General features: G+C 39.0%; 4 protein-coding genes and 1 pseudogene across 6 annotated transcripts in view; 3 read left to right on the forward strand and 2 right to left on the reverse strand.

Moving 5' to 3' along the window:
* LOC114475754 (microtubule-associated protein futsch-like) overlaps nt 1–1,239 on the forward strand; it is a 6,310-nt gene extending 5,071 nt beyond the window's left edge. Inside the window, exons 5-6 of one of the 2 annotated variants that reach the window (XM_028466835.1) lie at nt 1–78; nt 301–1,239. The exon at nt 1–78 is cut by the window's left edge and continues 1,525 nt beyond it. In XM_028466835.1, coding sequence (XP_028322636.1) covers nt 1–78; nt 301–317 — 95 coding nt within the window. In that variant the 3' untranslated portion in view covers nt 318–1,239. The remainder of the gene's footprint in view (nt 79–300) is intronic. The other variant, XM_028466836.1, reaches the window with a different exon arrangement.
* A 7,461-nt stretch (nt 1,240–8,700) lies between these two features.
* Nucleotides 8,701–17,891, reverse strand: LOC114476070 (matrix metalloproteinase-21-like; annotated as a pseudogene).
* A 10,137-nt stretch (nt 17,892–28,028) lies between these two features.
* Nucleotides 28,029–39,663, reverse strand: LOC114475756 (A disintegrin and metalloproteinase with thrombospondin motifs 15-like). The gene is made up of 5 exons (XM_028466838.1): nt 39,487–39,663; nt 39,300–39,398; nt 39,135–39,208; nt 36,588–36,689; nt 28,029–30,659 (listed from the first exon to the last, which is right to left on the reverse strand). Exon 5 carries the CDS (start codon nt 30,581–30,583, stop codon nt 29,897–29,899), a length of 687 nt encoding a protein of 228 aa, XP_028322639.1. The 5' UTR covers nt 30,584–30,659; nt 36,588–36,689; nt 39,135–39,208; nt 39,300–39,398; nt 39,487–39,663; the 3' UTR covers nt 28,029–29,896.
* A 758-nt stretch (nt 39,664–40,421) lies between these two features.
* LOC114475753 (TRAF3-interacting protein 1-like) lies at nt 40,422–46,193 on the forward strand. 2 transcript variants are annotated; one of them, XM_028466832.1, is made up of 5 exons: nt 40,422–40,651; nt 40,788–41,055; nt 41,131–41,258; nt 43,729–43,771; nt 43,953–46,193. In XM_028466832.1, the coding sequence occupies exons 1-5, from the start codon at nt 40,572–40,574 to the stop codon at nt 45,570–45,572; spliced, it is 2,139 nt and encodes a 712-aa protein (XP_028322633.1). In that variant the 5' UTR covers nt 40,422–40,571; the 3' UTR covers nt 45,573–46,193. The 2 variants fall into 2 exon arrangements, with proteins under 2 accessions (XP_028322633.1, XP_028322634.1); XM_028466833.1 differs by having other exon boundaries at nt 43,956–46,193.
* Nucleotides 46,194–47,087: 894 nt separating this feature from the next.
* Nucleotides 47,088–60,734, forward strand: aspa (aspartoacylase). Its single transcript, XM_028466837.1, has 6 exons — nt 47,088–47,673; nt 53,402–53,597; nt 54,246–54,339; nt 55,436–55,543; nt 59,444–59,553; nt 59,647–60,734. The coding sequence occupies exons 1-6, from the start codon at nt 47,432–47,434 to the stop codon at nt 59,836–59,838; spliced, it is 942 nt and encodes a 313-aa protein (XP_028322638.1). The 5' UTR covers nt 47,088–47,431; the 3' UTR covers nt 59,839–60,734.
* The last annotated feature ends 7,184 nt before the right edge of the window (nt 60,735–67,918 follow it).

Consider the following 67,918-nt stretch of genomic DNA (forward strand, 5'->3'; position numbering starts at 1 on the left):
AACTGACTGTCACACACAGGAAGAACAAACAAGGCAAACGAAGACTTCATAACCCGTGTGAAGACTTTCTATCAGAGGGTTAGTTTAAACCTGCTGACATGAGTAGTTTTACTACTAATGTACTGCATTACCTTCTAGTTATTTTCACGTATGAATATTTATTTTCTTTTTTTAATTGTTAAGGCATTAGATTTTGGCGTGAGCTTAGTATTATAAAAAACATTAAAACTAATGCACAATTTTCATCATTATAGATGCAAGAAAACAATGATACTGACTCTGTTACTGTTACTTTTTCAGGGCCTGCCTTTCTGTAGCTGCCATCAGGTGCTGGCGGGTGTTCACCATGGACAGGGCTCCAGTCCATCACAGGGTCATTGATACAAAAATGTAACAGGCTGACAACAGCAGCTCAAATGAATAATGCTGTGTGATGTTTTATTAGCTACTATAGCATAAGGGTTTATGTGAAGAAATTACCTTCATTAACAGAATGAATAAATAGTCTTAATATCTAACTAAAAAGCAAGGAGCGTGTGCGTGTGGGCGTGTGTGTGTGTGTGTGAAAGAAATATCTCCCAGACGCGGTGCGAGTTCGACCTGAAACTCGGTCAACGGGTTCCAAATACCCCGAGTGTGTGTATCTGTTATTTTAGAGTGTGAGGGGGCACTAGCACACCATATGTTGAGAGACGACTTCCGGCATCCATTTTGAAGGCAAAACAGATGAACGGTGATCAACTGCAACACACCTAAAAAAAAGAAAAAATCGGCATCCACGTTAATCAATCTTATTTTAGAGTAATTTGGTGTAGCAAAACGGTCAAATTAACGTTTATTTTATAATTACAGCTCCACTATGATTATTGTTTGTAGACGTACTAGTAGTTCTGGTAAGTAAACATGCATGTTTATCCGTGAACACAGCATTATAAACGCTCATATTTTCACCACATGAGCAAAACAAAAGCACGTGACGCTTTTACTCCGGAGCAGAGCATCACACGCTGGAGAAGTCAAGTCATTTATAGCAGAAAAACTCGCAAAGTCCATGTTAACATGCACATAGTTCTAATGTCGGCAGTTAAGAAAGCTAAGCTAAGCTAATGCTTATCACATGGTGCTCGAGGTAATACACCTCGACGCTGCATCCAAAGAAGGAGAGATGAATGATGTGACTACATATTAGTGTTTCTTATTATTGTTTTATCTTATAGTTACGGGTATTCTCACTGTATTATTGCTATTACCTCATTATTTTATATTGGTTTTTATTATTGTAGTATTATTTGTATGTATTATAGTTAATGGATTCTCATTATAGTATTTTGTTATTGCTATAATTATTTCATAATTGTACTACTACTGTATTATTGTTATTGCTATTTTTATATTCTTAATTAATATTTTATCTTATAGTTACTGGTATTATCATCAAAGATTATCATTCCTATTACCTTATTTAATATTTATTATTGTATTATAGTTACTGGATTCTCATTATATTTTATTGCCATTATTATTATAACTATTACTTCTACTATTAATATTATATCCCTATCTAATTGTACTACTACTGTATTGTTGTTATTGCTATTTTTATATTATTGTTTTTTTTTTTTATTATTCTTTTATCTTATAGTTACTGGTATTCTCATTGTATTATTATTATTATTATTACCTTATTATTTTACGTTTATTATTGTTTTTATTATTGTATTACAGTTACTGGATTCTCTTTGTTATTTTGTTATTGCTATTAATATTATTATTAATATAATATAATTGTACTATTACTGTATTAATGTTATTGCTTTATTATAATGACCATTATATTTCTAAACTCCTTTTTAATTATTAGAGTTAGGGTTAGTCTTTCTTATATTATTCTATGTGCTAAGAAAGATGCTAGCAGCTACAATGTAAACACACACACACGGCTGATGCACGTTTGTGCACGACACGTGAAAATACTGAACTCACACAGAGCCGTTTAGAGAGTTGCGACTTTGGTGTTGCAAAACGTTTATTTTTCGTGGTACTTCTGTGTCTCTCTTAACAACCTGCAACGGATTATGTGCAAGACGCGCGCGAGAGACAACGCACGGAGGAGATGGATGGAGAGATACACACACACACACACACACACACACACACAGTATTTATAATAAAAAATATACTAAATGAGTAAAATAAAACAAAAAATAAACAATATTTATCCAAAAAATACACCAAACGACTCCAGAATCACACTACTATGGCAACAAATAACAATAATTATACAAAAAATGCAAAAAAGACAACTGAAAGATTAAAAAAAAAAACACAATGATGACATTAAACCAGGAAATCTGCACCCACATTTTGCACCCGCAAATATACCCCTTATGCTCTCACATGAATGCATACTTCCGACGGGCACTGTACAAGTCTAACTAAAAAGCAAGGGACGTCTGTGTGGATGTGTGTGTGTGTGTGGAGCAAATATCTTCCGGACGCGGTGCGAGTTCGACCTGAAACCCCGAGTGTGTGTATCTGTTATTTTGGCGTAATTTGGTCATTTCAAAATGTTCATTTTAATTTTATTTCACTTCTGGATGGCACCGAAATGAAACCTATTCAACTTTTGAATGCAGCTCTGAGAACATTTCCTACATCAACCATCACTGAAACCAATGAGCTGATATACTCCACAGCAGCAGTGATCCTAGAGACGCTTGGCTGTCGTAAGAGCAACCATGAGATAAAATACCCACCATGGAAAAGAAGGCTGGAGGCTAGCATCAAGGCAGCACAGAGAGAAGTGAGTCAATTGACAGAGTCCTTGAAAGGTGCAATGAAAAAGCAAGTACCCAAAAGGTACAGCCAGATGCCCATACCTGAAGCATTGGAAACTGCCAAACAAAGGCTCCAAGCCTTGGCCAGCCGCCTAAAGAGATACACGAGAGACAACGAAGCCAGACGAGTAAATCGTCTGTTCGCAACTCAACCAGCGAAAGTGTATGCTCAGTGGCAGGGTAACAATAACAGAGCAGACCCACCAAGGCTGGAAACTGAACAGTACTGGAAAGGCATATGGGAGAAGGAGGCAGCACACGACAGTGATGCACAGTGGCTGGTGGCTCTGAGAGAGGACCACAGCAACCTCTGCAATTTAATTAAAAATAAATCTTGAATGAAATAACTAAAGGAATAATACAAATGAAGAAGAAGCCTATTTATTTAAATTCTGGTTCTATAGTAAACAATGCAAAACTAAATAATAGTTCCTTTTCTTTTTAAAAGTGCAACTGAAAACGTATTTTGTGCCTTAACAATTGGACTTAAAAAAAAAAAGAAAACAGTCTGCACTGCATTTACGTCAGATATTTGTTTGGGCCAGCAGAGGGCGCTGGTAACCCAGTGGTCGGTTGGCATGCAGATATCCTTGCAGTGAAGAAGAGAAGCTATGCTAGCAGACAGAGCTAATAGAAAAACGTGACTTTTACAGATAGTCACGTAATATTACAGATATTCTTTCGGTGCTAAAGGGGTAAAGAATCATTTATGAACATGTTTAAGAGTAGGTGGCGGCCAGAAAGATAGTAGTAGCAGATTCCGCCCGCCGCCTACACTTTTAGATGGGAAGGATATATAGCGCCCTCTGCTGTTTAAAAACGTACTGCGATTGAATTCTCAGAGCATCGATGTGAATCGTGATACCTATGAATCGATTTTTAACTGCCTTACGATTAATAGTTACATCCCTAATAGATAGACTACAAAAATATAAAATGGCTATACATTAAAAGCAGTCCAGAATAAGTGGGTTTTGAAGTGTTTTCGGAAGGTGAGAAGTACAAGTAAAAAGTATCTCAGTTAAATAGTACTCAAAGTAAAAGTCTTATTTTTGGTAATAAATCTTTCCATGGATCCCTTGCATACAGTAAACATCATAACAACATGTATAAACTTAAAAAAGAAGAAACCAAATCTTGCACAATTGGAACTTAATTAATTTTCCCACAAAGACTTATGTATAAACTTAAAGGTTTGTCAAAATGTACAATTCATTTTTAAATACAATTTTTGTTTTTCAGTTTAAAAATTTTATTTTTTTTTTAAATTTTTATTTATTTAAATAACACCAATAAATTCAATTCAAGATAAATAAAAATGAGCAGGCCCTCAGTATAGCTACATATACAGTATATTATATACTGTATATGTAGCTTCACAACTGCTTAAAACGAGCCTCTAATCTTTAAGTAAATGAAATTCTAAGCAGTGTGGGTGATTAGAGTTCATTACTGTATTTCATTCAGAAATGATCTTGCTTTTGGTTGGTTTTAAAAGTTGTGTTTTAGTATCTCCTTTTTAATTAGCAGCATCATTTTTAGGAAATCATACAATCATACTTTCCATGCACAAACACTGACCAAGTTTTGCACTAAGATCCAGGACCACTGAGCTGTAAAAACAGACCAATCGTCCTAAAGATGGCGCTACAGCAAACCTCTAAATTTAGCCGCAACACAGAAAAGGTTTGTATACTTAAACCTACTGCAAACTGTGAAGTAAATTACTCACTTTTTTTTAATTTTCATTTCTCAAGAACTATAAAAATTATAAAAACTCCATTTTGGCTCATATGACACCAAATTTGTTAAAGCGCATCTTCAGACTCTCCTACACAAACGATCCATGACTGTAAACAATGATGTAAACAAATACCTGCAAATTCTCACTAAGTACAGTTTCAATGTTCCTCAAAAAATCATTGTCATTGTACATGATGTTTGGAAAATATCACAATTTTCTCTCAAAAACATTTTTTTATTTTTTTACTGCATTTTGAATTTCACTCTCATGTGAACAATTGAGTCAATACAAAAACAGCATTTTTAAACATCTTTTCACTCATGGAGCCAATAAAACATTGTTAAATACCAAATGATCAACATCTCCATGCTGTCTGGATACAATATGTGGGTATTCGTTTTTTGATTTTCGTCTGAATGATCTAATTTTGGACAGCAGTTTGAAACCTGCCATTAAACGCTAACAGCTGCTGTCTTGCAAACAGACGATTGGTTTAGTTAATTAGTGATTTTCTTTCTGCTAATTTGCTCAGTTCCATCATGAAATATAATATATTGTAATGATGTGTTTGACTAATTAACTCAGCAACTTAGAGCATTGTTTCCTGTGATATTGTGGGTTTGATTACAAGGTTCTACCTGTCAGTGTTCTTTAAGTTACTCCAAATGATTGATTAGTGCATTACATGATAGCTTTGTCCCATTCATGTGTGATTGAGCTGAAAACACAGATAGCAAGCATACAGTACGTCTCGCTGATGTCGGTCTCAGATCGTTCGTCGGCATTCTACTCCTAATGCATCATTTTGTGTGTTTTTCCCCCCCAAATCAGTGCTACCACTTATAAAATATAAAATGTCACTTTCATGATGATGTTTTCTCGGGCGGGGGGCTCTCTGGGCCCTTCCCTCGGGGGGTTGGGTGCTTGGGTGTGGGTGGGTGGGGGGGGGGTGGACGCTAGCGGGGGTCCTTGGGGTTGGGGGTTGGGGTCGGTGGGGGGATGCGCTGGGTGCTCGGCTGCTTGGGGCTTCCTCGGATGTGTGTGTGGGGGGCGGTGGCTGCCTTTCGGCCTGGGATCTTGGGGGCATCTGGGGGGTTGCTCGGCCGCGGGGGGGTTGCCTGGGGCTCCCTGGCCTCCGCTCTTTCTGCTGGCCTGGCTGCATCTGCGGGCCCAGGGCAGTTTTTTTTTTTTTTTTTGCACACATGCTGATATATGAAGAACAGTCTATTCTTCCCCACCTTTTCTATTTCCTGCCTTAAGTCTCTCCTCCCTGCTCCCTTTCCCCACCTCCACTTAGGTGTAACACTGCTCTCCCTTTTTATATCCTCCCTATAATAAAAGATTTCTTCCTCTTCCTTAGGGAGGGCTGGTGATGGTCACAATTAAGCAATAAAATAAATCAATGTATTTTATTGCAATAACAAAATATGCATTGCTGTCTCATAATGATTGCACTTCCTGTGGTGTTGACCTTTGACAGCATGTGCAGACAAGAAAAAAAAAAAAAAAAATGATGATGTTTTAGTGCTGGGGCTCTTTTGGCTATACTGCTGAATATACATTAATGATCATGAACTGTGTTTCTCTTTATTTTGTCCACACATAAGCTATTTGTTGGTAGTATTGTGACATGCAGGTGTAGGTAGAGACCAAAATGCAGAAACGGAGGCGGAGCTCAGGTGCAAAAAAACAATCTTTATTGTCTTTTGAGGTGTGGTCAGACAAGCAGGTATTCAGCACACAGGTGGTCAGTCCAAGGAGGCAGAGGCAATCCAAAAAACACAAACCAAAGAAGAAAGTCCAAATGCAGGGAAACAAACACTCATTGTCAATCCAGGAATTACTGGCATGAACCCAAGCCCAGATTACAAGTGAAACACGTAGAAAAACCATAGTAAATGTCCCAGCACTGAACTGAAGCAAAGCCTCCCCATTTATACACTGCAGTTAATCAATTACAGGAGAAAGCTGCTGGGAGGCAGGCCAAGAGTGCCCTCCAAAGTAAAAAGTATAAAAAGTATATTGTTTTTTTTTTTTCTTGTGATATTGCCATATTCCTATCATATTTAAGTAAATACTCGACTATGGATATGGAGATATTTATACTAATTGAATGATCTGAGCTAAATAAAGGTTATTATAAGCTGTATAGAGGCCAAGCTGAGCATCTTTAATCCATCATCCAAACGCCGATGTCTCCGCTACGTCTGCCCAATGAGCAAACGCTCTCCATAATACGTCTCGCCGATGCAACTTCATTCATTGTGCCGACGTCGGCGAGATGTATGTGTGCTATCTGGGAATGTAAAGGCACTTACTACTTTGTCTTAGAAGCACTATTCAAACCAATTCCTTTTTTTCATTTACTCCATTTACATCATTTACATATCAAGTATGTTGAACAATAAAAAATTACCTTCAGCTTTGACAGCTTTAACATCTTAGACAGTCAAAACACTTGTATTGGTATTAATTGAGTAAGTATATTAAAATACATAATAAAAGCACCCAGCCCAGCTCATTGTAGTTTTTACCGATAGTTAATAAGCACTGGTTGAAACTGAAGTCACATGTTCAAAACTCTTAACACAGTCTGCATACTGTTCATGTGGACAAAACTGTGACTCACTTTTCAAATTTCATGAGCTCTTTTCTCAGTCACGAATTCACCAACTGCAAAACACTAAATTTTTAACACACACATTTTTCAAATGCTAACACACTTTGTTCAAAAACACAATCAAAACAGAATAATGGTGGGAAAAAATGTCTGCTGCAGCCACATTGAAATTTATTGAAAATTATGTTAAAAAAATATTGACAATAAAGATAAATAAGACAATGATGAAATTACAAACACAGCTTAGAGTAGTTGTCAACTAAAAACCGATTCAGGTGATCTGTGTTTGGCCTCATTAGAAACAAAGGAGTGGCTCTGATTCTTTCTCCTTGGACTGTATAAGGATCAAAGAGTTATAAGAAGGAAAGAGAGGAAGACCAAGAGCTGTGCTCTGATGAAATCAGGGCCACAATGATTCACCATGTGCTAAATCATAGACTCTCTCTTACAGAGGCTGCTTTAAAGCTGCAGCCAAACTTGCAGCGTTCAACAGTTGCATCAATTATGAGAATTTTCCAGCAAAACAATGGGCAAGACATGCATCCCACAATTACTGTATTGAGCCAGATTTTACAAAATAAAGTAATCTATGGCTTTACATCAGCTGGAAGTTTGGAAAATACATTGATTGTGGTTACATAAATGCATCGCCAGAGAAGACATAAGGTGTGACATGGAATGAAATTGTATTCTGCCCCTGGAATTCTGAGATTCAGCATTTTCCTGTTTAGAGTAATGTTTATATTTTTGTAAGGTCCCAAAGTACTAGTAATGTCCTTGCTGTAAATTGTTTTGATCGTCTTGTTGCAATATATCACGGCATATACGTACAATCATTTAAAACCATCGAAGTGCAAAAATCTTGTTTTATAATGAAATACTAATTTGCTTGACAAGAAATATTCACGATTGAAAGATAAGTTGTAAGATAAGTATTTTATGTAATGCTAGTAATACTAGTTAGTATTTTGTAGATCAGTTTGCTCAGATTGACACTGTGTGTTTCTAAAGTGAGTATATTTGCGAGTGTTGTGGTTGATTGAGCTGCTTTTGAGACATGTATGAAGTATTTTAAGTAAGTAAGTGATGTTTATTTTTATAGCACCTTTCACAGACAGAGATCACAAAGTGCTTTACATATTTGCTCATTCAAACTCACATTCACACACCACTGGGACAGAGCTGCCATGCAAGGCGCTAGTCAACCACTGGGAGCAACTTGGGGTTCAGCATCTTGCCCAAGGACACTTCGACACACAGACCGGTATAGACCGGGATCGAAAACCCAGAGGATGACCACTCTACCACCTAAGCCATCCTGTGATGCTTCAAAAGATCTGCCTGCTTTGAGTGCATTATTCCTACATATATTTATCATTCTGATTCTAAAAATGTCAATGCCTCATAAGCCACAAACAATTAATTTTTCTGAAATAATTGCTATTTTTTTTTTTTTTAATTGGTGAATTTACTGAAAAAGACTCGCCATTTTGTAACTGTAAGGTTATAACATTTTATTTCAATTTTTTATCCTTAATCCAGTACAAAATAAAGTTTGCATACAAATATTCACATGCATAGTTCTGTGTGCAACTTCATCAATGGTAAAATATTTCACTATTAAACTTCAATACAGTGTGAAAACATTTTTCAAAAACAGCAACAGAAAAAAAAAATAAAACACATAATGGAGACATAATAATTTAAGTAAACATGAGTTTAAATAACTTAGTTATCTTAACACCTGATTTGTTTTTCAAAGAGTTCACAATCAATAGCTGCTTTAAAGGAGACTTTTAAAACCTCTCTGTAACATTCAAAACGACTCCAATCAAATAATTTAGTGCACATTCGCTGTGGTTTGTGGAGCCTCTGTGTATTAGTCAGCCGGTCTGCTGCTCTAGTAGTTGGTGCAGCGCAAAAAGTAGCTGTTTCTCAGCAACACTCCTCATGCTGTACTCATACATGTAGGGTCCACTGTAGAGGTACGTAAAACCTGCAGGGCAAAGATATAGCATGTTAGCATGTCAACATCTCTATAACAACCATTTAGCCCATTCAGCTGCTTTCAAAAGTTCTCTGGAATTTTACCTCTGTACTGGAAAGCTGCTGTCACTGTGCTGGTCATAGAAGAGAAGGTCTCATCCACATTTTTGGGAAATCCACGGTCCATTGTCTTCTTTGTCTCGTCATAACTGAAAACGGAGATAGAAGTTACCTCCATGAAGGTAAAGCAAAAGGGATTGCAAATCCAGTTCTTCTTTACACAAACCTGTAATATTGGTCGCCTACAAAGAACAGAGTCTTTCTTGAGTGAACATCATAGAGGGCTGCATTCACTTTGGAAACAGTTTTGGGCAGACCGAGGCTAGAAATGGGTTTAGGGTAGCCTCGCACAAGATCGTACCCTCTGAAGGCCCACACTTTGCGACCTGATGGGATTAAAACAAAGACTTTATGTCACGGTCACGTAAAAGCAAATTAACAGGATGTAAACATGAAAAAATCACAGGGAATTTGTACCTTTAAAAAGTAAGACAGTGTCCGATATTTGGCTTTCATACGCAGCATCAATTTTGACAGGAGCTTGGGGCCAGAAGTTGGTGATGAGAGTCTGCTGGGGGGTAACGCTCTGAGGATAGCTTCGCCAGAAGAACCTGAAAGCACAAACACAAATGAAGTCATTTAAATAACAAATAATTTATATATTTTTTAAATAGTCATCTTTAATACCTGTCCTTGAAGAATAGCATCTCTCCACGCAGAGTAGCAACAGCATCCAGGGTCATGGTTGAATCACAGGCATCGGGGGTTGGAGGAGCAGTAGGGCCAGGCTCAACAGTGTCTGGGTTTGGACCTGGAGAACAAAGAGTGTTTTGTAGTGTTTAGTTGTTGTTCTTTAGTCGTGTTAGAAGAAGTGTGGGGTGAGGTTTTCTCTAAATATTGAGCACTTGTGCACTCACCGTAAAGGTGCTGGATGCCGTTCACATCATCTCGGGGCAGAACAAAGGTGTCGGGGTTGCTGTATGAGTACACAGGGTACATGAGAGCACCAGGATCATCAGAGTGAGATAAACCCAGAGAGTGACCAAACTCATGAGCCGCGACCAGAAAGAGAACGTATCCTGAAGTAGGAAACACAGAACGATGAATGAATAATGAATAATGTCAACACTCAAAGACAAAGTAGCGGCAAAGAAAATACCAAGCTCTACACTTTGGAGAAATCTACCTCTGTCTGCGTGGAAGGTGAAAGTCTCATCTTCGTCAAAATGAGCATCGCCTCCGATGCCGGGGGATGGTGGGAAGGCGTGGGCGAGGATGCCATCAGGGCCATCAAATGGGTAGAAATCACCATGTTCTACAATACAAACATATACAGTATGTGGTGACTTTGGTATTAAAAACAACTACTTAATTTTTTAACTGAAAAATATGATTTCATCCGAAGTATAGTATATACACATTGTTGTCAATTGGAAAGCACCTCTTTGAGGTTGTGGTTTAACAAGAGCCTGAACAGGTGTGGTAATTTGCTGCTATCACCATTTAATGATATAGTTGGATACTGTGTGATTATTGTGATGTAAATATGGTGACGGTGTAATTGAAGGTGTTGAACATCCTGTACACACTGACAGTGTTTACCCCACACTTTGTTTGTCCCACACACTAGAAACAAGAACATCCACACAGCTGCTCTCAGCTAATCTATGAAAAAAAACTCTAAAAAATGGCACCAAACTCCATGTTTGACAATGTCTGGCTGTGAACTGTAGAACATCTGATTAGAGCAGATGTTTACTGCTGATGCTCATTTTTTATTTCTACGATAGATTATATTAACCTCATTTACTGCAGGTGTGTTTAGTCTGCAAATAAACTCCTATGAAGCAGTTTAAAGAGTCACTGCATGTGTATAATAAACATCGATGGACGCTCAGAGCAGCTGTGTGAAGATGAAGCAAAACAACCGATTTTATGTGATTGCAGAAAATGGATGGAAAAAAACTGAATTTACATTAGGAAACGTGCTGTTTTGTGTCAATATCACATTTCCACACTATTTTTCACCTGAAAACGGGTGATTGAATTTCTGTGAAATGTCACAAACGGACATAATATGTCACAATCCGCACATAATCCAGTTCCAAATCTATTGCTAGGTGTTACGGTTCGACTAGTGATCATGTTATCCTGTGATCACAGAGCTTCATCTGAAGTGTGCGTTAATGTGTTGGTTCAGATTATTATGACTGCATTGAAATGTAAAAACAAGGCACCGGTACAAATACAGGTTTAACTGATGGTGTTTTAGCTGAACTCGTGATCAGTTTACCTGGTGACAAGTCACAGAAGAAGCATCCACGCTCTACACAACTTCTTCTCGATATTTCGACTTTAATCCCAACATCATATTTCAACTTATTCACATAGACATTTCAACTTCAATCTCAACATTTTAGAGTTTATTCTCGACATTTTCAACTTTATTCTCGACTTTTTGGCTTTATTCCCAACATTATATTTCAACTTTATTCTTGAAATTTCAACATTATTCCAGATAGCGCTGCAACTAACAATTATTTTCATAATTGATTAATCGGTCAATAAATAAATAGATTAATTGATTATCCAGATTTTCATTTAAAAACTGTTTAAGATGATTAAACTGAAATAAAAGTGTCTCTTACGCTCAAACAAACGCACGCGCACTCAAGTCACACACAAACATTCGTGGTGTGTGTATACACAAACAGCGCACACGCGCAAACACTCGTCATGCACACACACACAAACACTCGTGGTGCGCACAAACACTCGTGATGCGCGCAACACAAATATTCTACATACACAAACAAACGCGCGCAAGTCACACAAACCTTTCAACTTTAATTTCGACGTTTTCGATTTTATTCTCAACATTATATTTTATTATTTATTCTCAAAATGTCATCTTGACTTTTCGACTTTTTTTCTCTTTATTTCTCTATCAAAATTGGCCCTAATCCTCTTCTGTAGAAGTATAGCCTATATTATTATGATTATTATTGGTGGTGGTCCAGGTGGTCTCACCTGTCTGGTAAACAGGATGGCCGTGTCCCAGTACTCCGGGTGCTTGTCGCTGTTCTTGTTCATCTTCTTCTGCCAGCTGCAGAAGTTGCGCAGCGTCATCGCCGCGTTTCCGGACACTTTGGGTCCGTTGTCGTCCTCGGTGAGGACCAGGATCTTCACCACGGTGATGCTGATGGAGTTGAGGATGCTGGGGTGCCTGTATAGCCGCGCTGCCACCGCCATCAGGGTCAGCAGGTAGTGCGTCAGTTCGTCTCCGTGGAACTCCATCATGGACGCGTCCGCCACCAGGAGCGTCTCCACGTGCCGGGGCACAAACGCGAACCGCTTGACGCGGCCCCCGAGCCGCTGGTACTTCTCCAGGGACGGTGGGGGCCGGAAGCCGGCATCGCGGCCTCGAGCCGAGGTCCACGCCGGTTCTGCGCCTCAGGACATGCGCGCGCTCCGAGCTGTCGTTCCCGGCCGGGCTGAGGAAGTATTCCCAACCTCGGTACCCAAAGGCTCCCCGTGCGCCCCCTCCTCCACAGAGGCTCAGAGCTGCGTACGACAGACGGTCACCATTCACATAACCGGAGTAGAAACAGTGGCTCAGTGCGCGTGCGTCTGCGTCTCCGTGCGCGTGGTACAGTTTGAGAGGGAGGAGCTCACATTCTTATATAGGGTAGGAGGAGCCAGGATTGTCAGGAGGAGGAGTTTCCCCATTATGACATCATAAGGGCGTTAAAATCCAACTGAACAGAACTTTTTCACATTTGTTCCTCTGAATAAGGCTAAATGAATGTATATCACTGTAGCAAAACCATTAGAAAGGGATTTTTCATAATACTGGACCTTTAAGGAAAAGTGGATAGGAAAGGAGATAGGAGGGAACATTTTTTTTTTTTTTTTTTTTTTTTTCCTTGTCTGCACGTTCTGTTGAAGCTTAACACTACAAGAAGTGCAATCTTTTAACAGCAATGCACATTTTGTTATTGCAATTAAATAAATTTATTTATTTCATTGCATAATTGTGACCATCACCAGCTCTCCCTAGGGAAGGGTAAGAAATACTTTATTGAAGGGAGGATGTAAAAAAAGAGAGGGCAGTGTTACACCAAGGTGAGGGGTTGGAAAGTTAACAGGGAAGAGGGATACAAGATAGGAAATGGAATGGGTGGGGAGTAGTCGATAGGTTTCAAGTGATGCGATGTGAAGTTGTGGTTGTGTATATTGTGCTTATTGTTGAGTTATCAAGCCAGTTTGGTGACCAGTGTGCGGTTTAGGAATAATGGTGGTGGCTGTGAACAGAGGAAGAAGTGAGTGGAAATTCCATAAAACCGGTATTTGGGAACAACGTGTCTATGGTTGAGCCCAGTATGAGTGTTATCCCACAGCCCAAGGCCAGTGCATCCATGACAAATGTTTTTCCAAGAACCGCCACTGCAAAACCCACGAGCCGCCCCCGGGCCCGAAGAAGCAGCCAGGCCAGCAGCAAGAGCGGACAATCTAATCAGAAAGTATCCTCTCTATGGCGCTTTAACACCTCATTACTTAATGACAGTAAATTTGAAAAAATGATAAGAAAAGAATGGGAGGACTTTCTATTGACAAACGACTCCCTGGAAGTATCACCGTCCTTACTCTGGGAAACTGGCAAGGCTGTCATTAGAGGGAAGATTATATCATACTCTTCTTTTAAGAAAAAACAGGAACAGATAGCAGAAAAAACAACTGAAGAAAAGATCAAAAAACTTACGGAAGAATACGCAGCTAACCCATCTGAACTTCTATGGGAAAAACTCCAAAATACAAAACTTAATCTGGATATCATCTTATCTAAAAAAACCGACTTCATTTTGCAACAATTAAGATACAAAAACTTTGACTACAATAATAAATCAGGCAAATATTTAGCAAATCAGCTCAAATACAATAAAGAAAATTCCTTTATAGCAGCAATTTCTGATAATGCAGGTCAAACTTTAACCTTACCTCAGGACATTAATAACATTTTTCATGATTATTATCAAAACTTATACTCATCAAATTTAAACCCTGAAGATATTAAAACCTTTCTCAATAAACTAAACCTACCACAGCTCACCATAGAGCAGAAAACCACCTTAGACTCACCATTAACCTTACAAGAATTACAAAATGCTTTAGACAGCATGTCAACAGGCAAAGCACCAGGTCCAGATGGGTTCCCTGCTGAATTCCTAAAACATTTCTGGTAAATGCTGGCTCCACTATTTTTCAGAGTAGTAACAGAGATCAAAAATAAAGGTCATGTAGGAGGTCACATGAATACAGCGAACATTAAATTGTTACTTAAACCAGACAAAAACCCCATATTACCCTCAAGCTATCGTCCCATCTCACTTATTAACACAGACTTAAAAATTATTTCCAAAGCACTCACATCCAGGTTAGAGAACGTAGTACAGTCAATTATACACCAAGACCAGACAGGATTTATTAAAAATAGACACTCCACAGACAATGTGAGAAGACTGTTTAATGTGATCAACATGGCACAGAACTCTAAAAAGAAAAAAATAATCTTGTCACTCGATGCAGAAAAAGCATTTGATAGAGTAAACTGGTCGTTCCTCCTAGCTGTCCTTGGCAAATTTGGCTTCGGAGAATCATTCATACAATGGATCTCCACCCTGTACAATAAACCTAAGGCCTCAGTAACCACAAACAAAATAACATCCCAAAGCTTCATACTGCAGAGGGGAACCAGACAAGGTTGCCCACTCTCACCTTTGCTTTTTGCAATATTCGTTGAACCTCTCGCAGCAGCTGTACGTCAGAACTCTGTTATTAAAGGAATCCACTCATCCATCTCAGAACACAAAATTAATCTTTACGCGGATGACATCTTACTCTATTTGGAAGAACCACAATCCTCTTTAGAGGAAGTATTTAATCTAATAAACAGCTTCTCTAAATTATCAGACTATTCCATTAACTGGACAAAATCATCAATCCTCCCTTTGACAAAAAATTCATGGAATCCTGCAAACCAAAATCCACAACACCCCTCCACCACAAATACAATTAGATATCTAGGCTTAAATATATCACCAAACTTAAATGAATTAATTAAACTAAATCATGATCCGATGTTGGACAAAGTCACAGAAGATCTGCGAAGATGGAACAATCTCCCCATCTCACTACTTGGCAGGATAGCCTCAGTTAAAATGAAAATCTTACCTAAAATAAACTACCTGTTCTCAATGATACCACTAAAACCACCAAAACAATGGTTTCAAAGATTAGATTCTGCAACTACAAAATTCTATGCTAGAAATAAAAAACCTAAAATAAGCCTTTCAACCCTTCAAAAAAACAAAGACGAGGGTGGTTTAGAAGCCCCTAATTTCATGCATTATTACTTAGCAAACCAAATATTATATTTAACAGAATGGCTAAAACCAAAAGAATACTACAACACCTGGCTAGAAATAGAACAGTTAGACTGCAAACACATTAAACTCTCTGATCTCCCTTTTATCACTGCGACCCTCAAACATCACAACTGCTTTAAAAACCCACTAATTGCCTCCACACTGACTGCATGGTGGAAAGACCTGGACATCACAAATGTTCAATTAAAAACTAGTATACTGTCTCCAATCTGGCACAACCCCGACTTTAAAAATAAAAAAACACCCCTTTATCTGAAGACATGGGAAGAGAGTGGAATCACTCATCTCCAAGACCTCTTTGAAAATGACAAGCTTAGGACATATAATAATCTAACCCAAGCATTCGGTATAAATAAATGTAACTTTCTACAGTACTTACAAGTAACAGAGACAATAAAGAAAACTACTCCACTAGACTTAACTACTTTACAACCTCCAGAACTGGCTATATATATGAAAAAATCTCAACAAAATCAAAAAAACTCTCAAAAATATACAGAGCTCTCTCGATCACCAACTGTAATTACTTACCAATCGCTAAGTGGGAGGCCGAACTCTCAATCACCCCGAGCATTGATTTCTGGACAGAAATTTGTCGTAATACTTTTAAGATGACGAAAAACACAAACCTTCAGCTCATTCAATACAAGGTCCTCCACAGATCCCACATTACCCAACAGAAAATGCATAAAATGGGCTTCTCCTCAACAGACATCTGCTCTCAGTGCACCCAGAATACAGCGGATTCCTATTTACATGCCTTATGGCTTTGCTCCCCAGTGCAACACTTTTGGATTCTAATTACTGAAAAACTGTCCTCCATTTTGGACTGCAGAATTCCTTTATCTCCAAATCTTTGTCTGATAGGAGACCTGACAATGCTTCAACTTCCAGCAAACCGATCACAATCAATCCTTGCGGCACTAGCTATAGCAAAAAAAAACAATATTACTAAATTGGAAAGACAAAAAATCCTTAAACATAAACCAATGGCAAAATCTCCTCACAGAATTTATCTCCATGGAAAAGATGTCTGCTCTCAGAAAACAAAAAAAAAATAATGTGCTTTGAGGAGCGTTGGACTCCTTTTTTAATTGCATTAAATCTAAATTTTTAAAGCCTGATGATCTAGCCTGCAAGCGACTGCCAGCACCACTTTTTACTAACGCACTAGTCCAACTGTAGGCCTGGGCCGCCTTGGGCCTCTGGGGTAGTCTTGGCCAGGTTGGCTGGGGAGGGTTGCCGGGGTGCCTGGCTGCCTCGGCGCGGGTGTGCATTCCTTCTGGGTGTTCACAGGGTCCCAGGGCTGTTCGATTTGGCGCTGTTGCCCCTTGCATGTGCATCTGGTTGGCCTCTGGGGCTGGGGCCCTGTGTGCTCCTCTGCTGCTCCTTCCCCTTGTGTCCTGTCCCCCTGTCTCATCCTCCCCCCCCTCCTCCTTTGCTCTTGCGCCCGCCATCCTGTTGGGTTGGGTTTGGGGGGCTCCCATTTGCCTGGGGGCTGGTGGGGGGGCTGTTGCTCCCGCCTGGGGGGCGGGTGGTGCCGTGCCGGATGGGTTGGCTGGGGGGTGGTCTCGTTGGGGGGCCTGGGGTGGTGGGGTCCGTGGCTCCGGTACGGGGGGATCCGGGGTGGGGGTGGCTGCTGCCCGGGGTCGGCGATTGCCTCCTGGGTCGCTGGGTGGCGGGGTGTGGCTGTGGGTTGCTCCGTCGGCCCTTGCGGGTCCTCGGCTTGGCTCCCTGGGGCGCACCTTCGCCAGGGATGTCGCTTGCGTGACGGGCCGGGCGGGGCCCCCCTCCGGTGTGACCAGTACGGCTAGGGGTGTGGGGTGGGGGGCGCTATTGGGCCTCCCCGGGGGTCGTGCTGGGTGGGTGTGCGGGGGCGCGGCGCGTGGCTCTTGGCCTGGTGGATCCGCGTCGGGATTGGCTGGTCTGCTGGCTGGGCGCACCGGGCGCCATTCCGGCAACGCGTGCTGTAAGGGACGGCCGCCGTGCTTCTGAACGTCTTGTTCCATGTGGCTTGCACTTCCCTTTTCTCCACTGGCTGCCGTCTCCACGTAAACGCGTCGGTGCTGCGGCATGCGCTGACTCACCACAGGGTGGCCACGTGCCGGCTGTTGGCTTACGTGAACCCACTGACCTCCCTCCCATCCCACCTGCCCCTCAACGACGTTTTCAATGACTTGATCAACTGCCTGCAACATTCCAACATGTCTTTGCGGCAGAACGCGTGCTACGCGGTGGGAAACTGGTTGACACACGTAACGGAAAGACAAATATTGAAGAAGAAGAAACGCCACGAGGACCTAGCCGAGGAGGAGCGGAGATGGGCAGAGCAACCCGGGGCAGCGCTGCCTGTGCTGTTTTCATTGATGAGTGACAACGACGCTGTCACGCGCCGTCAATGCTGTGGGATGCTTACGATCGCCGTGCTTCTGCACGGTGACATGTCCCCCCTGATGGACAACTACGTGCAGGTAACGCTGAGGGAAACTGCAAATACAGACTGCGACGCCGACGTGAGACGAGCCGCCAACGACACGCTGAGCTTCACAGCAAACAGGAAGTCCTGAAGAGCCCGTTAAAAGCAAGCGTGATCACATGATCAATACAACTAATCAATTAACCCCATCACATGGTTCTGTCCAAAGCTCAATAAATATTTGCACAACTCGTTGGTTTTGTCCATTTTCTTGGTGATCGTTCTTTGCCTGAAGCAGGTGTTGCCCCTCCCGTGCCCGAGAGGAGTGAGAATGGAAACCCTGAGAAAAGAGTACAAGGGACGGAGATGAGCTTTCCGTTTGCATTGCTCTGCTGCAGAGTTTATTCTGCCCTTCTTAATTAAACACATTTACAATTTGTTTAATAAAATTTTACAAAGTTCAATAAACAATATTCAAAAATGACTGTTAACAATATATCACACATTTACTTTAACATTTATTTATCTATTTCAGCCTAACTCAAATAATATTCTAAAACGTCTCTATTTTTGCATGTATCAAAATAAACAATTACATTTTCTCTTTTCTGTAATTTACCATTCAGTTTATTTTTATATTACCTGTATAACTCAAAATGACAGCCCATGTAATTAAACTTGAACAGCATAAAACTATATAACTGTATACTTTAACTTTCACCACTTGTACCTTTGGTGTTTATATGTTCACTGTCTGTACTACGTTCATTTATAAGGACACATTTACTATTAAACTACTGCCTTATTGTTACTCTAGCAAGTAGCCCGAAAATCTCCGCTAGCATTAGCATGTTAGCATTCACTTTCAAACACACTTTACAACATAAATTAACTTCTAACAACATTCACATTTACACACATACATTGCTAAGGTTGTAAACTACCACCAGCATTGTTTTGTGTGCTTCTGTAACCTTTAACAAACCTGAGAAAAGAGTACAAGGGACGGAGATGAGCTTTCCGTTTGCATTGCTCTGCTGAAGGGTTTATTCTGCCCTTCTGCCCCTTGGTGTCCTAACTCCTGTTCGATGCGCCCCTTGTGGCACATCAAAGTATCGCACCATATAGTTATCTGACAATTTATTGCTTACAAAAAAATGAGTAGGGTCTGTTTTTAACTACTAAAATTAACATAAGAAATGCATTCCTCCTTTAGCTGTTTTTAACCACTTTTTACTATTTTTTTAAAATCATGTTTTAACTATGAGTCTTACACAGGGTTGGGATCAATTACATTTTTCAATTACAATTGTGTCTTGAGCGGCATTTTTTCCAATTCCAATTCCAAATACAATTATATTTTTCCCCTGAAAGTCAATTACAATTACATTCTCAATTACTACAGTTGAAATTCAATGAATCACAATTACGGAGCTTTTAATAAATAATTCCATTAAACTTAACTTTCCTCTTGTGCTAGCGTTCTGTTAGCATCTCTAATGCCAACGGGTCAGTTTGACCCATGTCTTGAATCAACTGTAAAATACAACAAAAAAAATATGATTTATCATCTAATTAGTTTCTCATCTCTTGGTTACCTCGTTACGCATCATGATCAATGAAAATATTTCATATTTTTGATGTGGGAATTTATTTCTGTCAGTGTGCCCCTAGATTTTAATATATATATATATATATATATATATATATATATATATATATATATATATATATTTAAATGGTAAAATGATCCTGAAGAGAAGTGACAGGTAAACTTGATATAAAAGATGTTTGAATTATGTTCACTGTGTGTGTGTGTGTGTGTGTGTGTGTGTGTGTGTGTGTGTGTGTGTGTGTGTGTGTGTGTGTGTGTGTGTGTGTGTGTGTGTGTAAGCCATAGAACTGTAACGATGGTTCCCCTGGTTTGTGTTTGATTAAATTGTAAATGATAATTTTGACGCAAAGTCAATAATCTGAACTGAATTACAATTCAATTACGATTAAAACAGCAACAGGGTAAGAAGGAATAATTAGTTTAAAATGGCAAATAATGGACATGACAAATGGTGAATGTGGTTAAATTGGCAAAAAATAAGCATGAAATCTGGTGAAAAGAGGTTAAAAGTGACAATATTTGGTCAATATATAAAACATTAGGTGGAAAGGGTTTATAAGCTCTAAAAATGTCTTAAAAGTGGAGAAAATGTACAGAAAAGTCATTTAAATGTGATGTAGAAGTGTCAGAAATGGGAGTAATGTAGCAAAAATACATTAAAAGGAGCAAAAATATGGCAAGAAACTGATGTAGTTGCAGAAAAATTGTAAAAATAAGAAAACATTGGCTCAAATTCTTAGTTTCTTGAAGGCATCTGGTGACCACAAATGAGGCCCTGACCCCAAGGTTGAGAACCCTTTAGTTAAAGCTTTCAAAACTTCATTAAGACATTTTTTTCTTCCATTTTTTGTTCATTGTTTTCTTTTATTTGTTTGTTCTATTCTGTTTTGTTTTACTTTTTTTAAATGCAGTTTTGATTGTAGTTAAAATTACATTTTGTTTATTAATTACTGTAATAAACCAGTGTTTCCCAAACTTATATTTCTAATCACAAGTACCACTTTATCTCCAACATTAACCTTGATTTTAGGCCTTTTTATTTATTTATTTCTGATTTTTTTTAGAATTTGAACTTCACCTTTTGGTGTATTTTAATGAGTTGTGTCACAAATGATTATTGGTGGATGAGAAAAACGTCTTTGTGTGCATAAAAAAAAAAAAAAAAAAAGAACAAATTTAAAATGTTAAAAAAAACAAACTGACAAATGTTTATGTACAAGTACCCCTAGACCTAGATCAGGGGTCTGCAACCATTACTCTCTAAGGAACCATTTCACCTCATCTCACCTGGATTAAAGTCTTTCAGAGCTGAAAAAATACCTTCTCAATAAAGACAATACAGTGTATTAAATTATATACAGTCAAAATTATATAGAATAATGTTTGATTAGATTTGATTAGATTGTTATTGATCATCAATAAATAAAACAGTATGCTCATCTTCAAATTCTTACACATCTCAGTTTACAGAAACACAATGTTATATAAATATTTTTTCAGTTAATGTATTTGAAACACATGATCATGTGATCAACACATGCCAATTACTAATTTCTTGCTACACATAAACACACATATTGAACCTGTACATTTGTGGTTAAATTAATCTGTTCCCACACAATTAAAATCTTTATTTTCTTCCAGAATAGTGTTTTTGTTGGTTTAATTTTCTTACCAGGGATTAAAACTTAAGGAAAGTTGATGGTCTGTAGATGTTGCAGGAGGTGAAGTAGGAAAGTGCTGAGTCATTGCACAACGTGATTTATTTTAGGTTAACAAATTGTTATATCTTGATTTTATTTGTCATTAATCATTAATAGCCTCTGTATAAAAAAAAAAAGCCATTGCAAAAGAGTCAAAGAGCCACATAAGGCTCCAGAGCCACAGGTTGCAGACCCCTGCCCGAGGGGGACACGTACTCCAGTTTGAGTATTTAAAAATAGACATAAAGGAAGAGAAGAAGATCTAATGAGTATCTGTAAAAATAAATATTAAATAATAAAACAGTAAATAAATAAAAAATGTGTTTTACTAATTTATTAACGCGGAAGATTCATGTTTTAGTCGGAAATATATGTAGATTCAGCAGTTATACTGTATAATATTATATTATATCTTTAGATAAATATGGTTTAGTGTGTGTGTGTTTTAAACTTCCTGTTGTGTGTGTTGATGTTCTGATGGAGAGCACGTGTGGTCAGAACTCCACCGGGTCGTTCTGCGGTCCTTCCGCCGCGGCCTGTGTGTGACGTAGGACTGAACACCGACCGACCGAGGCTCCTCTGCACGGTGTGAGACACATTTATTATTCTTTTCCTTTTAGAAACATATTTACATTTAGGACGAACGCTTGTCTATGTTTTTATGACACATTTTAGCAGCTGTTGGTGAAGGATTAATTGGTTTAATGTGTTATTCCGCCTGCGCCGCGTTTTTAAATAAATTAGTCCGATTGAAAACAGCCTTTTATTATTTTTAATATTTATACCAGATGGTTTCTAAAATAACTAAATGTATCGCCATCGTATTTACCTTTTTACAAAAAGACGTTAAAAAGGGAGTGGAATAATAAATCTGTTAAACGCGCTTTGAAAACAAGGATATTTAACTTTTTAAATGTTTAAATAAGGAGATGAGAAAATAGTAATTTTGACAGAAATCATCACCAAATTTATAATTGTAGATTATTATTCTGTCTGTTTTGAATGTTAATAATGAAAATAAAAATAAAAAAACACGCACACACAGTCCAGGTTAACGCGCTTTTTTATTCTTCTAAAGTAAAAGTCTTGGACAACACAAGGCAAACACATATTTATAAATGAATATAATTGACATTACATTGCATTACAATGTGCTGAGTACATTTTTTTTTTTTAAATAATTATAATTATTTAATAGTTGATAGTACACCAAAATAAATAATTGTCCAAAATCCAACATAAACTGCGTGAGAAATTACAGCCTGAAATAAATAATCGAGACTCGTTTTTAAACACAAAAAAGAAAAACGCATTTCACTAATATTTAACGACTTTCTAACATTGCTTGATTAAACAGAAAAGAAAACACACACAGTCTGCTTACCATATTAAAAAAGTTGTTATAAATTAGTGCAGTTTTAGCCACAGGCTTTGAAACTTATTGCAAGTTTAAAGAGAGAGAAAAATCATTCTATTCCACACAGAGAAAAACATTAAATATGCAAAAAACACATGCAGAGGGAGGCTTCTAAAGCCATTATTATAGTTACAATCTTTGTACAGAGAAAACAAAGCATTTTAGCTCAAAAAACCCTAAAAAAAAACCATGTTTCAAAATAAAAAGATTTAAAAAGAAAGGCGTGAGCTTTTACAGTTTTGAAATGGGCAAAAAAGACAAATTTACTAGTTTAACACCTTAAAAATACAAACATTTAAAATAACAATTATTGTTCTTTTTATTTGCTAATAAATAAAAGATGATTCATTGTTACCAATAAATCTTGGATTTAAAAAAAAAGAAATTAGAGGAATTAAGTAATTTATAAACTATTTTAGAAGGTGTCAACATTTTATCAACAGAATAAAATTGTTCAAATCGTTTGAAACGAAATAAAGAAAAATGCATTTGCAAAAATGCCAAAAATATTGTTTGGAAATGTTCTTTTCCTTTAATGATAGTTACCTGTTTTTAAAATATGGCAAATTAATATGATGAATATTAATTAAAATGAAACAACAAATAAAAGGTTGAGTTCAAACCAAACTGGAATAAGTGAAATAAAAATGGGAACAAAGAAAATAGTGATAAAGGAAAACATTTACAGTAAGTTCTATTGCAGACTTTCAATGTAAGGTGATTAGAAAATTGTTCTTTTCCTTTAACGATAATCATACCATTCGTTATTAGAATTAATAATATAGTTAAAACCAAACTGGGATAAGTGGCATTAACTACTCCAACTACTGAAAAATAAAGATGCAAAGCTTAAAAACAGAGGAAAACATTTAAGGTCTCATGTAGACTTTCAATGTAAGGCGATTATAAGATTGAAGAACCCGCATAAAGATTTATCATTGCTTATTTAGGAAGAACCTCATTAAGGTGTTAATTGTTTCCATTGGCTTCCGTCCAGTGTTTCCTCCACTCTATGTAGGTCAAATTTACAGTAACTTACAATGCACTTTATTTTTTGACACGTTATTTCCTGTTCAATAAGCTTTAGCAGCTAGCATGCGAGCACCTGCATGCTATCAGTCAAACATTAGCGCTAGCCGTCAGGTCGAGGTCACCCCATTCAAACTTTCCACTCAGTGCACATCAGTGGAAAATACACACGGTCACAAATTAAACTGGTTTCTGATGCAGAAATGTGTTCATAAAATAGAGACAAGCTACAATGATCTCATGCAAAGGACTTTCAATATCGGCGAGTGGTGAATTAACCCAAACTCTGGGGTCAAAAATAAAAATGAAGAAGTCACATAAAGAAAAAATTGTTATATTCCAAGAAAGACTAATCTTTATACTGTAAATTAAAACTGAAATCTGATTTTTTTCTTACATTGCACATGCATTTTAGGCCAATAAAAATAATTTCAGTACATGTCACCCAAGAACCAATGCATATATGTGACTAATCATTAGTGATGTAAACAGTCTCTGTTCATAGCTCTAAGCTGATCACATTACAGGGAGCTGAGACATATGCTAAGTAGTTTACTGAAGACATGATCCAAACATGTTCCCAATAAACTTTTTTTTTCATGTTTTAGGGTCTGACATGTCCACCAGATAGGATGTATAGCACATATTTTTCTATATTCTGAGAGAGTAGGTGGAGCTTATTACTATACCATATTTATATTTCCTATGTGATGGAAGAAAAATAAGGAAAATCGCACGAAAATCGTCCATATCTCAAAAAATGTTAATCTGATCAAACTAAAAATATAAAGTGTACCTATTGATAAAATTGGTAAAAAATAAAATAATAATTGAGACTGAAGTGCGTGGGTCATTTGTTGAAAAGACATGAAATCAGAAAACAACCTGAGCAAATGTTCTTGTGCATTTTACTCATGTTTCATCTGCTTCCACTTTATTTTAATGCTGAACTATACATTTTTTGTATGTCATGAGCAGTTTCCTCCTACACATTCATATGGTTACAGCTTAAACCTGAAGCAAACTCTACTAGTATAACATGTGTACTACTACTAACTGTACTCACCTATGTTAACTAGAGAAGTATAGTGTCACTAGTACTACTAGTTAGCATTATATGCTAAAAGAGGCCAGAAAAAAACAAATCCAGACTTTTCATTGGCTTTTGAAAATATTCCAACCAATCATTGACCTGGATTTGGTTCTAATCCCTCCTACTTTATTTGCATTAGGTCTACTAGTACCACTAGTAAACTAAATATGGAAAGCCATTTGAATTATACAACTAGTGCTACTAGTCTACTACAACAGGTGAGATTTTAAGTGTACTAGTAGTACTAGTTAACAAATTTAAGTTTTACTGGTTGGCCTAAAGGTTTTTGGTAAACTAGTAGTACCAGGAAAGGCTTGTGTTTTCACTGGTAACATACTACAACTCTACTAGTACTACTCGTAACACAAGGTTGTCTACTAGTAGACAATTTTGCTTTACTAGTAGAGTCTACTCTTTACTAGCAAAACTGCATTTTACTAGTACTTGTACTCAATTTTAGTAGACTATCGACAATCTACTAGTACTACTAGTGGGATTGTGTGTGTAATACTAGTAAACTAAAATGTAGTTTTACTTGTAAAACACTAGTTTGTGAGTACAGCTGACTAGTAAAGCAAAAACAATGTTGTGTTACTCGTCGTTCTTGGAAAGCTTTGTGTTAACTGATAAAAACCAAAAGATTTACTAGTACTACTAGTACACAAAGGTCTACCCATGCTCCTGTGCGACAAAAACCTTTACTAGCAAAACTCAATTTTACTAGTACACTGTAGGAACCCTGGTCGATGGTCAAAAGGCGGTAAAAACACTGTCGCACGTTTGGAATTTTATTACACTTTTATGACTCAAAAACAGACAATGGAAAAATGGACCAAGGAACATTTCTTCAAATCCCAGCCCTTCTTCTTGCAGACCTTTTGCTGACACCCATCCTCCCCAAAGAACAGACACCCCACAGAGATAACAGGGATGTAACCTGACACCCTACACCAGAGACATCCTCTTCAACATGAAGATTAAAAAGGAAGAAATAAAAATAAAACCTATACACCATCTGATGCTTTAAAGGCAGAACTGTGATTTAAATGAATTTCAGACATGGGACCTCGATTTTAACCATTTGTCTACAGGAAAGAGACTCATCGTGTGCCTCCATCTGACATATTTAAGCACTAATGCAATCACATTTCAAGGGAAATGTTTATAACTTCATATTCCATGATCATTGATCAAAAGTGTATTTGTCCTCCTTTGTTATGCTTAAAGCTAGAAATAATTCAAATCAGTCATTTAAGGGATAATCAATTGAAAGTCATGTTTCAAGAGTTCATGCAATTGGCACACACCCATGCTCCATTTTAGACCTAACATGGTAACACCCTATCTGGTTTTATGACTCTTTGTTTAAGAAGCACATGTGGGATAGCCCCACCATTTTGTCTTCTTTACAGGAAAGTTAAGCCTCCCGCTTCTTTCTGCCAGCCAATCAGGTTTCACTCATTCCCACACTGCAGATGTGTTTTGAACAATCAGATAACCTCTTGACATGTTTATAAAAGGCCTCGCTCCCCCTTTTCACACCCTCTTGCTTCTCTCTTACGTCCTCCTCTTTGCATCTGACTTAACAGTTAGATGTTATTCAGTTTAGTGATGCTGAATTTTTGAGATATTGATTGAACTTCTCTCCAGTCAGGGAGTGGCTACCAGCCATTCCCACAATGACTAACTTTAAGTTTTATCTCCATTTTTGAAATTAACCAAGCAGTTTTTAATTTTTGGAGCAAATCAATTTTTATAGCCTCCCATGAGTAAGCTTTAATGAACTCTAGCATCTTTGATTTGAGAACATGTTAGTTAAACTACCCATCGACGTCCAGGAGTGGTGCCGTGTAGGAGAACCAGAACCCCAGCCAGGCCGACAGTATCCCGCGGGCCCGTACAGTGAATGAGCGGAAAGCGTCTTCGGAAAAACGCAGGAAAAGCTTTTTCCCCACACACTGCTGGTTACGCAGAAGGAGCTGTCATCATCACGCCTGTTCGAAGGAGGGTAAAACTGCACGCACACACAATTCTGGCAAAAAGGTGGTTTATAACTTAACAAATTCTCTCAATCGAAAATTCTAGATTCATAGTCCATATTTTTCATGTTGGTAAAGTTTTATTAATTTCATTACTTTAACTTTCCATTTTCCTTCTTCCTCTTCCTCAGAGCGTTAGGAAATCCCTATAAATCCCAAATTCACGTAAACATCTAAAACACTCAGAATGTGTATATACCATACATCTGTGTTAAAATGTACATTTTGTGTGATACCAATGAGTCAAAATAACCGTGAATGATTGTGAGACTGCCTAATCTATCATCGTGGTAATAGCCTGTATAATAAACATGTACATATTGTAAACGCTGTGTTTTTTTTATTGACATTTAAACCTTTATTAAACCTCTATTCTGACGTCAAGAACCCACTACAAAAACAGGGAACTGTAACAATTAATTAAAATAAAGTGATCTAGGACACTTAAAACTCAATTCTAGATGGCACCTCTGGCAACGAACATATTAAAATTTAATAATTAATATTTTTGAATATTAATCATCCTTTGTTCCCCTACACACTCAAAAATAACTTGTGCGTGTACTAGTAGTCCTAATGCAAATTAAATAGGAGGGATTAGAACCAAATCCAGCTCCCTGATTGGTCGGAATAGTTTCAAAAGCCAATGACAAGGTTTTCCCCGCCCTCTTATTAGCATCTATGTCTTACTAGTCATACTGGTGACCCTTTTAAACCAAAGTTGACTACATGTGCTATTGTACTTTGTGAGTACTAGTAGAGTTTAACTATGGTTGATATCACTGGTATATTTATGCTCAAACCTTCATTAAAATAATTAGACTGGTCTAAAGTTGAAGAACATTATGGATTAACAAACAATATTACATTTTTTAAGCTTAATTTGTAGTTCCTAAATCAATTAATGTAAATTCAACAAATGCAGAGAAAAATGAAACGATGCAGGTAAAACTCTTTTGTAATGGCTTTATTTAGGAATAAATATATATATAAAAAAAGTCAAAGACAATTACAAATACTGGGTGTAAAAAAAAAGACTTTAAGAATTATTTACAATGTTTGCACACAGCTGAATTAATGTATACATAGTATACAGGACAGCCCATGTGGGTCATTGGGTTCTTTTGCTGTACAGAGTGCAAAAGCAGATAAAAAAAACAACGTGAACATAATAACACTGGGTTCATCCTGGAGTTTAAAGGGGAAATGTTGACGCTCCCTCAGCACCCCAACATGGCTTCACTGACTGACCTTAACAAATGAAGGGCGTGTTTCCTGTTTACTGTTCAGAAAGTTCAACTTAGCAAACTGATCATTCTGTATGTGTTGGAGGTGATTTCATCCTTCAGACGTCACCCAGCCTGTTGGATCCAAGGCTACGTTCACACCGCCGGCCAATACCTCCAAAATCCGACGTTTTTTACCCATATCTGATCTATTAAAGTCAGTTTGAAGAGCAAAATAATCCCACCAAGGCCACTTTCATATGTGCACGTATCTAATATTTTCCAAAGCAAAGCCGTCTGAATGATCAGCTCGCATTTATCTGACCTCTACATCACTGAAATGAGATAAACGTCACAATTCTGCATCCCAGGAGAAAAAACCAAGAGTTTACAAGAACAATCAGTGATCGCAAACCTCTGCCAAGAGTCAAATCTCCTCTTTTCCAGATATTCTCAGTTATCTGGATCAATAATCTTGATCAAGGTACATCATCATTCACACTTTAAGGCTTGGAACAAACTTATGTCCCCATTAATAATCATACAGCAGGTCACAATGTATTTGGCAGCCATCTTAGTTTTAGTCATTTCAAAATGTGATAGTTTTAGTCCAGTTTTAGTTTGACAAAAACTCAAAAATAAGGGCGTAACTGAAATTCTGCGATATATCAAGATATTTCGCTGCGCGATTTTTGTATCAATCCAAATAATTTTCAAATCCATTTTTTTAAAAAAAAAACATTTAATTGCGCTAACATGCATAGTACGTATACACCCGGTCACTAGGTGTCAGTGAACGCACCATCAGACACTTTTATAGATGTATGTGGTTACCTTTTTAAAATAATTTAAGAATTTAACAGAATCAGAATCTGTTGTAGATGCAAAAGGCAAACTTTTTGGAAGAAGTTGATAAACATTCCACTGATTTTTGCTTCTTCTCACAAGTTTAGATATACAGTATATATATCACTTTTCTGTGTCCTGAGTTCTTTTTTCTTCTAGGGGGCGTGGCCAGCCTGACTAAACTGTCAAGTTGGCCACGACCAGAAATAACACATAAAGACACATCAAAGCAGTCAGCAGATGCCTCTGAGGAAGACTGACTGTTGACAGTCGAAACATCAAAGTACATTTTCTGAAAAAAGTTGTCTAAATAAATGAAACCTTAACATATTATTTCAAAAAAGAAGACAAAATTAACTTAATAGAATTGATCCAGTATCAGTAAATGCAAAATGCAATGGAATCTTCCATGGCCACATGACCTAAGTTCTATCTTTGGTGAAAATTTTGTAAAAAAATATGTGAAGTACCGTACTTATGATGTAATCCTGCTAAAGGCCAAACAAATAAATAAATGTTGATGAAATATGAACCTTTTGCTGGAGGTAATGACGAGATGCCTCCATCTTTACTTTGTTACCTCACGATTTCTTCTTCTGCACATTCAGTTCAAACTATAAACTGCTAGAACACAAATACAAACTGCGCACTGAGACCTGCTGTCTGAACGTAGCCTCATTGTTGGCGCTCCATCATCTTTTCTGTTCCTGTGATGGAGTCTGGGACATGGACACTGTGAGAACCAATGGAAACCAATGGGAACCAATAAGAACCAATGGGAACCAATAGGAACCAATGGGACGTTAGATCCTAGAGTCACTAGCACTCTCTCAGGTTACAGAAGTCCAGCTCCTGTGGTTTCCTGAGCCCAGAGCAATGGTCCCTCTGCAGGATCAGTTCCGTGTGTGTGCAGTGCAGCGCTCGCCTCTTGAATCCTTTCCCACAGCTCCTGGAGCAGGACGACCACGCCCCCACATGCCACTGGGGGCAGGGCTTCCCACACGCCCTAGTCTCTGCTGGTCTCTGAGAGGCGTCACAGTCCAGCCCTGGCTTCCCGTCCGGCCTCAGACACTGCACCGCCCTCGTCTGGACCCCCTCCCCACAGGAGGTGGAGCACGCGTCCCAGTTCATAAAAATCCACTTGGGTGTGCTAGAGTCCTCCTTGTCGTACGACGCCTTCAACGCGTCGTTGTCGTCGTCCTCTTTGTCCTCGTCCAGGACGCTGTTGTGTGATGTCATGCGCGCCTCCTTCTTCAGAGCCTTGTCCTCTTTGCTGGGGCGGGGCATGTAGAAGGAGTAGCGTATGCGCGGCGGCGTTAGCTTGCCCGCACACAGCACCTCTATGGTCAGAGTTTCTCCCAGAGGTTTGACGCCGTGCAGCGTCTCTGATTGGCCGGTGGTCCCGCTGTATCGCAGCAGGCTGCCCTTCACTAACACGTCCCTCTCCCCCGCAGACACGATGTAGTTCCCATTCTTTACTGCCAGGAAGTTGTCGTCGCTCCTCATTCCTCTGTAGCTGCGCTGACGGATGTCGATGTTCGCTGATCCAGCCGGGAGCAGGACCACAAAGTTATAGCCGTGCCTGCAGATAGAAAACACACACCAGAGCTTGTAAAACGCCAGGAATACAGTGTAGATTAGAGGACATGCTCAGGTCTCAGAGTGAAGTATCAGGTATCAGGAAAAGCTGTTATTTATTAGACCAAATGGACTCATGACTCAGCAAAACCTCCGTCAAATGACACGGCCTCCGGCTTCAAAATAAAAGTCGTCAAACCCAACGGAGACATCACAAAGAGCCGTCTGCTCCAGGAGCAGGACACAGACAGTGGGCACAGGGCGCTGAGACAGAAGCCCCAGTCCAGACGCTATTCACTAACACAATACAGGACCACTGCAGCTGTAGTGTTATCCAGAATGTTGTTACGTGTGTTACCACTAGGGGCAGACCATGCATAGAGTGTGCGTGTATACTGCAGGAAAAGGACAGGAGTGAAGAAGGTATGTGTGGCAGCCATGATAATAAAGAGGCTCCGTGTTCACCCAAAGCAGCGGTCTTTATTTGTAAAAGAACCCAACACAACATGGTGTCAGAAGTGGGATTTTGGAGAAGAACCATGGCTAGCGCACATAACTGTGAGAGGAAACAGAGTGACTTTCAAGCTAGATTCCGGGGCGGATGTCACAGCTATTTCTGAACTTATATTCAAAGACTGCAAAGGCAAAAATGAACAGTTGGAGAAAGCACAAAAACCACTCTATGGCCCAGGTGGATCTGCACTGCATGTGTTAGGGTCTACCACAGAGACTCTCATACATGGCGACAGAAGCACGATTGAGAAAATCTATGTAGTCAGGAACTTACGCGTGGCACTACTAAGCAGAACAACTTCTGTGAGACTGAAACTAATCGCCAGAGTTTGTAGTATAGACCAAGAGACAGTGAGTAAAGTGTATCCCAGGTTATGCAATGGTCTTGGGCTCACTCAGAAGCCATACACAATAAAATTAAAACCTGATGCAAAGCCCTTTTCACTCAAGGTGCCAAGGCGTGTGCCACTGCCGCTCATGGGCAAAGTCAAAGAGGAGCTGGAGAGGATGGAAAGGTTGGGAGTAATTAGTCGTGTCGAGGAGCCAACAAATTGGTGCTGTGGCATGGTTGTGGCTCCCAAAAAGGACAAAGAAAAAGTGCGTATCTGTGTGGACATGACACCATTAAACGAGTCAGTGTGTCGTGAAAGATACATCCTCCCCTCTGTGGAGCAAACACTAGGCATGCTTACAGGCGCTCAGTACTTTTCAAAGCTCGACGCCAACATGGGCTTTTGGCAAATACCACTGTCCAAAGAGTCGGCCCCCTCACCACTTTCATTACGCCATTTGGCAGATACCACTTCAACCGTTTGCCATTTGGTATTTCCAGTGCGCCCGAACATTTCCAAAATATGATGGTGACGGAGGTTACAGCGGGTCTCGAGGGAGTCTTCTGTCACATGGACGATATCCTGGTCTGGGGATCCACCATGGAGCAGCATGACAAAAGACTGCATGCAGTCCTGGAGCAAGCGGAGAAAGCAGGTGTTACATTAAATATGTCAAAATGCGAGTTTGGCAAAAGAAAAGTCAAATTCCTTGGGTTTATTGTCTCAGCAGTAGGACTGAGTCCTGATCCCGAAAAAACCCAAGCTGTTCAGGACATGAAGGAGCCGAGCAACGTGAGTGAGCTCAGGAGCTTTCTCGGGATGGTGAACCAATTTGGGAAGTTTATTCCAAACCTGTCGGAAAAAGACAAGCCATTGAGACACTTGCTTTCAACCAAGAACATGTGGTATTGGGGGCAAGATCAACATAAGGCGTTTCACAACCTGAAACAAGAATTGTCTTCTGCTCCCGTGCTACAGCTCTATGACCCGAACAAACCACAGAAGATCTCTGCTGACGCCTCTTCATATGGGCTGGGGGCGGTCATGTTACAGCGGGAGGGAGATGTGTGGTCACCAGTTGCTTATGCTTCCCGATCACTGACACCGACAGAGCAGCGCTACGCACAGCTAGAAAAGGAAGCGCTGGCTCTCACCTGGGCATGCGAGAGGTTTAATGACTTTATTCTTGGCCTGCACTTTGAACTTGAAACTGACCACAAACCACTAGTGAGTCTACTGGGAGGACAAGCTTTGGATGCACTTCCACCAAGGATTCAGAGATTTCGCATGCGCCTAATGAGGTACGCGTACACTATAAAGCACATCCCTGGCAAAAGTCTCACCATAGCTGACACACTCTCACGCTTACCGCTCACAAACAGTGTTATTCACACAGACACTGATCTTATGGAGAACACTAACATTTATGTTGAGTCTGTGCTAGAGGGTCTTCCTGCAAGCAGCAAATATCTGGCAGATCATCAAGGACAGCTGCGGTCTGACAGCGTCTGCTCCCAAGTCATGAAGCAGATGCAGAGAGCACGCCCGTCAGGCAGTATGGTGGCCGGGTTTAAGCAACCAGATCAGTGAACTTGTTCTCAAATGCAGACAGTGCATACAAGAAAGAGTCAATGTGAGAGAGCCTTTAATGCCCACAGACCTACCAGAAAGGCCATGGCAGAAATTAGGGGCTGATTTGTTTACTCTGAAAGATAAAAGCTACCTGTTACTGATAGACTACTTCTCTAGGTACGTAGAGATTGCCCAGCTCAGCCCAACTCGCTCTGCCAATGTAATTGTGCATTTGAAGTCAATGTTTGCACGTCATGGGATACCAGAGACACTGATCACAGACAATGGTCCGCAGTTTTCGTGTCGGGAAATGGAACACTTTACAAAGGAATACTGTTTTGAGCATATCACCAGTAGTCCCAGATACCCCCAGAGCAATGGCGAGGCGGAAAGGGCTGTCAGGACGGTTAAGGACCTCCTCAAGAAAGCAAGTGATCTGTACAGGGCACTATTGGCTTACAGAACCACAGCGCTGGCAAACGGCTACAGCCCAGCACAGCTTCTTATGGGGCGTAGACTCCGTACCACCTTGCCAATGCTTCCAGAGGCTTTGCAGCCATGTGTGCCAGATCTACGACAGGTGCGTCATGGGGAGAGGGAGAGAAGGCTGAGACAAACGGAGCGTTTCAATGCAAGGCACAGAACGAGAGATTTGGACAAACTGTTACCCAGACACTCAGTTTGGATTACTGATGCAAAAGCACAGGGCACAGTGACATCTGTCCACCAAACCCCACGGTCCTATGTCATCAGTGGACCACATGGGACAATCAGAAGGAACCGCAGTCATCTCATGCCTATACCCATGTCAGAGACTCAGACTGAACTACAGCTGACTCAGTCTAATGAGAAGATCATTCCTAGAGAGGCTGTTTCTGAGCCTAAAGCACAACAAGGTGTTGTCCGAACTAGGTCTGGTAGGGAGGTGAAAAAACCAGAAAGGTTAAATTTGTAAAAGTTATGCAAATGTTTCTGATATGCACAATTGCTTTAAAAATGCAATATGAGATGTTTTGCATAAGAATGTTATATTTTTCATGTAATAATTGTTCAAAAGAAAAACAAAAAATGGTATGGGTTTGTTAAAAAGTAAAGAAGTTTTATTTGCCCTAATATAGTAGGTGACCAATGTGAACTGAGACAATTTCATATTCTAAATGTGTTTTGTGTGTTTACAGCTGAGAAGGGTCAACCTAACTTCAGTAAGGGGGATGTAGTGTTATCCAGAATGTTGTTACGTGTGTTACCACTAGGGGCAGACCATGCATAGAGTGTGCGTGTGTACTGCAGGAAAAGGACAGGAGCGAAGAAGGTATGTGTGGCAGCCATGATAATAAAGAGGCTCCGTGTTCACCCAAAGCAGCGGTCTTTATTTGTAAAAGAACCCAACACAACAGCAGCCACGGCCCATCATGGCCCCCAGTGCAGAGGAAGCACTGGGATAGTAATCCTAAAAGATAAAACAACATAAAAGAACAATCCGAAAAATGATAAAAACAACATTAAAAAAACAATCCTAAAACAACATAAACAAAGACAGTCATCAACATCCCCCGCCAAAAAAAAAAACTTTCAAACTCCATCAAGCTATTGATATCTTGAAGCCACACACGGTATTTAGTTAAACAGTTTTTTAAGAAAAAAAATTAACGCGGACAGACGGACGCATAGACGGACGCAGCTCTAACCTATATCCCACTTCCACACTTTGTGGCGGGAGATAAAAAATACCACTATACAAAAAGTCTGCTAGCTTAATCAGAATCAGAATCAGAATCAGAATCATCTTTATTCGCCAAGTGTATGTTGTACACACGAGGAATTTGACTCGGTCAACTGTGCTCTCTCCAATAGTGAAAACAAAAAATTTTCAACAATAAACAATCAGCTAGAAAAGATGAAAATAAGTATAAACATAAGTATAAATATAAACAGTAGTTAGACTAGAATGTGCAAATAACAAGATGATAATAATAATAATAATAATAATAATAATAATAATAATAATAGTATAAAAAAATAATTAAATAGATACAAAATAAAAATAAAAAAATAAGATAAAAGAAGGAAAATAATAGAAAAGAAAGATAATAATAAAATATAATAATAATAAAAGGAAAATAGTGCAGTAGAGCATTGATAAGTAGTGCAGGAGAACATTTAAATTAAAGGTATGTACATGAACATTCTCAGTGTCAGATTGATCCAAGGTTGTTATGTTTGGTTCCAGGGTTTTTTCACAGAAACAGGACTGACACTCTTTGACTGTTTAGTGTTGATCAGAGTGACAGCCTGGGGGAAGAAACTGTTTTTATGGCGGGTTGTTTTGGCGTACAGAGATCTGTAGCGTCTGCCAGAGGGGAGGAGTTTAAACAGATTGTGTGCAGGGTGGGAGGGGTCTGCAGTGATGCTACCTGCCCGTTTCCTGACCCTGGACAGGTATAAGTCTTGGATGGAGGGCAGATCAACACCAATGATCTTTTCTGCAGTCCTGACTATCCTTTGTAGTCTGTGTCTGTCTAGTTTGGTTGAAGATCCAAACCAGACAGTGATGGAGGTGCACAGAACAGACTGAATGATGGAGGTGTAGAACATGATCAGCAGCTCCTGGGGAGCTACTACGGCAACAGTGTTAGGTCAAAACACACTGCATGCCTTCCAGCTAAACAAAGAAGACACCTTAAAATAGCTACAATCGGAACAATGGAATGCCTTTAACCTCATAAAACCAGTAGGAGTTACATGAACGAAGCATTTCCTTGTTTGTCAAACATGGCAACCTCCACAAGCGTGTGCTAGAATTGCTTTTAATTTCATATGCAGGTCATAAATCGCCTCTCATTCTAAGGAGGTCATGACTTCGACGACATTTGTTTGTTAGCAGGATAACATCAAAAGTACTTAAATTCCATTTTACCCAAAGATAGACCTCACACAGTGAATGATTACATTAATAATGGAAGGGATCCGGATCAATATACTAATTCTGGAATAGTTTTAGAAAAATCAAAAAATCCCTATCACTCAAAATTGGTGAATTTTTTAAAAGTTCACATCTTGATTTGTAAATGACTGAGCTTAATGAAATTTGATTAATTTATGTCAGGTTAATTCCTCAATTCCCCCACGAGTTTCAGCCCATTGTATCCGAATTGCACATTTCACTGTACTTAAAAAAAATAAAAATAAAAAAATACATTTGAACCTACTGTATCATTATAAATGGGACAGAAATGTCTACCAAGCCTTTAAAGTGTGAATGATCATAATACCATGAACAGGATCACTGATCCAGATAACTGTGATTATCTGGCAAAGAGGATATTAAGCACTTGGTGAACATTGAGCTCTTATTGCCTCATATTCCTATTAGTAAAGTTTGTCTTTTTGCCTTTCTGAATTGAGTTGTGTATCCTTTTAAAATCACAAAAATGTTAGAGAACTCCTAATGACATTTCCAAATGGTCCATTTAGTGGTAAGCTTTTGCTTTGTTCAGAATATTCCCACCAACTACCTCTGCGTTCATTCCCACTATCCTGGAAGGGACTGCTGCTGCACCAAGGATAAACGCTCCAGGCAGCTCCAGCTCCTTCGACACAGAGTTCATGTTGTATTCCTGGGAGACACAAGAAGAGAACATAATGTTTTAAACAAACCATTCACCTGCATGCACATGGGTTTTAGTGCCTTTAACCCTCCCATTATCCACAATTATTACTAACACACTTTACCCTTGGGGTCAATCTGACCCCAGGAATATTTGCCTCAAGAAAATGAGTGAATCAAGTTTTTGTGTCAGGCACTTTGTTTATTTGTTAAATACATAAATAACACTTGTCCTGAATGTGATTTACTTTAAAAACTACTTTCAGCAACTTAGAGCTGCCATGTAAAAAGCAACACTACATAATTTAATCACATTTCAGCGTTAATGAAGGAAAAAGTCAAGTGACACAAAATGTTGTTATTGTGCTGCTAGTGATTAATAAAAGAGTCTTTGTGGCTCCACTGACTTTGACCCATTATTGTTTTTCTTGTAAAACTATTGATAAAAAACAAATGGTTTATATCACTTATTGCCATTTTGAGGAAAAATATAGAGATATGAATGTTGGTCCATATCACCCAGGCCTAATGTAATCAAAGCAGTAACGTTTTATCTTGTAAAAGATATTATTGTCCAAACTGTGTGAAATGAGGGGTTCACACACTGTTTAAAGTAAGATTTTATTAACATGAGTGTGTTGCCTCAATAACAAATAGAAATCACTAGACTGATATGCTGCCTTAAAGTTAAACAAAGTAAAAAGACTGTGTGTGACTAAAATAACATGTCAGCCCTTTTGTTTGATGTTAATTGTACTTGGAACCAGTTTGATAATTTGCTTACATACAATTTTTTAAAAATTTTAAAATGATCTTGTCTTAAATGACCTTTTATTCCTTTTTTCCATTTAGGGTGATGATTATAAGTAGGTGACTTTAAAATAGTCTAAATTATTTGAATGAAAAAAAATCGTGATTTTACCAAGAATAAATTGCGATTTTTCCTCATATCGCCCACTCCTACATGTGTGTATGTCTGTGCTAGACATTAACTTAAGTTAATTAAAACTCTTGTTCAGCTACTAGCAATGTTATGAACACTGGTAGTAGCTGAATTACACTTGTAGGTTATATCAGCATAAATACATAGTAAATGAAACAAATGCCTTGTTAATCTAATGTTCATTTGAACTGTTCTTATTTGATTATTATTGTATGTAATAGTGTATTTCTATGGACATTGAGTCTGCTGCTAAGACATTTTCATTTCTAATTTCTGGTTGATTAAAACTAGCATTAGGAGGACACAGTGCAGGAAGAGCCGCTGGCATGGAGGTGAGGACATCAGTCTTAAGGTATAAATCAACGGTAAAACAGGCCAAAGCCATGTTAAAAAGGACACATTTTTTTCTCCAGAATGCATCAGGTCACTTAAGTCTCATTCTTGTCATTTTCTGAAACTTGGCAGCCCTGTGATAATTATATGCTTGATCAATTGTATCCATACACAGTTTCCGTATCAGTATACCGACATTCTATCTGTACGCAGCACCCCTCATTGACCAGTTTAGGTCACGTGATAGGTCAGTTTAGGTCAAAACCTAAACCTAACCTTCCCAAACCCAAAAACATATCAATAGCCCCCCGGGACTGTCGGTACATTTTCCGTGTCAGGATGGCCAAGTGGTCTAAGGCGCCTGACTCAAGAATTCGTCCTTCTGCTGCCGTAGGTTCGAATCCCGCTTTTGTCGCATACATTTTTCATTTTAACTTAACACGACAAATTCCACCTCAAAAAATACATATACAAAAAAAATAAACATTTTGGGTATTTCCTGGGTTAGGGCTCAGGATGGTTTTAGGGCTAAAATAAAAGGGTTAGCGGGGTAGCTAAAAATAAATATGAGATTAAAAAAAACTGATGGAACTTTAAGTCACGTGGTGCACCTATCACATCACCTAAACTGGCCAATGAGGGGCGCTGCATATGAATATTTGTTTATATATAACAAGGGTGCCCAATCCTGGTCCTCAAGGGCCACTATCCAGCATGTTTTAGAAGTTTCCCTCTTCCAACACACCTGATTAAAATCATCAACTCATCAACAAGCTCTGCACAAGCCTGATAATGATTCTGATCATTTGAATCAGGTGTGTTGGAAAAGGGAAACATCTAAAACATGCTGGATAGTGGCCCTCGAGGACCAGGATTGGGGACCCCTGATTTATAAGGATCCCCATTATACCCCACTATATACACACTACACACAAACCAAACCACCCCTCAACCCAACAGATGTAGTTTAACAAGTCTTTTGAATTTATCCACATTTAAAGTGAGTTTGGTGTGACCAGGCAGTGAGTTCCATTCTTTCATAACCTTTTTTTTTTTTTAATAGACAGTGAGTCTATTGATACGTTTTCGTAGACACTTTCTTTTGGGAATGATAAACATTGATTGGGGTCAAATTGACCCCAACGATAAGAGGTGGTAACAAATAAAATGAAAGAACACCTTATCTTTTTGCACCAAAGGGACGAGATAGGGTACACCACCAACATCAGCAATGCGGGGGTTTCCACACAAACCTGCAGGACATAAGGTGACCAACTCTGAACACATACACATGTTTGTTTTATTGAGTAATATAGTTGTGCAAGAGGGAGGTAGGGAACGGACCTGGGACTGGAAACGTAAAGGGTTCTTTGGTGAGATCTGGACAGTCCACAACACTGACCTCAACTTCTGCAAAGTTGCTTTTCAGTCCAGTTTGTAACACTGCACAACACAACAACAACAACAACAGTGTGTGTTTAACAGCCCGCCTGTGTCACTGTGCACGTGTGTGTGTGTGAGGGGTCCTCACCGTGTTGGAGCTCCTCCAGGGAGGGCGCGTGCAGCTGGATCTTCTCGGTGGTGCTGGTTGTGTCCATGATGGTGTCAGAGTCTGACTGTGTGCTGTTAACGTAGAGGGAGAGAAGAAGCAGCACAGCAGTGGGTAAAGTTCAGCCAAAGAGTATGTGACAACAAGATAGTTACACTCCCAGGAAAAGCTCGTCCGTCTGCACTTAAGAAACATGAAAACAATAAACCGGGGATGCAAGAAGATGGAGGAGAGAAACAATGTCCTGCATCAGCTCTAAGGAACTAGACTTCCAAGAAAAACTACTTTGGGTTGTATTTATTCAGTTTATTTCTCTCTTTTTTTTTTGTACTTTCAAAATATGGTAAAATTATGCTATTTTTTTTTTTAAATTTTTTTTTTATCAAAACAGTATATAATTTTATGGTATGGTAGAAATTATTTGAAAAATCTGAATAAAAACACTTTCATAATCCCAGGGAGAAATTACGTTGTTTCTTGTTTATTTGTTGTTTTTGGTTTCCAGTGGCTCCAAAGCAGAATTTATTTTCTATTTTTTAATGTGAAAAGAAACACTAACAACATATCAAAATAATACAAATATACAAGTATAAGCTAAATAATAGTAATAATAAAATAATATGAATTAATCTACAAAATGTTAGCATTTAATGGTTAAAAAAATGGCTATTTGGCAAAGCTTTATGGACGTTTTAGGTTACATTTGTTGATTAATAATGCTAGCTATTAAAGCTGGGATGTTATCGATTAATTTGCTGAGTAATTTTTCCACAGACAGATCATCTTTATTCCGTAGATTTCTGCTGTAGTCAAAGCTAGAAGTACAGGAGGAGAACGCGCTTGACTTATAACTCCGCCCCTCCTCTCCGATGATTGGTCACGCTGGTTACGTTTGCTCACTTCCTGTTTGGGCGGAAACTCTGCGTTCTCTACTGTACACACACGTTGTGCTGTAGCGAATTTATAAACAACAATTAAACGTGTATTTATGTTATACTTTGACCTGCTTTTTCTCTAGTTTGCAAATTTCCCGATAAATATTTATCTTCCACTGGATATTATTATTTATGGAGACACGTTCTTCCTGTCTTGTAATTGATGGACTTAGAAGGCGTGAGAAATACCTGGACACCTTACAGTCTGACAGGTGAGTGGGAAACACGGCGTGACTTCTGCACAAACAATAAAACTGTTGCAAGTTTATAAAGTCTTGGTGTGTGTGTGTGTGTGTGTGTGTGTGTGTGTGTGTGTGTGTGTGTGTGTGTGTGTGTGTGTGTGTGTAGTGACTCAGGGGAAAGCCTGTTCATCACTCAGCATAATGTGTCTAAGGCTGAATTGAAGAGGAAACGACGGAAATCCCGACGCACGGCATCCGAACCTAAGGACGGAAATGACTCTGACACTCGATCATCCATTGCTTCCACTGGGAAATGCCTACCTGGCAGGAAGAGGAAAAGGAAGAAAGTCAAACTGCCAATGTACAGATTCCCTTTTCTTCAGAAAAAAACAACCAGCAATGGATTCACTGTCCAGAAGAACACCAAGCTCCATGTAAGTATTCCACTTCTTTAGTGAGAATGTTTGGGAACGTTCCCTGGAGCTTTGTTCTATATTCTGATGCTACAGTATGCTGTGATGGGAGGCTTCCTCATCGGAGTCAGGGAGCTTCAGGCGAGCTTCAATAGAGGAGAAGATCTCCAAGCATCCCTGCCTACTATTGATGAGGATGGACTGTGTTTATCTCCACTATCAGAGTGAGTTCAAGTGAACACCCCATGTGTACCTTTGGGATCTGTTATAGCTGGATGCTTCAATAATACAGAGAACTTTGATGGTTTTCCAGTTTCATCACACACAACTTGTGATGTGGGCTTTGACCTCTGTTCATCTTCACTGTGCAGAGATAATCATTCTGTGTGTTAGGCTTGGGCGGTAATATAGTAATATCGTATATCGCGGGGTCATGAAAATAGCAACGATATCAATTTTAATAATGTAATTTAAAAAAAATGCAATGCACTTATGTAGGAGACAAATATTAAATATAACTTATTTAATGCCTAAACACAATTCTATGTCCAGGAGCACTTATGTGTTGAATGGGTTGACGTTACGTGACAGCGCGGCGACTCCGTTGAAGTGACTAGATTACATTCAAATCAATGTAAATGACGCAACCTCAAGTTATCTCCCCTCATGCGACGTGACTTGCGTGATTTGAACGACTTGGTCAAGCGTGACCTAGTCGCTCAAAGTTGAAAAATTTGAATTTTTCAAGCGACAACTCCCCCGTCCTTCACTGTCTGTAGAGCCGAGGCCGCAGCCCCTCCTTCCAGCTGTGAGACGCTGCAGAGAGAGGCTTCCTTAACTTACCTGAGCCAAATTAAAGCAGTTAACTTCTTGAATAAGCCTACATTCTGAGTGAGCTCATCCTTTAGTGACTCCGTAAGTTGATCATCTAGCCCGTAAAAGCAACGCTGTTAATGATAACTGCTGTAAACGCACGGCCGGAGAAGAAGGAAAAGAAGTGATCAGACCTCTCTCTCTCCTGTCACTCGGCTCCGTAGACAGACAGACACACACATACACTAATCCATTGTGCTTTGGAAAATTCTGGATCATCTCGCTCTGTGCAGATGAGCAAAGGACACACACACAGCCACGTTAGGTGTGAACGCACCCTGAGCCTTACGTCATATTTTGTAATTAGTCACGGTAATACCATATACCGCCGTAAATAGGGAGGAGGTTTGACGGTATCAAAATGTGGATACCGCCAAAGCCCTACTGTGTGTGGGAGGATGCATGCTTACCAACATCCTAAAAAAATGCTGGATTTTTCCTTCACCTCTATGTACCTTGAAAAAGACAAACCCGATAGAAGCATGGAGAAAATGAAGGAGATGAATACTGGAAAAAGTAGGATTGCCACAAACAAAAACACTGAACAATACCTGTATCATAAACTGGAGCGTGCTACATAACTTTTGTATTTATTATGTCTTTTTTTATCAATTCTTGTGCCTTTTTTTGTACAACTCAGTCCCCTGTTTGTTCCATATTACAAATATTATTTGTTATAAAGTTTACATTAAAAAAAAAATAGCTTGTTGTCCCTTTACCTGGTGACTGATCTCAGATTATAAAATGAGATACCATACATTATTAGCCCCACAATTGGGAAAATATTTCTTCATAGCAGAAATAAATGTAAATATATATACTGTATCTGTTTAAAATATAGGCCTGTGAATATCATCATTAGGAATTTACAATACAAAACAGGAGGACTTTAGTAAACTAGTAAAAAAAAATAGCATTTCCATGAAAATGGAAGTGAGAGCGTGAAGGTGTTCTACACTTACAGTATGTTAGGGCTGGGCTAGTTTGCCTAAAAAAAAAAGTTTCGATTCGATTTTTTATTTTATTTTTTTTTATATGCACTTAAACATGACTGCAGACATCAGATATATTGTCAAAACTGCAACTTTATTGCTGTGATTGTCCTCAAGAGTTAAAATGCATAGAACAATCCCAAACTAAAAAGTAAATGAGGCTCTGTCATTCAACAAGTTTTAACCCAGGTTTCAGCAAAAGTGCAACAGCAACTTCACAGTAGCTTAAATCACAGCATAGTGTGAATAAAACATTAAACCTGCCTGTGGCACATATACAGCCTACTCAAAGAGTAAACAAAGAGGGGCCTAGCTCACATCGCGCTACGGTAACCCACAAGGACGGAACGCGAAAAATTCCAAAAAAAACTTAGGTGGGAGAAAAAAAAAATGTTAAATTTAAAAATGTAAAAAAATATTATTATTTTTTAAACTCGAATTTGCAAAATAAAAATTGTTTTTATCTACAAATTCAATAAATAGATTAAATTGATTTTTGTCCAGCCCTACAGTATGTCAAAGATTGTTTTCACCTGTGTCAAAGTACAACACTGAAGGGCTCCCGGTTCGAATCATACCTGGGATGTTGAGCAAGTCCCTTAACCCCAATCCAACTGCTCCCTGGGTGCCTGCAGTTAGCAGCACACTGCTTCCTCCTTGGGGAAAATGGTTAAAAACTGTTGAGAAGAATTTCACTCCGGTGATCAATAAAGGTTACCTTACATTACATGGAATAACAGAAAAGTTTCAGAGGCTATCGAAGCATTTGAATGTGATCTTTACTGCCACACCTTGTATTGTTCAGTTCTAAATCTTTCCTCTGATGCAGGGATGAAGATGGTACGATGGAAAAGGAGGCCATCCGAGTGGTGGTAAGCAGATTGTGTTATGAGCAGTAATCCAGAATGTAGAGTGTAAAATGTGTGTGTGTGTGTGTGTGTGTGTGTGTGTGTGTGTGTGTGTGTGTGTGTGTGTGTGTGTGTGTGTGTGTGTGTGTGTGTGTGTGTGTGTGTGTGTGTGTGTGTGTGTGTGTGTGTGTGTGAGTGTTGACAGAAGAAGAACTGTTTTGTTGTATCGTCAAAGAAAAGAGCCAGCCGCAGTCAGGCTGGAGGAGAGAAACATCAGAGATCTGACAAAGATCGATTTCAGATACAGCGATGGAAGGATTGTAGTAAAACCAATCAAACTGAGCCATCACTGGAAAACATTTTGGATCAAAACCAGACGGACACTCTGTGCTCCAACGATGATGCTACAGTTGGTGAATTCAATCCTCGTGAAGACCCTGAAAACAATGGAAGTAAATCAGCTGCTGCTGCAGATCCTGAACTCCTACCGACAGAAGAAGCTGGAGGCCAAATACTCCATAGCAATGGCACAAACAATGACACAGCCTGCCATGAAAGTGGAACAATGGAAAAGAAGAGGAACAGAGAAGAACATAAGAGCAGAGAAGAGGAAGCTTCTAACCTGACGATCAAAGATCAAATGAGCTTTACAAAGGATGAGATGCATACTGCAGAGCTGAAACGGAAGAAAAAGAAGAAGATCAAGAACCGTCGTGAAGCAGAAGAAGTTTTGCAGGAAAATGGAAAATCTGACATGAGAGCCAAGGAGGATTTAGACATTTTGGGAAAAAGAAAGAGGGAAATAACTGACAGTGAAGAAACGGAGCAGATCCAGGCTGACACAGCTTTTAATCCTCCTAATGAGGATGCTCAGGTGAGTAAAAAAAAGAAGAAAAAGTCAAAAATAATAAAGCTGTCATTGGAACGGATGGACGAAACAAGCAAGTGTTTGGAAGATGCTGCTGCTCCTCAGGAAACATCAGAGAAACCTGAGTCTGTATTTAATGATGATCCAACTGGAGAAGTGACTGAAGCAGTGACTAATAATACACACACCAGTTCACACATATCCATGAAGAAGAAAAAGAAGAAGAAGAGTAGCCCTCAGTTTGTGGGTGTCCTGCTTAATCAGGATGAGGAGGAGGAGGAACCGCCCCAGAAACCAGCAGAGGGCGCTGATAGTGCTTATTTGGTGACTAAAAAGAGGAAAAAGAAGAAGAAATCAAGTATTTCCATCTGCAGTGAAGCCTTGGCTGGAACTGAGGATTCGGAGTGTGTCACCGCTTCCTCTCCTCATGCTGATGCAGAGGAAAAAGCCCTCAGCGGCCCCCGTGATCCAACATCAGCAGAAATTAGTACAAGTTTAGAGGAAGACAATGTGCTCAGGAAAAAGAAGAAGAAAAAGAAGAAAATAGAGGCAGCTGAGAGGAAGGATGATGAGGAAACACATCCATGCCAGAGTGGAGATGGAATAGAGGTCAACAGGAAAAAGAAGGGGAAGAGAGAGACGCTGACCCTCACTGAAGCCCCCCACAGTGCTGCTGATGTAGACGTGCTGGGAAAGAAGAAGAAAAGAGCACGAGAGCTTTCAGCTTTGACTGATAATGACTCAGTGAGGGTACCTGAGTCCACTCTGGCCTGCAGCTCACAAACATCTCAGACAGAGCAGACCTCAGATACACCCGGGAACGTGACAGGGGAGAGAAAAAGCAAAGCATTGAAATCAGATTGTGTCAGTTCTGCACTGACTGTCACACACAGGAAGAACAAACAAGGCAAACGAAGACTTCATAACCCGTGTGAAGACTTTCTATCAGAGGGTTAGTTTAAACCTGCTGACATGAGTAGTTTTACTACTAATGTACTGCATTACCTTCTAGTTATTTTCACGTATGAATATTTATTTTCTTTTTTTAATTGTTAAGGCATTAGATTTTGGCGTGAGCTTCTTTCCTTTCTGACCCTTGGGCTACTTCCTTATCATTGGCACAATTTATTTCTTATCAATGGCTCACTAATTGTCTAAAAGTAATCTGATTACCTGAATAGAGCTCATAACTCACTCATGAAAGAAAGAGTACATTGTGATGAATTATCTGTGCCTCGCGCCTGGTGTACTTTCTGTAGTCTATGTCCTGTTTTTACACTTTGACATTTTAGAGAAAAAGATTTTCCTCAGTCCACTGTTTCACTTCTTTTAAAACTATAGCTCATGTTATTCAGCAGCGTTATCCCTAAACTTAAGCTGTTGTGGTTTGCAGAAAACAGTACAGAAATTTTAAATAAATGTTGTAAGTAGCTCATTTCTGACAATGTCCCACCCTCACTGTGTTTGTAAGGTGTGTCCATTTGGACACTGAGACAATACCAACTAGAGTTTGTGCACATACAGTAAATAGCCTCCCATTCCTTGTAACAAATTAAAACACAGTTTGTACTACATTAATTTCACTTTGTTTTTACCTGAACATTCTGCTGTGTTTGATTCAACTTTATTGTATATTTATACCAGAGAGAGATGGGCAACTTTTATCACAGTGGGGCCACTAAAATGTGATTGTCTGATCCAAGGGCCACATTATCAACATTCCTGTCAGCGTTTAGAATAATGACCAATCTGGGCATTGGTACAAGAAGGAACAAAAGGGTGTGTGTGTGTGTGTGTTTCTTGTTGTTTGATGTGTGTTAGGAGTATTTTTTAAATCCTTTATTGTTTTTTTTAAGCTCATTTGGTGTGTTTTTGTTGTCTTTTGCTGTATTTGTGGTTTTGTGTATTGTTTGAGTCATTTTGGGGTGTTTTTAAAGTCATTTTGTATAGTTTTATTATTATTTTATTTGCCATTTGCTTTCATGTGTCGAATTAACTTCTTAAATTACAGTTTTTGAGGGAACCAAAAAAATCAGACCGAGGGCCGTATGTGGCCTCTGTCTTATCTACACTGTACCTCTAATCTTGAATAGGCCATGCATTTTCTGACCCACTTGTTCCTTTTCGGGGTCGTGGGGTTCTGCTGGTGCCTATCTCCGGCTGTCATTGGGCCCTAGGTGGGGGTACACCATGAACAGAGCTCCAGTCCATCGCAGGACAACTCACATCACACATACAGACAACCAATTCACTCCTCTGGGCAATCTAGACTCCAATCATCCTAACAGTCATGTTTTAGGATTGTGTGAGAAAGCCCATGCAAGCACAGGGAGAACATGCAAATTCCACACAGAAAGGACCCAAATGTCCACCAGGGTTTGAACCCATGACCTTCCTGTGAGGTGGATGTGCTAACCATGCCCCACCGTGCGTATTATTTATTATTATTATTGGTATTATATTGTGTTACTATAGTATTATTAATATATGTATTAATGTTATTGTTGTTAATAACCACATCAACAGTGTTTTATTTTGAAAGATTGTGGTCTGAGACCCGCGCTTCCTGTGCACAGGTCTGTCAGTGACAGGTAAACAGTGTGATTAAAGACAGTGTCCGTAGATCTCATGTGTCTGTTAAACCCTAGCGTTTTACGCACGGTGACCGACCACGACAGGACGCGTTACGTAACACCTCCGCTTCGCTCGGCTTTAAAAACAAGAGCTGGAGCTCCAGCTGGAAACTTTTCCTCCGACACTCTAGACCAGCGTGTCCTCACGGCGTCTGCCACCCGGACACCGACACCACCATCGCCATGTCTTCCTACCACAGCGCGGCGCGTCTGGACGAGGCCAGGAGAGTGGCGATTTTCGGAGGGACGCACGGGAACGAGATGTCCGGGGTGATGCTGGTCAACCTGTGGGTGCAGAACAACACCGAGGTCCAGAGGAAAGGTGTGGAAGTCCAACCTTTCATCACCAACCCAAAGGCAGTGGAGAAGTGCACCAGATACGTGGACACGGACCTGAACCGAGCCTTCACACCGGAGAACCTCAGGTAAAGCTGTCACTGCCCACAGGTTCTTTCTCTCTCTGTGCATCAATGGAAACTTTTTAATGGCAACTCGCCACAAATCACATCGACAACAAACCTCCTTTAGAATAAGTCTAACACACACACACACTGTATTTAAATAACCCCCTGATTATCCGTTATAACCACAAAAAGGCGTAATTACACAACAACAACAACAACGCCACCACTGCGCGTGTTTCCACCGAGCCAAACAAAGGAAACGTCACCGCTGTGTGCATTGATCAGACAACATCATTATTTACATTCTATCACGTGGACTCTTCAATCAGACGCCAGTGAAATGTGGACCGTGTTTACCATCAGCCTCTGCCAATAGCAGGCTGCAGCGAGTCCCTCCTCCCGGCCTTCATCCTCTGAGACAGACGCAGGAAAAACGTGACTGAGCTGCAAACCGAGTCACAGCGTTTCCTCCATCCGTGCTGCTGTCCTCTCTGTGTGCATGACTACACACCACAGTCTTCTTACTAACGTGGTTGAATAACAGGAGCTCAAGCAGCACAAATGCACTATCATAGCTTATAGCAGGGTTTCTCAAATGGGGGTACGTGTACCCCTAGGGCAGGGGTCTGCCACCTTTACTCTCAAAAAGGCCATTTTGCCTTATCTCACCTGGGTTAAAAAATGCATTTTTAATGAAGACAACATAGTGTAGACAGTTCTATTCAGTTAAAACGATATCGAATAATATGTAAAGATTTTTTTTGGCAGTGGCTATTTGTACGGTTGCCGTATCAATATACCTATTCTATCTATATGCAGCACTCCTATTTGGCCAGTTTAGGTCACGTGATCGGTCAGTCATGGGCCAGTTTAGGTCGTGTGACTAAGACTAAACTTTACCCTAACTCTAAACCTAAAAACTGTTGCAATATAGGGTTCTAACCTTTTTATTTTTTTTTTTTTATTGAAGAAAAATAGAACATTTTACATACAATTTTTTTTTTTTTTACAAAATTCTTCTTTTTTTTTGTTTTTTTAACGACATACAAGGACAAGACATACATATACAAACTCGAACCCCCACATCCTTACCCTAACATTCCCCTAGCACACCTCTTAAAGGGAAAATAAACTAGATTGAATATAATAAAAAATTGACAGACTATTTAAAACAGGTTCTCAGTCAACATCAAGATGGCATTCTGTACTTTTGATATATGAAAAGAAAGGATTCCAAGTTTCTCCAAAGGACTTCTCAGATCCAGAGAGGGTCAGCATGATTTTTTCCAACTTAAGGAAGTAAAGCACCTCTTTAATCCAATATACACTTGTAGGTGGAGCTGACGATTTCCACCTCAGAAGAATCGCCCTCCTCGCCAAAAAGGATGAGAATCTACCAGGTATATAGGGTTCTAACCTAATCCTAACCCTAAACCCCTATGTACGTGTACTTCGGTAACCATGGCAATAGCACCGGGGTTGTCTGTACAGCAACCGTACGAATAGACACTTTCTTATTTTTTTTTAGATAATGTATTTGAAGGGCTACAAAAAACAACTTAAATTTGATAACACACCAAGACAAATTCCTCGTGTGTATGCAATACATTACTTTGTCAATAAAGTTGATTCTGATTCTAATGTCAGTGAACACATGCTAATTGCTAATTTATTGCCACATATCAAGCATGCATATTTAGCCTGCATGTCGGCAGATAAATGAATCTGTCCCCACACAATTAAAATGTATATTTACTTCCAGAGTTTTAGTTGGTTCAGTTATCTTACCAGGGATTTAAAACTTAAGGTTAGCCACATGTGCAGGGGAAGTTAACGGTCTGCAGATGTTTCAGGAAGGTGGCAGAGTTATTGCATAATGTGATTTATTTTTAGGTTGACAAATTGTTATATTGTGATTTTATTTGGTGTCATACTAATTAATCATTAATACCCTCACTAGGAAAATAATTATTTATTTCAATATATAATAATCCAGAAATAAAGTACATTTTAAGATGCCTAAAAAGCACAAAACAAATGTTTCTGTCGCTGGAAAATAAACAAGGGCTTTTTAATTGCTCATTTGTAACAACAACACAGCCACAACCCCCTAGCGGCAGGGTGGCCAGTTGCATAGCGGGGTGTAGGTCCTGACGCTGAATCTTAAATCATCAATCAGCCCACACAGAGGCTGCTGCGCGCACACAAACAACACATGCACTACAGAGTTCTAGTGTAACAATTACAAATCAAACATAATGTAAATCAAGCAGCTGTAATTACCTTTCAAGCAGAAAAGTCACCAATTCCATCTTCTACTCCTCCAGACCATACACTGTAAAAAAGATGGCGCTCTAGCTCCAGGAAAGGGGCGGGGCCTGTGAGCAACAGCTGTCAGACAGTTGATCAAACACAATCCTGGCTCTGATTGGTTCTTTTTGCTCGGTCGCGGTGCATTTTGGCAATCTGCCAAAGGCAGCAGGGGGGACTCAATGAGCCTGTTTTATTCACACAAACTATTAGTTCCGTGTAAAGCTGTCGTTACATAGCGACAGCTTTAGCAAATATGACAAAAAAAATTACTTTTATAAAAGTTGCAGACTCCACCTTTAAAAAGAATGATCATATTGATGATGACAATAGTCATGCTTAGAACATGAACTGAAAATAAGGGTCCGTCTTGGTCTCACATCAGGCGGAAATGATAAAAACTATAGAAATATATTCATTCAGGAGTCACTGAATACTGTTTCATTCTACTTTTTTACAATGGGACTGAAATATTCTTGACTGAATATCGAATCGGGCCCCTGTGAATCAAATGTGAAAGCTAAACCGCTGCCCAGCTCTAATATATATATATAACAGAATGCACTATTAGTGTCAGTCCAATCCATAGTGGTCCAATTCATAGTGATTCTGTCAGCGTTCACAAACAGGAAGAGTTGCACTTGATCTTTAAATATCTTCATAGCACTTTTCAGCTTACTTAGCCTTTGCCCTTGAGGAAGTTAATATGTAAGAAGATTAACCACTTGGAGGCATGCTCTAAAAACAGCACTCAATGTTCCTTTTTGCTACACAAAGATGACTGACGGCTGAAAGCTTATTTGCTATAATCTGCAGAAACTTAAGACACGTTTCATTAGCATTTCCTCATATTGGTGCATGATCGATCTCCTCACACCAAACAAAACAAGAAATATGTTGAAACCAATCAGCTAAATCACAACTTCGTCCTTTTTTTTTATTTCATACCATACAAACCACGTGTCAAACGCAAGAGGCCAAATCCGGCCCTTTAGAGCAGTGGTTCTCAAACTTTTTTTTGGGCTCAGGTACCCTCTTTCCCTTACTTTTCAATGCTAGTACCCTTATGTCCAACGACAACAACATTTTGCTCAGAATTCTGTGAAAACAGAACAGACATTTTGAAGAATCTCATTTTGTAAATAAGTGAATGAAACACTATTTAGTGTTTCCTGAATAGATTTATTTTTATAGTTTTTTATCATTTACGGTCATCTTCAGCCTGGTGTGGAACCAAGACTGACCCTTGTTTTTTATTTTCAGTTCATATTCTAATCAAAACATTTCTATGATAATTCTGTGTTTTTTTGTGTGTAGTTTTTGTGTATTTTGTTGTTCTCTTTTTTGTGTGTTGATATGTTTTAAATTATAATATCTCAGTGTGTGTTTTCTGGTGTCGTTTGATTGTTTCTTATGTCGTTGACGTTTTGTATGTTTTTGTTATTTTTGTGTATTTTGTAGTGATCTTGTGTATTTTGTTGTTTGTTCTTTTGATTATTCAGTATATTTTTCTCTTATTTTGTCTGTTTTTGTTGTCGTTTTGTGTGTTGCTGGAAATATTTAGTATGATTATCATATTTAACTAAAAATACATTTAATAAAACCCTATATTTTTAATGTTTTCATTTGTTAATTTCCCTCTGTCGCTTTCTCAAGTACCCTCTGTAGTGCCATCACGTACCCCCATTTGAGAAATGCTGCTTTAGAGCATTCAATTCTGGCTGTTGGAGGAAGTAAAAATGACAGAAAACATGAATCATTGTGTAAATTATCAACTAATTCAGTTGTAGACATCTCAATCCCTTAAAACACACACAAATTCAACAAAACTCAATATTTGCATGGCTCAGTTTTGCCCTGCTTTAATCACATGATTTACAATTGGAAATTGTGGAAAGAATCCTGCAATATTCCTGAAATTATTTCCACAAATTAAATAAAAATGGATCACATAGAAAATGTAAAGTGAAGATCCTGCAGGGACAGATATCGATTACTTATCGCTCAAATTTGGTCAGTGCCTTATATACATTACACATCATGTATAGTGCAAAGTAGGGCTGAAACTCCTCTGTTTCCCACCTAAAATCTGCTACCCACTTCAGATCAAACCGCTCCATATTTTGCACCGAACTAAAACAAGTTTGACACCCTGCCCTCGACACGTTGTGCGTCTAAAGCCTTATTGTGCTCCTAACTGCCCCCCATTGAAACCAGTGTTCAATTATTTGACTAAAACTTCCCATCATATTTTTCTACACCAAGTCATTCAACTAGACTATTGACTTTTTTTTTTTTTAAATTCATGCTGTTAAAAACTATATCAAAATAATTTGATGTTTTCATCAATTAATAAAAACTATAATGTCCACATGGGACCAAATCTAATCATAACTAAGGTTCTTTTTTGGAAGGTATTGAATCAAAAGTGCTGATTGTGTTTGCGGACGTTAGACGGCTCGTTTTCTTACACATTGATCACGTTAAATCTGTCTGTGTATATTTACAATCATTGATACTATCCCACATCAGGTTGATCAATGGTAATTGAGTATTTAAAAAAAAAAAAAAAAGATAAACTCTTGTGTTTCAAATTTTAGTCGACTATGACTATAAAATATTGAATCGCCTCAAATCCTAATGTCTTTCAGAAACTTGACTACCACTGAAATAGTCCTGATGACTAAATTAGGACTAAAACTGGACACAAAGGAGTGTTTAATTACTCTGTTTTAGATAAACATCAGTGAAAAAATTATCCCTTACTTCCCCCTCAAACACCCTCAACCTCACTGGACTGTAAAAATAGATACATGTAATACATGAAAAAAAAGTGCAATATATTTATCTGTATAGGAATTTTACACATAGCTTTTCTTCTTAATATCTATTTATATCTGCACCTTATTTTCTTATTTTTTTTAAATAAAACTTGCCTTATGTAAATACTTGCTACTGTTTTTTATTCTGCCGTATGAGCCAATGCAACGACATGTTGTTCTTATCTGTACTGTAAAGTTCAAGTTTGAATGACAGTAAAGAAAGTCTAAGTCTATGTTCATTCCTAGCATGACAATTTACAGCAAACCATTGATATTCTCAAAGGCCACTGCTATCTATTATTTTATATTGTTAATTATTTGAATTAATCAAATGATCCATTTTTAAACACACATTTAAGCTTGGTCAGGACTAAGGGGGATATTTAGTGCTCCGTGCAAACTTGTCTTACAGTTATTGTGTTAACAATAGGTTGTCCATTATGGGTCTTGCTCCACTTTCTCATATATTCTAGCTAAAAGTTTACCTAGCACCTTGGACACGGTGGTGGACATGTTTAACTTGCTTTAGTGCTCAGTGTCTTAAAGGGTACAACCTGATGAATAGTGAGTTAGGAGACAGTTATTTCATTTATGTGTGTGCGTGTGTGTGTATGCAGTACTCTGGGAGGAGGCGACTTGCCTTATGAGGTGCGTAGAGCTCAGGAGATCAACAGGATGTTTGGTCCTAAGGGAAGCCCAGAGGCCTATGATGTCATCTTTGACCTCCACAACACCACGTCCAACATGGGCTGCACTCTGTTACTGGAAAGCTCCAAAGACCACTTCAACCTGCAGATGATGAACTACATACAGGCAAGTGTCTCTAATAGCAACTTGTAGTTCAACATCACACATACATACATGCGTACCAAAAAATTGTAATGAAATGCACAATCTGATGTGGATGAACCACAGTGGGGTTATTCAGGAACCAACCGAGTCAAATTTTATAAAGATAAATTCATTATGAACCAACATGAGAGATAAGGATTTTTAATCACACAGAACTAGTAAAGCTCTGTGCCACCCTCATTACCATTAATAATTGGTAAATATATATATATATATATAAAAGGACCGTTAGGGAGGTGAAGCCCATAGGAAAGTTAAAAATGCTAATCTACTTATAGAAAATGAACAAAGGCACTCAGATGAGATCAAATCCTATACTCAAATGCTCCGTGTTAGATTACGTCTATCTGTTTGTGTGTGATCTCAAAACCTGAGGCTGAGTTTACCAGTTGACACGCTTCATAGATCATCTTTAAATAGTCACTTATTGTCTCACAGAATGGCCTCAGTGACCACTGAGCTGTTTCTGAGTTTGACCTTATTGTAGGTTTTTAATGGAATAAAAATGAATCACTGTGACCTAGACATGAGCGTGTGTTGCATGGATGCTTATAGAATGGCCTGTTTCATAATAAGTGTCATTATGGTTCCTTGTCCATCTTTTTTCAGAAATCCATCTTTCCAGCGAGCTGTCTGGTTCTGCTGAACGAACATCCTCTTCTGAAATATTCTACGTCACGCTCCGTAGCCAAACATCCTGTGGGTGAGTCCTACCACTCTCACTGTGTCATGTATCATTTGCAAATGCTCTGATAAAGTTATCCAAAGTTTAGGGTGGACCATGGAAATTTTGTGTCAGATATTGTCCATCAAAACGTCTAACCTGGCAACACAATACGACCAGTTTGCTATTCAAATTGTCTCTTTCCAAGGGTTTGTGTGATGTTTTTGTAGCTTTTTATTGGCTTCAGTTATATCCTTTCAGTATGTGATCTACAGTCTTTGAATCATCAAGCAAAAATCCACCAGTTAAACCAGTTAGTGTGTGAATTCACAGTCTTTTTGAGGTTATGGATTACAAATGACAGATGTGTCGTCTAATCATTGACCCTCTTCTCCTAAAGCTGTACCCTGAGATCTGTTCTGATAGATTAAAGAATAAAAGCCAATTAAACAAGAGCACTATGAGAGCGCAAACCTCTGCTAAGTGCCAAAATCTCCTCTTTGTAAGATATAGTCAGTTATCTGGATCAGTAATACTGATTATAGTACCAAGATCATTAACAAGACATTTACAGTATATCCCTATTAATAATGATGCAGTACGTCCAAATGTATTGGCACTCCCATTTTTATGGAGAAATTGAGATAAAATGTGCAAACTGGATTCAATCTGGATGAAACTTGGTGGAGTAATTGAGAAACCAACCCAACACAACTGAGTCAAATTTCATAAAGAATTTCACAAATTTCGCCAATAATGAGAGATAAGGATTTTTTAGATTTTTTAATTTTTTTTTAAACTGATCCAGAATTATGAATTGGTCTGGATCACCTTCAAAATGTAATGGAATCTTCCATGGTGTAAGAAGGTATATCTTTGGTTAAAATTTTGTCCAAATCCGTAAAATGCTTTTGATGTAAATCCTGGCAACAAACAAACAAATAATTATTTTATTTAATCTGTGGTTAAAAATATAACCTCTGCAGAGGTAAAAACAAAATGAAAATTTCAAGAAGGCTTTTTACAGTGTTTTCATGAGTTTTTTACACAAATGCGTATATATGGATCACCTCTGAATGACATCAGCTCACCTAGTTAGACAAACTTTTTAGTTGTGTGTGTTGTTTCTTTGCAGGTCTGGAGGTGGGTCCTCAGCCACAGGGGGTTTTAAGGAGTAACATCTTTGAATCTATGAGAGACATTCTGAAACACGCCCTGGACTTCATTGAGTTATTTAATGCAGGTAGGACACATTACAGCACGCACAGTGGGTCATTTTATACATTTATTCATTTATCCTCATTCATATTCCAGCCTAACATGTGTTAACAGGACGGTACAGCCTGGACAAATCACACATCATTTACGCACATTTACCCCTAACATTAAATTAACCCGACATGTATGATTTAGTTTTAACACACATGTTTTTAGGTTTAAAGTCCATGTAAAGCAGAAATACATTAGTGTTATGAGTTTGTTCCACCACAGAAACGTGTCATTGACCACTGAGCCAAATTTGAAAGATGAAAAAAATTGCTAAGTATAAAATTAGGTCTCAAAATCATGGAAAAACAAGCACTTCTCTCTGCTCTGAAACACCGGGGGCGTGTCAGCTAAAGGTGCTGGAACCACCCCCACGCTTGGGATTTGCGCCGCCTCCTTACTGTGTTTATGGGAGAGAGCAGTGTGAAAGCTACTCCAGCGTCGATAGTGCTTCCAAAAGTGCTCGGATCAGGCCAAACGAGGTATCAGCAGAAAGGTCTGCTTCGCCCGAGTCAGAATATGTGCATCGCGGTGTATAAACTTGCTTATTTCATGGAAAATGTGGTACGAATATGTGGTTTGTTTTTGGCTAGGAGTTGAATTGCGCCCAATGGAGGCCACGTAAGTTTGGTGTGCTTCAGCAGCAGGGTCAGGTTTATGCTAATGATAGCTCCGTTATATAACGCGACACTGATTTCTGACCCGCCCATCAAATCCTGAACACAGAAATTGGAAACAGTTTTTGAAGCCTTGCTCCACAATTAAATTCTAAATGGTTGGATGGCTTTGTACATGTTTTAAGAAATACATTTATGACCCATTTAATGTGTTTAGAAGACAATGTTTGAATTTGCTTTACACGGTCTTTAAAAGCTGCTGAAATACAAAGATACAACCTGGAAATTCTTGAAAAGAACTTGAAAACTACTGACAAGAAAGCCCCTGCCTGGGTTTGTGCATATTTAGCTGTGATAAAGACTGTAAAGGCCATTTATTCATATTAATTTGTCCTATTTATACACTATCGAGCAGGAATTAGATTTCTCCTGGAGCTGAACTTGTCACTAGTAGTTATCAATGATCTAAGCATGCTTAGTACTAGCGCAAGTGTTGAAGCACTTGAAGAAAAACAGTACTGTACCTGGGGAAATAGTAAAATACCCATGGAAATGTGAGCCAAACATGCACAGCTTCACTCAGTAGTGTTTATGGTTCGTCTCTGAATTTAAACCCTGGGTCTTTGTTGCGCTGAGGCCAAAGTGTTGTTTTTGCAGCTGAAGCAATGGAAGGATTGAGAAAAAAATGGCTTCATATGTCATCAAGAAACAAGTTGTTTTGATTTGCCTTTGTTGGCCTTGGGAATCACAACTAAAAAAGTCTACATGAGCTTAAAACAGATCAAATGCAGTTAAATCACCAAATGTGTCTGCATCTGCTCTGCTTCCTGACGTCCAGTAAAGCCAGTACAGACACTGTAATGTTTACACCCAAAACAGTTTCCCTCCTTTGACACAACGTGCTCCCAGTGCCAAGTGTGCGTTGCAGTCGGCTGCTTTCCCTCGCTGTCCTGAGAGCTGAATGATCTGCTTGTTTGGAGTTTGTTGGTTTCCGTGCTGCCAGGGTTTGGCTGCCAACTGTGTGCTAATGTTCTCTGGAGGGACTGCACTGGTGCTGATGAATGCATGATGATGATCAGTGTTCCTGTGCTCTGAGGCTGAACAGCACAAATCTCCGAGGAGAAGATATGGCTTCCCCTCTAAATGATGACTGAGGACAGTACATGTTGTTTTTTGCTACCAGTAGCATGCAGAGCAGTGACTCTCAGGCTCTTATATAAGGGCCTGATTATAACATCTCAGAGTGTGCACTGGTTTTAACTATTACTATTTTGCCAAAAGCCCATTTGCTGAATGGGTCAATACTCCAAATTCTTTATTATGGATAAAATACAAAAAAAAACCCACAATATTTCATAAGGGATAAAGTTATCAATGGCTTTAAATCAAATAAACGGCCTACCAAAGTAAATGCACAAAATGACCACAAAAAACGCACTAAAATGCCAATAAAAATAGATAAATAAACAACAAAAATACACAAAATGACTACAAAATTTTATAAAATGGTTACAAAATAAAAATGATTCACAAAACAACAAAAGTATATAAAATGACAAAACTACACAAAATGAATGAATAAAACACACAAAACAACATGAAGAATACAAAAATACATGGAAAAACTGCAAAAGTACACAAAATGACTGCAAAGAGCAAACAGAATTACAGAAAAATACACAAAAAGCACAACAAAAATACACAAAATGAAACAACAAAAAATCTAAAATTATTACACAAACACGCAAAATGACTCAAAAAAACAAAAGTTTGTATAAAATGACAGAGGGCCTGTACTACAATCCTGTTGATCCGCGGACCGATAAAGTCATTAATTAATTAATTTATTCATATACACTGTTGACGACGCTGACAGCCTCAGCAGGAACATACAGCAGTTGCGCTGCTATAAACAAAGTGGGGACCCTCCCCACTTTGTTTATAGCAGCGCAACTGCTGTGAAATGATAAAACTAGGGGTGACCATGGCTCAGTGGTAGAGCGGGTTTTCCAATAACTGAAGGGTTGGAGGTTGGAATCCCGCTCTAGCCAAGTAATTGTCGTTGTGTCCTTGCGCAAGGCACTTTACCCGCATTGCCTCGTATAAATTGGTATGAATTGTGCATGAATGTTGGTGTTGGTCACAGGGGCCGCAGGCGCGAAATGGCAACTACGCTTTTGTCGGTATGTCCCAGGGCAACTGCGGCTACTTTGTAGCTTACCACCACCGGTATGACTGATGTGAGTGACTGGTGTGAATGAATAACGGTTTCTGTACACACTTGCAGTCTCCTCGAAAAAAGCGCTATATAAATCCAAACCATTATTATTATTATTATTATTATTATTAATATAGAAAATAAATCAAGGTACTTCTTCTAGCACTAGATGGCAGCACCTGCAGCCAATGAAACGTAAAGCACTGGTTGCACCTACTAAGTCTAAATTCTTATAGTGTTGCATGTCGCTTTGGACAAAAGTGTCTGCTAAATGAAATTGTTGCGCTTTCATCCTAGTGAAACTGAGATGGACCAAGTGAATAGAAACAAGTCTGTGCTGTAATGAAGTGTGACTGATCAGAGTGCTGTCTGTTGATATTAGATGAATTAATATTGTATAATCTCATGATTTTACGCATTAACAGTCTGCATTATCTGTCAGCATTCCTTCCTTCCTGCTTTTTCTGCAGCGACAGTGTTGGTTTTGGCTTGAATTATGGATTTAAATTCTTCGTATTTTGAAGAATTGTTCCAGGGTTTGTCCGTGTTTGCGATTGGTCAGACGCTGCTATCCTGCTTTAAGTGAGCTCACATGCATTCAGGTTGGAATCACCTGGCTTAAGTTAACGTGTTGATAGACCCAGACCAGCTTCGTAGGACAGCTGCTCTGGGATTTTGAATGAAAGCAGGAGAGATATTTGGGATGTATTTTTCCAGCTTTGTAGTATAGGCCACAAAAATAAACAAAACAACAAAAATACACAAAACAACAACATACAATAACAAGAAAAACCATTGTTCTTCCCTTTGTTAATGCTCAGATTGGTCATTCTTCTAAATGCTGACATGAATGTTGTTAACGTGGCCCTTGGATCAGACAATCACGCTGTGATAAAAGCTTAGTATTTTAGCATTGGGTGGTGACAATTCACACCAATCAGTCATACCATGATACAAATATACAAACTGTATTGATCAAATTTAAGTCATGAGTGGTTGAAGCTCACCTATTTTCAATCCCAATAATAACATGTGATTCTAGGTATGGAGTTCCCTCCCTGTACTGTGGAAGTTTTCCGACTCTCCGAAAGAATCGACTACCCCCGGGATGACAACGGAAACATCATCGCCATGGTTCACCCCAACCTGCAGGTACGAATGTGCTGCAGTTTGAAATGAAAACATCTCTTTGCATTCGGAGTCTGGTTGTTTTTCAGCCTTTTTTGCTTCTTGTTGTTGTTTCAGGACTGTGACTGGGAGCCCCTGAACCCCGGCGACCCAATGTTCCAAACTTTTGATGGAAAGACCATCCACTACCAAGGCTCTGGCACCGTGTATCCCACTTTTATTAATGAGGCAGCCTATTATGAGAAGCAGCAGGCATTTGCTACCACCAGGAGAGAAAGCTTGGTAGCAAGTGCCATAAGAAAGGCCTGAGAGCTGCTCCTCTAACGACTGTGTACAGACTTTGCACTTTGCTCTGTTAACAAATGGCAGACCTTTAGCACATAATATGACACCATCCTTTACACACTGGTTTATTTTCCTATATGCGTTTACTATCTGAATCTCTATTAACTATGCAAAGAACGTACACGGAGGCTTTGCAAAGATACACTGTGGAATTTTCTCACCTTTCACTTCAACGTGACCTCTTGTTGCTGTTGTATTTATGACCTTATTGTTTTAAAAAATCATATTTAGACTAAAATTACAAAGCTTTTATGATGTTAAAACACCTCGTCGAATGAATCGTGAATCCTCATATACACTCCTGTTAAGTTTCTTACTCCTGCTCAGGAAGGTGATCACAGATCAAAACCCACAACCCTCCACCCTGGCTGTTCATTCCCACCTAGATATTTGTTGCATTGTGGCCTTTGATACAACCTACCTTTAAACTCTTGTGGTTGCATCTGTGGTGCTGTCCTATCGTTGCCTTAATGGACAATTGAGAAAATATTGCACAACAAATTTAAAATGAAATTTGTCAACATTGTGAGTTCGAAAATATTTTTCATAAGAAAGGAAATTCTACGTTTGTTGTTTTGTCGACACGTCTAGGTGCAGGTTGTTTTTGTCATTAATTATTTAATTATTTGCATCTGTTTTAATACAATGTACTGTATATTTGGGTTTTCAGTGATTGATGTGTTTTTGGATCATGTATTTTGTAATGTTTGTAATGTCTGTGTTTGTCCCAGTGATCTGACAGCTATTCCAGTTTTAAATTTGTTCTATTTCTGTCTGCGCCATTTTACGTAACGTGAAACCTACTGTCCTTTAACTCCTGTGGAAACCATTCAAACAATAAATGTAGTGTTATTCTGCAGGATAAAGGCTGGTTTGAGTTGTTTGAAGGAGATGGAATCACGATTTAACCTGTATGTGTTTCTTTAGCCACAAGAGGGCGTAATGCAACTACTTTTTAAGGTCTTTGGCAGAAAAAATAGAATAAATTCACTTCCTCAAAATGAAGTTTCACACCTTATACGTTGTTCATGAGCTCTTAAGTTTTAGATTCTAATATTCAATCAATAAGTTTGAGCCAGCTGGGTTTCATTCATCAAAAAATAAAGAAAGTAAGTAAAATTAAATTAAAATTAAATACATTTAAAATAGGATTTATTTTCCTTTTAGCCGTACATATATATATATATATATATATATATATATATATATATATATAATTTAATTTCTTTTTAAGAATTATGTGATTTTATTTTCTACATATCTGTTGTGTTGAAAATGTCACACCCACAGTAAGTATGGTGCTCCGCCATGTTGAAATGACGTCATTGGTGACGTGATAAGCCCCTTTTAGTCCATTGAGTTCCATGGGAGGTGAAGCATTCAGGATCATTTAGCAGCTTTTTCAGTCAAAATGTCAACTTGTGCTGATTTGGGTTGATCTAGCAATCAGTAAAACTTTTTTAAAAAGTCAATTTAAACCTCTTTTGTTTACTGAGAGATGATAAATAAAACCGTGACCCAAAAAAATCTGTGGCCACAGGGTGCGACAGTTCCCACTCTGCTGTTTCGTATAGACGCCATTAAGGAGAGAAGAAGAGCTCTGAGTGCATTGATTCTAATGAGCAGCAGTGAATCATGGGAAGTTGTTTACACATTCCCTCAGCTGATGTGCAGCCCGTACACCAATCATTACTGCTGTTTCGACTTTGTCCTTTTGGAGTGATCCCGAAATATCTCACTCCCTTTCATCACTCACTGAGATGCAGGATGCATCCGAATAGTCCCTTTTATCTCTTTTCCTATCCACTTTTCCATAACCCTGTGGATGACGTCACAGGCTTAAAGGTGCAGTCTGCAACTCTTATAAAAGTGACTTTTTGTCATATTTGCTAAAGCTGTCACTACAGTATGTAAGGACAGCTTTACACGAAACAAGTAGTTTGTGTGAAAAAACAGGCTCATTGCGTTCCCCCTGCTGCTCCTGCAGCCTTTGGCAAAATGCACCGCGACCGAGCAAAAAGAACCAATCAGAGCCAGGATTGTGTTTGATCAGCTGTTTTGACAGCTGTTGCTCACAGTTTCTGCCCCGTTCCCGGGGCTGGAGCGCGTCAGTGTATGGTCTGGAAGAGTAGAAGATGGAATTGGTGACTTTCCTGCTGGAAAGGTAATTACTGCTGCTTGATTTACATTGTCTGATTTGTAATTGTTACAGTAGAACTCTGTAGTGCATGTGTTGTTCATGTGTGCGCAGCAGCCTCCGTGTGGCTGCTGTAAGTGACATGTTGTTGTTGCTGCTGCTGTGGAGGTGTGTGGCACATAGAGAGAGAGAGAAGCGCTGCAGTAATATGCTTTTAACAGAGCATGTTATATTACAGTGATGTTGCTGTCGGACTAACATTAGCTTGTTAGCTTCTCCTAGAAGAAAAATGCCAAAAATGGCACATATTGTGTAGCTGTTTAGCAATAAATTTGCCTGTGTGGCATTTTGCAGCAAATTTAACCTATAATGGTCTTTTTGGTAAGATTTTATTGAGTTGAAAAAAATCAAGATTTAAATTGTGTCTCGTTATTTCGAGAAAAAAATATTGAGATACGAATTCTGGTCCATATCGCCCAGCCCTAATGCCCATACATTTGGACCTACTGTATGGTTATTAATGGGAATAGTGTGTGAATGATCATGGTACCATGATCAGGATCATTGATACAGATAACTGACAAATATCTGACAAAGAGGATATTTAGGTCTTGGTGTAGGTTTTGCTCTTGTTTATCAATTATTCTGATCAGGCATATTTCCACCCAACATTGATGGAGTGCGACCAGTACAACAGGAAGTCAGGGCAACCGTGGCTCCGCCCCTTCTGCAGGTGTCACTGGTCATAATTTTATGACTGAATTGTTTTGTGTTAGCGTGTGTTTCAGTATTAGTTCTTAACAAAAATTTAAAGAGAATTTACAAACCTGCAAATCCAACTGCAGCCAGAGCCAGACCTGTAGCCATCATGGCGTTGACCTAGAAAAACATACCTACTGTAACCGTGTGAACAACCATTAAAAGATAAACAGGTGTCAATGAAGAAAGGCTTTAAACTGGCACAGATGGTAAAAAAAAACCATCCTGCAAAGCACGCCTCGAGGCTTGTTTCATTTGGGGGGAGAAGCCAAAACGATGACAAGCAAAGTTTTGCTGCCGGTAATACCAGCTGACTACTTCAGGAAGCAGTTCAGAGTTCAGAGTTTGTCAGGTAGTTTGACAGCATCATAAGCCTCAGGCTCCATTAGCACTGTAGGTTTTTATTTATTTAGAGTTGCAGTTAGTTCAGAGTTTTGATAGTTTATATAGATTGGACACCAGACTTTGGATAGTCTTTTGATATTTTAAATTTATGAGTGATGAAAGAGCATGAGTTTGGATGTATGTGTGAAACTATAGGTTATTTACATAACCCTGGTTCTCTGAGTAATATACGAGGGAGATATATACGCCTCCCCATTATATATCAGAAGCCCTACCTCATAAAGCCAAATCTGATTGGCTGGTGAAATGTATTCATCCGTGACAGGTAGTCCCACCTACTATAAGTAGGGTGGGCGGAGAATACATTGCCATTCAATAAGCAAACCTCTTCTCATTCATTCAACAAGAAGGTCTGTCTTTGTTTGTCTTCAGCTGTGTGCAGTATTTACAAAGAATGTAATCGATCACACGGCAGAAAAGCTCTACAGATCACATCTTATCAAAGAGCTTATGGTGAAAACGGGAACAAGCAGGTCTGAAAATGAATGGATGGATGGATGGAAACCTTGTAAGTGAGATGCAGTGAGCTCCACAGGTCCCACTGAGCACTCTTGTTGTGGATTAAACTCTGATGAATCATTTGGATGAAAGATGTTCACATGAATCATTCATGAATCACCAAGTGCAAAAGGAAAAACCTCAGTTTTCCTTAAATCTGTTGTGAATTTCTTGTTTTTTTTGGTAGTTTTGAGCATGCTTCTCTCTTTTTTCTGTATCGTGCCATATCTCCTCCAATGAAACATCACACCAAAGGTTTTAGGCTGCAACGATTCCATCTTTAATTCTTTGAATACATTGATAACAAAAAAATATGAAATATGAGCATCATTTATTTAAAAAAGACATTTTTAAAGGTTTTTTTTTTTTTTTTTTACTGTCTTAGCTTGATCCCACATACAGTGAAATTTTTTTGCAACAAATATGCATGTTTTTTTTTTTCTTTTTCTACTTTGCATAATAATACATTGTAATAAATGTAACTTTTTCTGAAATAGGAAACAAACTGGTTGGTATTATTAAAGAGGAACTAAACCCTGAGGTTTTTGCTGATGGAAATGAAAAAAACAGTATTCATTTTGGGTGGGGCTCCTGGAGCAGTAAAGACATGCCCAGTCTATACCATCAAATCTATGCTTTGCTAACCAGCTACTCAATATTCACTATAGCTCTCAATCTAACCTACTTGCCACAGAATGTAGAGTCCACAAGTGTTAGTTTTTATAAAAAGGGCGGGGCCAACAGTGGTGGTTCATGATGTAAGAAACCACCATTCTCAGCCAATTCAATTGTAATAGCTGGGTTTCAGCCCATAGAGGGCTGTCACTCTCACATGTTTACAAAGAAATATGACAAATTCAAGTACTTTGACCAAAATGTCAAGAGTTAGAGAAAAATCAATCAACAACACTATTTTATACCCAAATACATTTGTTTCCAGCACAAAAAAGTGGTTTTGGGGTTTAGTTGCTCTTTAATTGATGAGTCTTATTTTCTGTTGTACATTTAAAAATGAGATTTAATTAAGCAAAAGTATATTTAATCTGATTACTCCATAGAATACTGGATTATCAGTATAATCTATATCTGCAGCTGTAAAGGGCTTTGGGTGTGATTGTAGATACAGGCCACATCAGTTCTGAGGACTTTAGACGCACACTGGACTATGTTGAGCTTGATTGTGGCTGCCACTAGGTCTGATAAATAGAATGATGATGATGATGATGATGACGATGATGATGCCTGGTTTTCCAGCATCACAGAATCACCAAGAAGATTTTTTTTTGGGACCGCAGCCCGTCAGAGTTGTGTATATATTCATAGTCATCAGTAATGTCTGTAATGATTTAAGGTCCGACATGTGTTTTAAATGTATCATACACTTTTTATGACTATTTTTACATGTTGCACAGCAGTTGATCGATTGAACACATTTCGGCTTTAAAGGTGCTTTCACTGATATTTATTACGTGTAATTTGCTGTGATGATGTTTTAATGAAATGATTTGCTCCTTGTCGTGTACGTGTGTGTGTGTGTGTGTGTGTGTGCGTGTGAGAGAGAGATGGTGAGTTTGAGCGGTTCTTGGGATGGATTGTACCAAATGAAGCATTATTCTAGGGTATTCCTTTACTTTGTGTTGTCTTTTGCAGCTGTTGTCTGTTTAAAGTACCTGGCTGTCAGTGTTTGATATCTTTTCATTAAAAAAAATGCTCTTATTGGTTTATGGTAATGATATTGTTTCAATATTATGTAATAAATTTCCTCTTCCTGTTTTTTTTATTATATTATTTGTTATGTTTATGCGATGCACTGTCACTGTGACTGATGTAACTGGGAATAGTTTCTTTTCAACTGAGAACTTTTTGATTCGTGCAAAATAAAGAATATGACTTTAAAACAGATGACTGTGTTTCCTACTGTCCTCACTACACTGAGATACATTTTTAGTCATCTTATTAAAATAAATGATTACTTTTGATGATCAACAATAGTTTTGGTGTTTACACTGAATGTTAGGGCTTTAAAAACAGTTATTTGTACACTTTGCCTCCCTGCTATGTGAGTTCCTTAAATGTTCAACATGAAAATCAAGTTTGATTGTATCTATTGTTGTGCTGTGGCATGCGGTAAAGGTAGTGATGCAAACCCTTAAAAATAATCACAAACGTCTTCTTGATTAAAGGTCACATATTTACATTTTTCAAACTGTAATTCAAGCCAGGCGAGTCCTCCTAATTTGGATATTTCAAATACACTACAGTGACTAAACAATATTAAAAGTGCTGTGAGGTGATACCAAAGAGAGAAGCCAATATATAAGCAGTTGACTGATGTTAAATGGATGATCAATAATCAAAAATTTAATTGTTAATAAGCCAAAATTGGTTTGAAATTAAATTGAGACTTTAATAATCTGATTAACACTAGAAGTCCCACAGAGGTGTCAAATGAACTTTTTACCTATAAAACCCAGAGGTGTCATTTGACCCAAAGAGAACACAAAAATTATTTATTTTTAATGACAGTGTGGTGTGAGAAATGTGCAAAAGAACAACTGTGATTTGTTTTCAATGGTTTTTATTTGTGTAAAAAAAAAAAACTAAATAAATAAAAATAATGATAATAACAAAGCAACTGTGCACATATTTAGAAGAATCTCCTTCACCCTCTTATTGAGACTCGTGACATACTTGGCACTGCCACGGTATCTCTCTCCTACATTTGCCACATGTGTATTTGTGGCAATGAACACATCGCACAGTTGCGCGATTGCTCTTGCAGCAATGGTTGATCTGACACTTAGCCCTTTTCCCAGGGCCAGGTGTAGGCGGTTGTTGTTGGCGCAGTTGCTCTTTGAGTGCCTTCTTTTCACTCACATGAGAGTTAGCCAACTCTCTTGCTAGCTGAACCAGGAAGTCCACCCGTCTCTCCTGCACCCCGGTGCATGCTTGATAAAGCAGATGTGCATTGAGTGCCGCCATGTCGATCATGTTGTAGAACACGGCGACTGGCCATCGCCGTGTTCCTGTGCGCACACTGTACTCCCGCACCATCTGGTCCATCACATCCACTCCGCACTTTGTGGTGTTGTATTGGGTGATGGTGTTTGGCTTCCTTTTGATGGTTTCCTCAGTCTCAACCACGCTGTGCATGCTGCTGAGAATGTAGACGGTCTTTTTTCGTTTCCAGTGGTGGAAAACACCTAAAAAAGAAGAAATTGTTGTTATTATAGCGGTTTTAAACACAATGACACACTCAGAGGTGTTGATGGAATAAAAAGACCAACAACATACCTGAGTGGTGAATTCCTTGCGGTCCATCTTTCTAGTTGACTGAGGAATTTCCCGGCGAATCTTGTTGACTGTCCCGAGGATGGTGGTTTTCCGGCTGAGCAGTCGTCGTGCAAGTGTCAGTGATGTAAAGAAATTGTCCGTGGTGACCGTCCTGCCTTTGTCCATAAATGGTTCCATCAGCTTCATCACCACACTCTCAGAAAGTCTCTCCTCACTGGGATGACTGGGGTCCTTTCCAAGATATGGGAGGACATTGCAGATGTACTTTGTTTTCAAATCACAAGCCACCCAAAACTTTATGCCAAATTTGTCGGGTTTTGTTGCAATGTACTGCAGGAAACAGCAGCGAGTCTTCGATGGGAAAAGCTGTTCATCAATTGTGATGTGTCGACCAGGGTTGTAGCATGTGATGCAGTTGGTAACAAACGATCCCCACACATCCGAAATTGCAGCAAACTTATCTGTCTGCACTCGCTCCCTGCGCGTAAACATGTCATCAAATCGTAGGTGACGCATGATGTCTTGGAATCGGTTTCGTGACATAATTCCAGTGATAAGTGGGTTTCCCAGGCATGCTGACCAGCTGTCACGCAGAGATGGAACCTTGGTCACCCCCCTCAAAATAATAACAGAAATAAATGCCATTAGTTCATGGAGGATCATGAACCAGTCCGTCTGCTCCGTTTGCCGTGCATGCTGAATAGTCCATTCTTGAATGGTACGGAGCATGCCAACAGTAATGAAACAGAGGAAGCTCTGAAGGCGACTCCTGATTCTTCTTCTGGCCTTTGCTGTTGGCTCTCCATCTGCAGCGTACGGTTCCATTGGAGTGAAACGGAGAATTGTACCCACATGTTCTTCATGCCACACTGTGCCCTCTTTCGCCGTCTCTGTGGGCTCACTCTCCAACCGAGCTCTCTTTTCCAGATGAGGAGCAGTCTCGTCATCTGC

The sequence above is a fragment of the Gouania willdenowi genome, chromosome 14, assembly GCF_900634775.1.
Source record: "Gouania willdenowi chromosome 14, fGouWil2.1, whole genome shotgun sequence".
NCBI classification, from domain to species: domain Eukaryota; kingdom Metazoa; phylum Chordata; class Actinopteri; order Blenniiformes; family Gobiesocidae; genus Gouania; species Gouania willdenowi.

Coding starts and splice junctions, on each gene's coding strand:
- aspa (XM_028466837.1), top strand. CDS start 47,432: ATGTCTTCCTACCACAGCGCGGCGCGTCTGGACGAGGCCAGGAGAGTG. Junction 47,674..53,401: donor TTCACACCGGAGAACCTCAG/GTAAAGCTGTCA, acceptor GTGTGTATGCAG/TACTCTGGGAGGAGGCGACT. Junction 53,598..54,245: donor AGATGATGAACTACATACAG/GCAAGTGTCTCT, acceptor ATCTTTTTTCAG/AAATCCATCTTTCCAGCGAG.
- LOC114475753 (XM_028466832.1), top strand. CDS start 40,572: ATGGAGACACGTTCTTCCTGTCTTGTAATTGATGGACTTAGAAGGCGT. Junction 41,056..41,130: donor AGAAGAACACCAAGCTCCAT/GTAAGTATTCCA, acceptor CTGATGCTACAG/TATGCTGTGATGGGAGGCTT. Junction 43,772..43,952: donor AGGAGGCCATCCGAGTGGTG/GTAAGCAGATTG, acceptor GAGTGTTGACAG/AAGAAGAACTGTTTTGTTGT.
- LOC114475756 (XM_028466838.1), bottom strand. CDS start 30,583: ATGAGGAGCGACGACAACTTCCTGGCAGTAAAGAATGGGAACTACATC.